This window comes from Boleophthalmus pectinirostris, unplaced genomic scaffold (assembly GCF_026225935.1).
Source record: "Boleophthalmus pectinirostris isolate CB_2022bp ecotype Guang Dong unplaced genomic scaffold, ASM2622593v1 HiC_scaffold_2, whole genome shotgun sequence".
Lineage (NCBI taxonomy): Eukaryota > Metazoa > Chordata > Actinopteri > Gobiiformes > Gobiidae > Boleophthalmus > Boleophthalmus pectinirostris.
This window is the reverse complement of record NW_026571152.1, coordinates 2,251,704-2,323,792: the sequence shown is the minus strand read 5'-3', so window position 1 is coordinate 2,323,792 and position 72,089 is coordinate 2,251,704. Positions and strand designations below refer to the sequence as shown.

Here is a 72,089-nt window from a genome sequence, read left to right as displayed (position 1 = left end):
TTCGGTTCAGTTTGTGTCCGTGTTTTTTAATCTTGTTTCGTCGTTGCGCGGGGCGCGTGCGTCCTACATGAATCAAACGTCACAGCTGCAGATCCGACTCTTTGGTATAAACTGACCACGCGGCCTTATTCTGCTGATTTCAAGCTACTCAATGATTTTTATTTGATGTAAATTGGTCTAAAACTCACGGAGATATTTGTGAAAGAGCTAAAGAAACCAGACGGGGTCAAAGACGCACGGGAGCGCGCGGCGCGTCAAACCCGCGGACTCTGCAAAGCGCGTTCACGCTCCACACCGCGCACAGCTCCTGTCACACTGCTCCCGTCGCACAGCTCCCGTCGCACTGCTCCCGTCGCACAGCTCCCGTCACACAGCTCCCGTCACACTGCTCCCGTCACACTGCTCCTGTCCTCACGCGTGTCCCTCTCGTTCCAAAGCGCGTGCACGTGCAGTGTGCTCGCCCTTGACACCGCGATGAAGAATCACGCGGAGCTGAAAGAGCCACTGAACATCTGCGGTACTTGAGTAAAAGTTCAGATGCAAGAGAAAAAAATACTGAAGTAAAAGTATTAAATGCAAAAACCTACTTAAGTAAAAGTACTGAAGTACTCCCATGAAAGTGTACTTCATAAATCAAAAGTCAAAGTTTTCTCCACAGATGTTTAGATCCGTTAAAGCATCAGATTTGTTGGTTTTGTTAAAAAAGAGATTTTAGGCACATTTTTGATGTTAATATCTACAGTATTTTGAAAGTGTCTCCAGACAAACTGAATGCAAATTGAGAAAAAACAAATGGACTAAAATGGATTAATCTAGTTAGGCCCGAGCCCCGACAGGGCGTAGGGCCTATTGCTTCCGCTCAGCGGAGCAAATGGGAAGGGACGTGCGCATGTCCGAATGCGACAAGACGACATGCAACTATGTCCACGGTCGCCCCCGGCACGAACAGCAGTATCCCAGTAACCCACACCCAAGGCCTGGCTCATATTTACTACTGCTAAAATGAATGGAAGTCAATGGAAGGCGATGGGTGACCTCGACGAGATGGCGAATGACGAGCGCGTCAGTGCCCGTCACTCACCAATGACCCCACGGTGACGTGGGGAAGGTCGAGAGCTTTCAAAAAATGTATAATATGTTGTTCTAATGTTTTCGGATATATTGTTTTTGCTCGAATTATTATTATTTTATTTTTATTAGGCCCGAGCGCCATGGGTGGCGTAGGGCCTATTGTTACTGTTCAGCAGTGCGAAGCACTGCGGGAAGGCGTGTGCGAAGCACACGCAACAGAGCGCGAAGCGTTCTCCCCTTTCCAAACACACACTCACACTCACATGTCAGTGACTGGTGCCCGCTGACATGGCACGGTGGCATTGCCCGTGGGCCGCGTCAGCGGCATATTTGTAATCGTTCACCCCAAAATGTAGGGCGCACTTGACATGGTGCACTTCGTGCACCATGTCAAGTGCGCCCGCGAAAACAGAACGCGAAGCGCTCTCCCCTTTCCAAACACACTCACACTCATGTCAGTGACTGGTGCCCGCTGACATGGCACGGTGGCATTGCCCGTGGGCCGCGTCAGCGGCATAATTGTAATCGTTCACCCCAAAATGTTTTAAACCTATTGAGTTTTGTTTTTCCACAAAAACTGAAAAATGATTGAGTTGGCTTTCTTGATATTCTGTGGTGAAATGTACATAGAATGACAAGGATATACAACTTTGGAAACACCTTCTGCTTTAGTGACCGAGCTTCTACCAGAAAGAGTGAGATCCTGAGTGACCAGTGACTAAGACCTTTCTTCATTTCTATTAATCTTCTCTTCAGACTGCATTTTTAGAGATCAAAATTCCCAAATATTTAACATAATTTTCAACCCTAATTGATACAACATTTTTGTGTTGACACGAATGAAGGGGGAGAATTTCACATTTATTAATATTTAACTTTAACCATGATGCCTTTGAAAAAAAAGTACATTGAATCGAGTGCTTTCTCAACCATGACACTGTTTTGCAAGAATAATGCTGGGTCATCAGCAAATTGACTTATTTTCTGTCCAGGGTATCCCCAAGTTTGACTACCCCAAATTTAAGACTTTTAAAAGACCTTTTTAAGACCACATAAATAAAAATTAAAACCAACATCGCACCCATTATGTGGGCAAAAAACACCAGATCCAATTCTAATAACGACCATTACTCACTGCTTTAAATAACAAAAAGTACTGTTATTAATAATATTACAATAATAATAATAATAATAATAATAATAATAATAATAATAATAATAATAATTAAAGCCGCTCGCGGCGATAGTGGCCCTCGCCCCCCCATGCGACTGCCCCAGCACGCCACTTTCTCTCCTCGACATTCGCCCAGGCCGACAGCTCGTCCACCAGAAAAGTTACATAGTGTACTTTAAAATTGGATAATTGTATTTGAAGTTGTGCTGATACAAGAGACTGACTAGAGCAGAACATGAAAACACGTTTGTGTGAGACACATGGGAAAAGTGGAACTCCACTCCAGACCAGAAACACTATTTCTACTATATCTACTATAGACTTTTTATTTTTATTTTTTATTCAAGTTGAGTTTATATATGCAGAAGATTTAATGAAGACTCTGTTGGGTTTGATGTGTGCAGTGGATTGTGGGATGTCGTATCGCTGGTTAAACCTCCCGCACTTCCTCTGCTTCCTCTTTTCCTGGTTTATTAAATTGATTTAAGTTCATTTTTGCATTTGAGCATTTGTAAGATTATGTCAAGAAACCGGGATACTCCATTTGATCATGTCACAGAGACATGAGTGTCCTGGTTTCTCCACGCGCATGTAAACACAGTATCCCGAATCCTGACATAACCGGGACACTGATGTGCATGAAAACACACTCATTCTTACATATGATTTACTATGTGTGATTTTATGTGTATTTAGTTACAGTTACTTTATTTGAACAGTTTAAAAAGTGATTTTAATTGACACTTTCTTTCCTTTGTTCTGATGCAGAGCTACAAGATCAACCAACAGAATGACCTTCACATGTGACCAGTGTGAGAAAACTTTCTCTCAATCATCCGATCTCAGTAAACACATGAGAGAAAACTGCTGGCAGATAGTATACGAGTGTGACCAGTGTGAAAAGTTCTTCAGAACATCCCAGGAATTCTCCAGTCACTACCGAACGCACACAGGAGACGAACCAGACGACTGTGAAGAAAGAGGGAAGGATTTGGGGTCTGTGGGGAAAGGAGAAAGAGCTGCTGAGGCCGGATCAAGTGAGCCTAAAGTCAGACTCAAGAAGCTGGAGATCAGGCTTCAGAGACTCCACACTGTGGAGTTGGCCGATGTGTAGTGTCAAAACTTACAAGCGTTAAATGACACGTTAAGATGTTTTTCTTTCCTTCCATGTTTATTCATCAGTTCTTTGTTGTATTGTTTTTAACTTTGTGCGTTTAGTCCTGTTTGACTGCGCTTCCCAAAATTACAATTCCAGTTCCCTTAATTAAAATATTAAAATGAGAAAATAAAATCTGTTTTTTTGTTCTTGCTTGTCTTGTTTTATGTTTCACAAATGCCTCAAAAACATTAGAAATGAAACAAACACACACAAAGAGCTGAGAAACAGTGTGAGCTTCTTTTAACATTTAACAGGTGAAGCACCAAATGTTCCTCAGAGGTGAGAGAATTAAAACTAAAATTCAAGATTTTAATCTTAAATTTTGACAATTTGGTGAGTTTAAGTTGAAGTGCATTGGACAGATTCAGACCTGCTTTAGTCCTGGTCTAGACCTGGTTTTAGTCCTGGTTTTAGTCCTGGTGTAGTCCTGGTTTTAGTCCTGGTTTTAGTCCTGGTTTTAGTCCTGGTTTTAGTCCTGGTGTAGTCCTGGTTTTAGTCCTGGTTTTAGTCCTGGTTTTAGTCCTGGTGTAGTCCCGGTTTTAGTCCTGGTGTAGTCCTTCTTCTGCATCAAGTATTTATTTTAAGCACTATCCACATCAAACACAGAAACACACAGAGAGACACAGAGACACAGACACACATGTATATACATGTATATATGTATTCTACAATGCGATGATGAGCCAGTTTTCTCTATTGATACTTTGCGTTTAAATGCAATCTAAAATATTATTTTAAATAATTATAAAACCTTCCAAATAAACAAGCTAATACATGTTCTCAATTTATTTAAAGAACTGAAACGATCAGTCAGAATCATCTAATGTATATTTGTGATAAATTTGTTGAAAATTTTAAAAATTGGTACATTGCAGGCAGATGTGAGGCAGAGTCCACCAACATTTTGTTAAAAAAATGATTGAAATAATTGCATTTCTCCTTTTGCTCAATGAACTTCATTTAGCTGGAGCTAAATGCTGCGTGTGACGTCACACTCACTTAATCCACTCTTTTATTCAGTCTCTGTATGTGATCATAAAGGTCATAAACTGCAGAAATACTAGAAACAACTTTTACCTCATGAGTTTTGTGAATTGTGAACAGCATTAGATTTGTGTTGTGGAAGTTTGATCTAGTCTACACATGTTCCTTTGATTTATTTATATTTATCAATCCTTCAGGATCATTTTATTTGTCCCTGAGGGTCATTTTAAGCACTTGGAGCAGTGCAATACAATAATAAAGAAACAAAATTGAAGGTAGGGTTAGTAGATTCTTTGTCAGAGTAACAACCCTCAGTCCATGAGTGTCCCTCCTCTCTGTCCCTTGTGCATCAGGGGCACCAGGTCATTCCCATGTGTGTTATATGTGTGTAGTGGTCAGTGTGCAGTAGGTTCATGTTGGTTCATGTGTGTTATATGTGTGTAGTGGTCAGTGTGCAGTAGGTTCATGTTGGTCCATGTGTGTTTATGTGTGTAGTGGTCAGTGTGCAGTAGGTTCATGTTGGTCCATGTGTGTTTTATGTGTGTAGTGGTCAGTGTGCAGTAGGTTCATGTTGGTCCATGTGTGTTATATGTGTGTAGTGGTCAGTGTGCAGTAGGTTCATGTTGGTCCATGTGTGTTATTTATGTGTGTAGTGGTCAGTGTGCAGTAGGTTCATGTTGGTCCATGTGTGTTTTATGTGTGTAGTGGTCAGTGTGCAGTAGGTTCATGTTGGTCCATGTGTGTTATATGTGTGTAGTGGTCAGTGTGCAGTAGGTTCATGTTGGTCCATGTGTGTTATATGTGTGTAGTGGTCAGTGTGCAGTAGGTTCATGTTGGTCCATGTGTGTTATATGTGTGTAGTGGTCAGTGTGCAGTAGGTTCATGTTGGTCCATGTGTGTTATATGTGTGTAGTGGTCAGTGTGCAGTAGGTTCATGTTGGTCCATGTGTGTTTATATGTGTGTAGTGGTCAGTGTGCAGTAGGTTCATGTTGGTCCATGTGTGTTTATATGTGTGTGTAGTGGTCAGTGTGCAGTAGGTTCATGTTGGTTCCATGTGTGTTATATGTGTGTAGTGGTCAGTGTGCAGTAGGTTCATGTTGGTCCATGTGTGTTATGTGTTGTGTGTAGTGTCAGTGTGCAGTAGTTTCATGTTGTCCATGTGTGTTATGTGTGTGTAGTGGTCAGTGTGCAGTAGGTTCATGTTGGTCCATGTGTGTGTTATATGTGTGTAGTGGTCAGTGTGCAGTAGGTTCATGTTGGTCCATGTGTGTTATGTGTGTAGTGGTCAGTGTGCAGTAGGTTCATGTTGGTCCATGTGTGTTATATGTGTGTAGTGGTCAGTGTGCAGTAGGTTCATGTTGGTCCATGTGTGTTATATGTGTGTAGTGGTCAGTGTGCAGTAGGTTCATGTTGGTCCATGTGTGTTATATGTGTGTAGTGGTCAGTGTGCAGTAGGTTCATGTTGGTTCCATGTGTGTTATATGTGTGTAGTGGTCAGTGTGCAGTAGGTTCATGTTGTCCATGTGTGTTATATGTGTGTAGTGTGGTCAGTGTGCAGTAGGTTCATGTTGGTCCATGTGTGTTTATATGTGTGTAGTGGTCAGTGTGCAGTAGGTTCATGTTGGTCCATGTGTGTTATATGTGTGTAGTGGTCAGTGTGCAGTGGTTCAGTTGTTTCATGTGTGTGTATATGTGTGTAGTGGTCAGTGTGCAGTAGGTTCATGTTGGTCATGTGTGTTATATGTGTGTAGTGGTCAGTGTGCAGTAGGTTCATGTTGGTCCATGTGTGTTATATTGTGTGTAGTGGTCAGTGTGCAGTAGGTTCATGTTGGTCCATGTGTGTTATATGTGTGTAGTGGTCAGTGTGCAGTATGGTTCATGTTTGGTCATGTGTGTTATATGTGTGTAGTGGTCAGTGTGCAGTAGGTTCATGTTGGTCCATGTGTGTTATATGTGTGTAGTGGTCAGTGTGCAGTAGTTCATGTTGGTTCATGTGTGTTATATGTGTGTAGTGGTCAGTGTGCAGTAGGTTCATGTTGGTGTCCATGTGTGTTATATGTGTGTGTAGTGGTCAGTGTGTGCAGTAGGTTCATGTTGGTCCATGTGGTGTTATATGTGTGTAGTGGTCAGTGTGCAGTGCAGTAGGTTCATGTTGGTCCATGTGTGTTATATGTGTGTAGTGGTCAGTGTGCAGTAGGTTCATGTTGGTCCATGTGTGTTATATGTGTGTAGTGGTCAGTGTGCAGTAGGTTCATGTTGGTCCATGTGTGTTATATGTGTGTAGTGGTCAGTGTGCAGTAGGTTCATGTTGGTCCATGTGTGTGTTATATGTGTGTAGTGGTCAGTGTGCAGTGTCAGGGTTCATGTTGGTCCATGTGTGTTATATGTGTGTAGTGGTCAGTGTGCAGTAGGTTCATGTTGGTCCATGTGTGTTATATGTGTGTGTAGTGGTCAGTGTGCAGTAGGTTCATGTTGGTCCATGTGTGTTATATGTGTGTAGTGGTCAGTGTGCAGTAGGTTCATGTTGGTCCATGTGTGTTATATGTGTGTAGTGGTCAGTGTGCAGTAGGTTCATGTTGGTTCCATGTGTGTTATATGTGTGTAGTGGTCAGTGTGCAGTAGGTTCATGTTGGTCCATGTGTGTTATATGTGTGTAGTGGTCAGTGTGCAGTAGGTTCATGTTGGTCCATGTGTGTATATTGTGTGTAGTGGTCAGTGTGCAGTAGTTCGTGTCAGTGTGGTGTATGTGTGTGTATATGTTGTGTATGTGGTCAGTGTGCAGTAGGTTCATGTTGGTCCATGTGTGTTATATGTGTGTAGTGGTCAGTGTGCAGTAGGTTCATGTTGGTCCAGTGTGTGTTATATGTGTGTAGTGGTCAGTGTGCAGTAGGTTCATGTTGGTCCATGTGTGTTATATGTGTGTAGTGGTCAGTGTGCAGTAGGTTCATGTGTTGGTCCATGTGTGTTATATGTGTGTTAGTGGTCAGTGTGCAGTAGGTTCATGTTGGTCCATGTGTGTTATATGTGTGTAGTGGTCAGTGTGGCAGTAGGTTCATGTTGGTTCCATGTGTGTTATATGTGTGTAGTGGTCAGTGTGCAGTAGGTTCATGTTGGTCCATGTGTGTTATATGTGTGTGTAGTGGTCAGTGTGCAGTAGGTTCATGTTGGTCCATGTGTGTTATATGTGTGTAGTGGTCAGTGTGCAGTAGGTTCATGTTGGTCCATGTGTGTTATATGTGTGTAGTGGTCAGTGTGCAGTAGGTTCATGTTGGTCCATGTGTGTTATATGTGTGTGTAGTGGTCAGTGTGCAGTAGGTTCATGTTGGTTCATGTGTGTTATATGTGTGTAGTGGTCAGTGTGCAGTAGGTTCATGTTGGTCCATGTGTGTTATATGTGTGTCATGTGCAGTAGTCAGTTGTCCATGTGTGTTTATGTGTGTGTGGTCAGTGTGCAGTAGGTTCATGTTGGTCCATGTGTGTTATATGTGTGTAGTGGTCAGTGTGCAGTAGGTTCATGTTGGTCCATGTGTGTTATATGTGTGTAGTGGTCAGTGTGCAGTAGTTTCATGTTGGTCCATGTGTGTTATATGTGTGTCAGTGTGTCAGTTGGTTCATGTGTGTATATGTGTGTAGTGGTCAGTGTGCAGTAGGTTCATGTTGGTCCATGTGTGTTATATGTGTGTATACATTGTATTTTATTTTATTGGCATGTACGCCATTTATGACATCAACTTGTCCAGGGACTGAAGGTGGAAATGAGCAATTTGCTATAACCTGCCCAAGCATATGACTTAAAACTACTCTGTAAACCAATCCACTTTACATTATTCTGGGATTTCCATTTTACTATTTTGTCCCTAAATAAAGATATGACATTAATAACAGACCAATGAGGTGCATGTTTTCTCCGAGGTCACTCCCACTAATGTTATTATTATTATTATTATTCCCCAGCCTTTTTACTCCAGTTCAAACAGAGGGTCATGTACACTGCCATGTTGAATTCTCATTCAAATCAGCACAGTGTAGAGAATAAGGAGGGAGTATTAGAGTCTGTTTTGTGTTGAAGTTTTTTATTAAACAGCTGTAGGGTCATGTGACCACCACTGGCTCAGATGATCTGATTCTCCAAATGCAGCTGAAGCTCCTTCTCCTGTCTGTCCAGGACTGGGGTGGCCACATTGTGATTTGCAGCTGTCCCCAGTGAAGGAAACCGTTTTCCCCCAGTGTTTCTTTGCTGTATTGGGAAATAGTTCCGGTTGGAGGAGGTGGGTCAAAGCACAGCACGGTTGCTCGTGGACGCGCACACGCACGACTTTCCTAAAAGCCCTGGATGTGCACTGATGTTACTCATACAAGCAAAACAGTGAATAAAGGCTGCTCTAAAGCACACAGCCAATCTGTGCTTCCCTTCAGTAAGGACAGTGGACGGTGACCAAAAGTTTTGCACCCTCTCCTCCAGCTGTCCTCACTCCTCCACACTGTTATTATCTCCTATATTGTGTACATAGAAAGCTCTGCTGCACCACAAGTAAACAAACAGCAGCATGTCATCAGGCCGTGGCTCGGTTTGGTTGTGCAGGTGTGAGAGTGGAACAGAGAACACTACACAATCGTCCTTCTTTAGATGTCATTCAAAATGCTCAGCACTTCTTGGCTGTGCAATTGGAGATACAACTCTGTGTAGTCTTTTTGCAGCATTTCATTTTGTTGACGCAAATGTTCATTTTTGTATTCACGATTTTGATATTTGCCCAGTAATGTCTCCTGTTCTTTCTTAGCCTTCGTCAATCTTAATATTTCGTACTTTAAGTGGTTATTTCTTAGCTCCAGCAAGGATTTCTTTTCCTCTATCAACGTCAGATCAACGTTTAGCGCACTAGCCTCTTGGATCTGCTGCTGTAGTTTAACAATTCCTCTTAGCAAGTTAAAGTTCAGCCTGTTCTCATCTGTCATTTTATGCTGCAATTCTTTTCCCGCTTGCCTACACTTTTTAATCTTGAGGTATTCTACTGAAATTTCTTGTTGTTTCTTAATCAGATGCTTGTGTTCAGCTCTTGCAAGTTCAATGTCAATTTGCTCCTGATTATCTGGCATGACTTTGCTGTTTGTAATTTTACTCAGGGTCTTGTCAAAGTTTTGCTGAATTTTGTAATTATAGTTCTGCAGATGTTCTATCTCCCAGACTTTTTTGTTGTATTTGAACACTCGTACCTTTTCAGCATCATATTCTTTTGTTATGTGGCAAAGATTTTCCTTCAACTGCTCAATTTTGCTTTTTAAGATGCTGTTTGTCGTCTCTAAATCCAAGCATTTCTTTTTCCAAATCTCATTTTCAGCCAGGTTTTGGCTCATCCTCACTATGTCTTTCTGTAAACATTCTGTATCTTCTAACGTGCGATTTTTCTCTTTTTCTAACTCCAGGTGGCGCTGTTTCCACTCTCCATCTTGAGGCAGTTTTGATCGTAAACTTTCAAACTCCTCTTGTAAACGAGCTCTCATTAGATGATCTGGAATAGTCACCTCTTTGCTGCATACTGTATTTTTAAATTCTTCATTTGGTTGTTGCATATTCTCTTCACAATTGTTTTGTACCATTGATGGTTGCTTTTTCTTCATCTTTTCCAGTCTCGAAATCTCACTTTTTAAGTCGTCATTTCTTTGCATCAGGGACTTTTTCTCCTTTTTTAGCCCTTTCAACTGAACTTTTAGCAAGCTAGTGTCTTTAATTTATGTCAGAAAATCAATGTTTGCATTTACCCAGATGTCTTTATGGCGGCCATATTGGATTTTTTTTTAAATGGCCGCCAAAAACCTCTTTTTGGAATATCTCAGCCTCAGTCAAGTTGAAATGTTGATATTAATTGCTAAACCCACATTTTCAGGGTCAGGGAATCAAATGGTGCTAGTTAAAAGCTATAAGACCTACCCACATTAACCCTTAGGTGCATAAGTGGGTCAAAAATGACCCACTTATGCATATATGTATATACATGTATATATGTATATACATATATATACATGTATATACATATACGCTGAGTGTTTGGTGATTTGGAGATGTAGGTGGGGACGATAGGCAGGATCTTGGCCCTCACGAGGAACGGCGGGGGCCTATAACACCACGTGTAGCTTTAATTGATAGAACATTTCTTCTTGGAAATGCTGTCACTGTTCTGGCTTCATAAACAGGTTGGTAAAGACGCAAAACATTTGATTCAAGTAGCCTAAGTACTTTGAATTAATTTTACAAGTCAAATTATCAGTAGGGATTAAAAACAAATGTATTTGTAAAAAAAAAAAAACACACACACAAAGTAAAAGTAGGAGTAATTGTAATTTATTGATTTATAAACATCTAACATTAATTAATGCAAAATGTGGTATTTTTAAAGTGTAAACTTCACAAATGAAAGAGCCAATCATATCTGAAACAGTGGACCAAGAAACACAAATGAAAGAAGCTTTATGTTGACAGAGTCAATGTTGACACTTGACTCTGACAAATACTTTGTAAGTATAGAACTATTTGAACACAGGTATTATTCCACCAAGCACAGGAAGAATCAGGAAAAAACATTCATCTACACTTTAAAACTTTAAATACTGCTGTTGGATGTTTCATGTAGAGATAAATCTGATATGGAGAGAATGACACTTTATTTATTTTTAAGGTATTGAATGAAATGAAACTGGAAATTAAGACAAGAAAAAGATTACCTTTTTATAAGCGTTTTATTTTTGGAATGTTTTTAATGACATGTTATATGTGGACGCTTCTGTTACACACACACACATTTAGACATTGTTGACCAGAAAAGCTGCAAATGTCCCTCGTTTGTGCTAATGCAGTAAAAAAAAAAAAAAAAAAAAAAAGCACTTGGGAACTCTAGATAATGCTATTACAACACAATATACACAGTTAAAGCAAAAAGATTTGTGTTTAGTTCCATGTGGAGTAAGAAATCTTTCATAAATATTCATGTGCATAGGAGAGAAATCCCTGCATATTTGTCTGTAGTTGAGCATAATATAAATATTTGTAAACTCTTGAATGAGTCCAGTCGTACATCAAATGTACTGTGTGTATTTTATCCATCAGAATACAAATTAAAGTTACAATATCAAGAATTACAATAACCAAATGTAAATGTACGATTACGCTTTCTTCAGTACGAATACAAATTCACAGACGCGACTTTACTCTCAAAAATACAACATCACTTATTACTTATTATTCTCATTCTACACACTTTTTTGCCGCACTTGCACTTAGCAATGACTGAACCAGGCCTGTGTGTCGGGATGGACACAGAGCTGCTCCTGTCGTCACCTGACGGTCTATGTGGGGGCACCTTCTGAAAGAAACCTTGCAGATCTTCAGGCCACATACGGTTCATCTTAATCGCTGGAATTGTGGCAGACTCCTAGACAATTTAAGAGCAAAGTGATTGAATTACATTATAATCCTTAAACTCTCATTTGTGTTGCCAGTTTCAATTCTGAAATCCAGTTGTTTTAAACCTAAAATGCCTCTCTCTGATCTGAATGGTCAGTACTTAAACCCAGCACTGCAGCCTCTGCAGCTCAGTGTATGTGTCCATATACTAACAATGTCCACAACTTGTATGTGTCCTCAATCTGCAGATTCAAGTTAAACTGTAAGACTGCAGGCAACACACAGTTTCTTTAAATACTGTTTCTTTCAATTCTTTAAATTATCTGGACTCCTCAGTAATTTTGGAATGAAATCAAATAAACCAAATATCTTAAGAGTTTGAATCAAAATGCCTTACCACTGGAAAAGAAGCCATCACCAGACAAAGCATCAAAGCCAGCGCTGTGGTCTCCATGTCTGTGAACTGCAGCACAAAGAAGAATGTAAAACAACATATGTGGGTTATAAAGTCAACTTGCTGCTGTTACCTCAGGTCCAGTCTGGTCTCTGTCTGCAGGTCACCACTAAATACACAAGACCATGATGGGGGTTTGCACTTGAAAAAAAAAACAAAAAAACAAAAAACATTTACGTGCTACTGTCACCTCCTACATTTAAAAAAAGAAGTGAAAGCAACCTTTCTTTCTCTGTTTGACTCTGGTAATACTTTGTGTAACTGTGTACTTCCTTTTCCACTCCACAGAAGCTGGACTGTGGTGTATTACAGTGAAGAAAGTATTAGTTCATATTTACAAAGAAGGATGGAGGAAACTTCCAGGGAACTTGGAACTTTTAACTCAGCTCAGCTAGTTAGCGTCTGCACTCCTCCTCTCGATGCTCTTCACTGCCGCAGTGCCAAACTGAGCTTGAAAAATCAACCTTCTTCTTAGTCCCATGCTCTTGGAATGGCCAACAAAATATCTTAGAATCTTCAGTGTCGCTTGAACAGGTCAAGAAATGTGTAAAAAAAAAAAAAAAAAAAAAAAAAAGATATAAAAAAAAGTAGACTGAGACAATGTAGTGGAAATGTATCCAGAAAACAAATTTAAACTAACCTAAATTAACCTACACTGAGCCCACATTCAAACTTGAGGATCAAAAACACATCAAGTCTCCAGTGCGACGTCTTTACACTGTTTCAAAGTCAAAGTGCAGAAATATGATAAATAAAGCTGAAGCCAAACAGATAATATTAATCAAACTTCACCAAAACACACTTCCCTCTTGGTCCCAGGAAAAGCATAATCCCCAAATAAATGTGAAGCAGTGAATATATCCAGTGTGGAGTGTGTGTCCGCGTAAAGTTGCAGTCAATCGAGTCCACGTAAAGTTCTCCAGAATCCTCTCCGTCCAGGTAACACACACTATCAAAGTAAGTAAATATTTTATTTATATAGCACTTTTCACACACATCTGTCACAAAGACACTTCACAGAGCTTTATTGACTTACTCCAGACCTGCTGGTGGTAAACTACTACTGTAGCCACAGCTGCCCTGGGGCAGACTGACTGAAGCTGCCATGCTAATCAGTGCCATGGGTCCCTCCGACCACCATCACACACCCACGCACACACACACGCACACGCACACGCACGCACACACACACCACTTTCATACTAGGCAATGTGGGTAAAGTGTCTTGCCTAAGGACACAACTGGTGCCCCCCTGTGGCTCCAGATTTTCCCAGTGTCTCCCAACCAAGTCCTGACCAGGCCCTGTCCTGCTGAGCTTCTGAGATCTGTCGAGATCAGCCTTTTTGACCAGAGCTGAGGTGTTGAGTGTCCAGGAGAAGATCTGCAGAGATGTGAACTCCAAGGAATTTGAAGGTCTCCACTCGCTCCACACTTTGGCCGTTGATGTACAGGGAGCAGGGGTGAATCTGTTCCACCAAAAGTCCAGGATGAGTTCTTTAGTCTTGGTGATGTTCAGTGCCAAGTTGTTATTTGCACAGCACTGGCTGAGTTTCAGGACCTCATCTCTGTAGGCGCCTCATTCCCCTCTGTTATCAGCCCCAAGACAATGATGTTAATGAATGAATGCATTTTTTTTTATTATTGTGTCTTGCAAACATATGCGCAGCCCTTTCATGGGCTTATAAAAAGCCACAAAACAGAATACAGTTGCCCACAAAGTCATTCATTTAACCCGGGAGAACCCAAGAACCCTTTTTTTTTCTTTGGAAAATTATGAACTATGCATTAAATGATGGCCAAATCTGACCCATTGGGATTTAGGCATATCATTTCAAAGAATCACAATAACAAACTATTTTAAATTTAGGAAAATAATCAGTCAACCACACAGCTACATTTAACAATGCTTTTTTTTGCTTTATTTTTTGTATGTTAGAACTGCATTTTGAATATACAAACATACTTTGGCCAATTGAAACAAGAACACTAGGCCAGAGAGAGGAAATAAATCTAGAGAGAGGAAATAAAACTAGACAGTGTTGTTGCCTTTGAAACAATTTCTTTTTTTGCTGATGCAGAGAAAAACACACTTTGGCCAACTGAAGCAAGAACAAAAGGCCAAAATCACGACTGATAAAAATTAACACTAACAACACAGCACATCGACAGCGATTTTCCTCCTTGACAGGCCAATGGGCGATTTGATCAAAACGAACATCTGCACTAAATTCATGCATAAATTCAAACAAATCTCGGTGGTGTCGGGAAGGCCAGAAGTTGGTGGTCTACCCCGTTGTCTTGCTGTTCCAACTTCAACTTCAACTAAGCCTTGAGCAACCAAACCCTGAAACTTGTGAAGTTTGAGTACTTTCGATCCAGTGATTCCCTGGGCCTCATGGTCACGCTGGTACAGAAGCCATGCGTTGATCACCGCAACAGACAAGAAATGCTAAAAAAGTATCATATACCAGCGGTGGGTCCTGATGGGAAATTTACAGCAGCAAGATATGCATCCAGCATGTCAACTCCTCCCATGGAAGCGTTGGACTCCGTGATGATGTTCGGTTGATCAGTGTTGGTGTACTCTTTTTTGGACTTGTCCCATCGCTGAGCTTTTCCCAAAGGCTCTGTTCCAGTATACATTGACATCAAACTGACTGCTTTCGTGTCTTGCCATTTCAAACAAGCAGTGTTGGTGTTGGACTCGATTCGATAATCATAGGATCTACGACCTTTCTTGGACAGGTCTTTGTCCGTCATCAGGTTGCACTTAGACATGCGTTTTTGTTTTTTTCACACAGTTCCTGTGTAGTAGATTCCCTTTGCCAATAATTTCACTATAATTTCTTCATCGAAGTGAAGAAATTGTCAGTGAAAATCAGAAAATGTACTTTCTCTGGAAGCGATTTGCATAGCTTCAACACAATTACTCCACCAATTCCCAACTGACTCTTCCCTTTTGGTTCAATGCCACCACCTTTTCCCTGATATATGTCAAAGTCGTGCAGGAGGCCAGTGACACAGCAGCGCGCCCACACTTTGAATCTCCATAGATGTGGCTTCCCTTTGATGTACTGCGTTATGCCACCATATTTCCCTTTGTATGGCACCATCATCTCATCAATGAACTGTTTTTGGCGAGGAGCTATAGTCAGACTTTGCCTCTGAAAAGAATCCAAAAATGGTCTCAGTTTCCAAAGTCGATCCTTTTTTACTTGTTCACTGGCCATTTCGCTGTCTACAAAGTGGATGACGGAGTAGCAGACTGAATCGGTTGCAACTCATTACGTCTGCTACAGGCCCATAATAAACTTCACTTTCCCAGTACTGACAGACTCCAGACATTTGAACTAATCCCATCTTCAGATACATTCCTAGAACTTGTTCCATTTTCTTTACTGGTGTCTACACATTTCCCATTCTTTTGAACACTGTATTGATTTGTATGCTCAACAATATTTTCCAACATATCAAGGGAAATGAAGCATCAAAAGTAAACCAGTGGCGTATCTGTTGTGGCATCCTGATACGACTCAACCTGTTCACCTTGAAAGCTCACATCAGGCACCTCAAAGCCTTTCTTTCATCACCTGTAAGTTTTTTGGCTCCATCTGTAGGCTAGCAGTCTCGGCAAACGGCACATCTTCATCACTGGACGAGTCATTGTCTTGGGCAGAAAGATTCACCATCATCACTTTCATGTGGTTGAAACAATTCTTCAGAATCGCTTTTGCTGTCCAATTCAGGGCCAAAGACTCTGTCATCAGCTTCAAGTTGCTCTAATACTTGTCTCACAGTGAACTTTCTCTGTTCATTTCTCTGTGCTGAAAAGGGAGCGGCCATATTCCCTGAAAAAATAAAAGATATTTACTTTATTAATCCCTGGCCATGTACTACCCAGGTAACTTAGTAAAATATATCCACACACACTTGGTATTGAATGAAATCAATCAATAGAATCCAGTCCCTTTATATAGTCATGTGTTTACATGCAGGGCTGTATTCCTCTATACATACAGTAAACAATACACTATTTATACTATTTATATATACTATTATACTATTTATATTCTCTCTCTCTCTCTCTCTCTCTCTCTCTCTCTCTATATATCTATATATCTATATATATATATATATATATATATATATAATATATATATATATATATATATATATGTGTGTGTGTGTGGTGTGGGTGTGGGTGTGTATTTTAATTGTTACATTATATTCTACAGATGAATTTATTTCAAGGCTTTAGGTGAATACAGGATTGTCACCATTCTCCATCTACAAAGTCATTCAAAGAACCAAAGGGTCATGACCTGTCATTTTTTCACCCAGAGGGTCATTTTTGACCCATCGTGTTTTGAACAAGCTCAGGGTGGCTAATTTATCTTAAAAGAATATAAAAGCACTTCTAGGCATTCTGCCAGCTAATACTAAGTAGATTAACAAAAAATACAAAAATTGGCCTGCTGCTGGTTTGCTGAGAAGACGATATTGTTTGGGTAGATTTCTAGCTCAACAAAACACCATGTGGTCAGCCATTTTGTCTTTACCACTCTGGCTCATGTCAGTTCAATATTCATTAAGTAGGTGTGTCTATGCAGAGGCCAGAAGTGGCACTATGGGCTTTTGAGATTCAATTTGAATTATTATTTTTTTTTTAATGTTTGTTCATTTTGGGTAGCAGCAACTAACAGCGGTCAAATTTGCCCCTGTGGGTTCTCCAGGGTTAAGATTTTCTGTGAGGCTTTTATTTTTTATTTACTGGTGGAAATGGGCTTCCATAATTTAGGCCTTTATTGTCCATTAGAATTCCGATTTCCTGGGAAAGATTGCTATATGGCATATAAATGTATGTTTTGGTTAGTATTTAGGTCCTTTTTCCTCTGAAGAGCAGAACAAGTTTGGAAGAATTTTATTTTATTTTTTTTGGACCACCTTTGCGATTGTGACTAGATTTGAGATTTGTATTTTAATAAAAGGGTTCTGTTCAAAGTTCACATTTTAAACAAGAGAACTGACAAAAAGATTAGAATTAGGGATGGCGATATATCGGTTCCAGTATTGGTATTGGCCGTACTGATATAGATTTGCCTCTATCGGTCAGTTTCACTCATAGAATATAAAGAAGTGGACTAAGGGAGAGTGACGTCACCATAGCGTTAAACTCCAGTCAAATGAAGCTCACAGAGGTCGGCAGATATAGGGACAAATTTGGAGCCAGTTTGGAATTCAGAACAGGAATTGATTTACGGACCAAATAGCAAAATAAAACATTCACCAAACATTCTCTTTGTTCCGGCTTTAAATCCTTGATCTCTTGAATCGTTGACAACACAGAATGTCTGGCTCTTCTCTGATTGGCTGGTGCCCGAACTCACACTTCTGGGGTTTTTGTGAAACATCTAGTGTATTCTGATTCCTGATCTGGTCACTGGAGAGAAATGAACTTGAGTAGAGGCACTAGGTGGCGCTGGGCGTTTTAGGCACTGGCAGCCCGCAGGTTCAGTTTTGACTGTAGTACATTTTTAAAGAGTGCAGGCTACAAACACTTTTTAGTCCTTTTTCATTCTCTTCACTTTTACTGTTAATCGTATGATGATTATTAATGTTTTGATTTGTTTATTTTGTGATTTGTATTTTCTGTAAAGCACTTTGAACTATTTTGTGTATCACTGTGCTATACAAATAAACTTTGCCTCAAGTTAATACATATTTTTGTATTCATTTCATTTAACTTTATACTTCTACTAATACTTCTAGCACTAGCCTCAGTACTCAGTGTTGGGGAGTGAAGGATTACATGTACCGGCATTATGAAATCAGAGTACAAATTATGAGTAACTGTATTCAGTTACAATTACCGTTTCAGTGAGTGGTAATTGGATTACAATTACTTTTGTTGAAATAAATTGATTACATGGCGGTATTTTCCTGTTTTCACATTTTGGGCAAAACCAGGACTAAACCAGAACTAAAACAGGCCTAAAACCAGGACTAAACCAGGATTAAACAATACGACACTAACAGTAGGTGAACATAATTTAAAGCAGCAGTGATCTCATATACAAATCATTTCTCTATCAATAATATTTTTAATATGCTTAAGGAAAGACTGGACTTTTTATTTTCTTTTAGCAGATAAAACATCTCATGTTAAGATTTCCTAGTCTTTGCTTCTCTACAGCAAACACAAGCCTCTTCAGTGAGATTTGGTCTTAACAGCCAATTTGAAGAGAATAAACAAGAATTTTGGGATGTGTTTGCTTCAAAGCATGACAATATCAAGTAATCCAAAGTATTCAGATTACGTTACTCACCTTAAGTAACTTAATGGATTCCGTTACAAACTACATTTTGGGTTATGTAATCTGTAATCTGTAGGGGAACACATTTTAAAAGGAACCTTCCCAACACTGACTGTACTATTAACAATAGTACAACTAAAGACAGGACAAATGAAGTTAGAGTGAGCGCTTTATGTTACAGTTTACAGTACATTTACAATACAACCTCCTCTTCACATTTTTCACAGGAACATCCAAAAACATGACTCCAACTTTCCCACATTAAATACACCCTTATCTTATTTCACTCAAGACTTCACTACAGCAAGAACCCGGGCAAACGGATTCTCTTTACAACATTCACTTCATGAAACCATCTCACGTTTGGCACTTAAATATACAAATAAAGAAAGTTTAAAGGGGCAGGACTATGTAAATGTGCTTCTGTAAAAGGGACTGGAGCAGCAGACAGAAGCGTGACTAACACTATCTGACTTCTGCTACATCCCCTCTGCTTTCTTATGTATTTTCACATTTTCACAATTATAAAGGCCATAGATTGGTGTTGTTATGATAGTACAATTTCAAACTTGATTTCAACACTAAGGAATAGACCCAATACTCAATACTGATGATGATCATTAGAACAGAGTTTGATTTTCAACATTAAATGGTGTTTTTTCTTTCATATTCCCATGTGTTTTCCATGTGTGTAATCCTCACTGGTACATGTGTGTTCCCTAGTCTATGTGCTCTTCTACTTGTTCTGATCCAGCTCAATTTTAATATTGATACCTGCTCAAATGAGTATCTAGTTTTGATATTAATTTTAGTATCGATTGACTTTTGATACTTTTGACAGCCCCACAGTAGATTAAAGTTCAACAGTTGTAACCAAGCAGATGGGCCCTGTGTCCAGTAGGGGGCGCCCAAAGCTGAGCAGATTGTGAAATGGACTGGATGGTTATGAACCATCTAAAGTCGTCTAACTCCATTATAGTTTAGCTAATAGGTCCCTAAACTGTATTTTGTGTACTCCTGTATGCCTCTCACGGAGAAGCATTTCCCTTCTCCAAACTGTACTCCAAATACATTCTATTTGAAATGCCTGGGAAGATGTCCTGTTTCGCTTGATTCATGTAACTTTTACACCCTTTAAAAACTGTAAAAACAAATAAATATAAATCTTAGCAACACTTCATTTTCAAATAATTCTATATTTACACGGCCACTCATTTACACAGCATTTTATGCTAAAAATAATACCTCTCTGTCCATGACATTATTATTTAAATTTGCATTCAAAATTTAAATGTCATTTTGAAATTCCTGAAGGTCTAAGAGTTGTGTTTAGTCACTGCAAAATGTTCATATAAATGACAGTTACATGACATTCCATATTTAAAAAGCATCTGGATTTTGAGCTGTTTTTTTTTTTTTTTTATAAAGGTCTAATAAATTATAATGCCTTAAAACACATCACCATTTCTATTTCAAAATAAGACCAAAATCCAGCCATAAATGTGTTAGTAACCGTCTATAAAAATCTAAAACTAACTATTTTTCCATCAAAATATTTTTTACACCCCGGGAGTGGGCGGAGCCAGTGGCTCTACTTTAACAGTGACGTCATCTACTCCAAATATGTGCCAACTCTGCTCTCCAACAGAAGTGTAGAAGAAGTCAGGTCAGTAACTCTCTCACTGGTTTCTTGGTCAGGTTCCTGTTTTGTGATTGGCCAACCAGCACGGCACCTCCCCGCACCTGGACAAAAGGAACAAAATAGTACTGTGTTGCTGGGATTCAAATGACATCGTCATCGATCCAATAACATAAGACTGGATCAGAGAAGGTCTCGTGTCTTATGTCAGACTCACACGAGCAGCACTCTGAGATGAACTCTACTCTGATCTACAGCAGCTCCCGTCAATATCATTTCAATATCATTTCAATATCATTCAGGAAGATGAGGGACTCTAAAACACTGTGAAGTCTGCTCTGGTTCAGGAAGTACATGTTCTCTTCATTTTACCCACAGACTTTTAGAAAAATTCTAAGAGAATCAAGAGCATCACAGAGGCTGACCAGCTATAAGCTAACTAATGTCCATAACAAGGTTGTTTTAAGTCATGTTTAAAATGCAAGATTCTGCAAAATGTTTGAATAACTTTACGGTATATAAAGTTTACTGTCTTTATATTAAGTATTAATAAAATGTTTTGTCAGAAATACTACGCCTTCTGCACTAAAAGTTGTGTGGACTCAAATGGATCAGCCGGACAAGATGGATTCTTGTGAGGTTGAATTTAGAAAACTCAAACCTTGTGGCACAGTTTACATGCATCTTGTATAATCTCTGGGCTGATGTGAACAGTTATAAGAGCTCAAACCTATCTCTGACCTTTGACCTCTGAGCTCATGTAAACAGTATGATGCCCCAATTTGAGCCAAAAGTCAATAGGTGCACACTCAAATGCTTTAAATTCAAATACTTCAAATATAATATAACAACTAGCATGAATGACGGAGTTGATGGTAAGTTATACAGTACTTCTGACCTCTCTATGACCTTTGACCTCTCTGGGCTGATATAGTGATAGTAGCAGTTCTAGTTCTGACCTCTCTAGGACCTTTGACCTCTGTGTGCTGATGTAGTCATGGTAGCAGGTATAGTTCTGACCTCTCTCGGAGCGGGGGCTGGCTGCTGAGGAAGCTGAGCTGCTGCTCCAGACGACACACTCTGAAGGCCAAGTAACAGGAGGACAACACCAGCACCAGCACTCTGCACCACGACAGACAAGAGAGATTTACACAAACACCACCAGGGGGCAGCACAGGACAACAATGATCTGATCTGAATGAGCAGAGGCGGCTCTCAGAGATCTGTGGCAGTTCAGTTTGTAGTGTTGTGTGTGTTATAGAGAAATACAGAATTCAAAAGATGAGCTGCAGTTGACTCACAGCAGGACGAAGAGCTTGAGGAGCTGATACTCGGTGTAGCCCAGTTCAGGCACTGGTTCAGTCAGGAGGATTTTCTCTGGCTCCAGGCTGCTGTCTGCGAACACACAATATAAAGGAAATACTGAAACGAAATGGATCAACATGTACTTTTCTGTTATGGGGGAGGTTTGGTACAGGTAAAAAGTGTGTGTGTGTATAAAATAACTCTTTATAAAACTAATTATGGGGAAACTCTCAGGGCTAAGACATGTGTGAAAAATGTCTTGTTTGGGATGTCTTATGCCACGTGTAGATTTTAGTGTATATGTTTATGAGGTCACAGAAGCAGCAAAGCTCTGTGTATAAAAAAACATTGTGTTTGGCCGATAGTGTCCAAGTGCAATGTCTAGTCCTAAAGTTATGATCCTACTTAAGATTTGCAGTTGAAAGTTCTGCTTAATTGGTCTAAGGCACAAATTTGGCTCCCAGACCAAGATTTTAATGTCACTTTGAACAACATTTCACACTTGGATTTTTGTGTTTATCACAATATCACATTTTAACATCACTAATAATGGAATTGAATTCATGTATGATCCAGTGACTGTGTGTGTGTGTGTGTGTGTGTACAGACCGGTGAGTGTGCGTGTGTGTGTGTACAGACCGGTGTGAGTGTGTGTGTGTGTGTGTACAGACCGGTGAGTGTGCGTGTGTGTGTGTACAGACCGGTGAGTGTGCGTGTGTGTGTGTACAGACCGGTGAGTGTGTGTGTGTGTGTGTACAGACCGGTGAGGGTGTGAGGGTGTGTGTGTGTGATGTGTGTACAGACCAGTGAGTGTGTGAGTGTGTGAGTGTGTGTGTGTGCGTGTGTACAGACCGGTATTGTGTGTGTGTGTGTGTGTACAGACCGGTGAGTGTGTGCGTGTGTGTGTGTGTGTGTGTGTACAGACCGGTGAGTGTGTGCGTGCTGAAGACGGTGGGGGCGGGGTTTAGTCCTGGAGCAGAGTTTCCCAAAAGATCGGGCAGTGAAGACGACACGTTGGACAGAGACGGTTCCCTCCTCCACTTGAGCACCTCCGGAAACTCATCCTGCACACAACACGTCACACTGTCAGTGCGCATGCGCACACACACACACACACACACACAGTGACCACCTCAACAGAGTCTAAACAGAGGCACATGTTGTTCACTGTGCTGGGACATGGACGGACAAACCGGGAAAATGAAAGGACATAGATAAGATAGATAGAGAACTAATAATAACAATCGTAAGACAGAGATTGGAATAGCAAAAGGTGACAACTAGGAATGTAACAGTAACCAAAATATCATGATATTGTCAAAGTTCTCACAGTAATATCATGGACCATCACAATATATCGAATCACAAGTCTCTTTGCTTAAATGAAGAGTTATGGTGCAGCAACAGCTAAAAAACAGAGGGAACTACCGTATTTTGCGCACTATAGGTGTAGTTTACTAAAGTCGTACTAAGACACCCCAATAAATTCATATATAAGGTGCTCTGGATTATAAGGCGCACAGTAATTTTTGGGTGAAATTAAAGGCTTTTAAGTGCGCTACATAGTGTGGAAAATACAGAACATAGACCATGATCCTTTGCTCCATTTCAGCGCAGACTACATGAAGAAATAACAGTTCTAAGAACTTTTAGAGGAAAAAGTAGCATAGTAACAGTTTTGTTAGCCTCCACAAAATATCACAATAAATCTCGGACTGCGAGATGTGTATTGTGAAAATATTGTACAGAGAGATTTGGATATTGTTACATCCCTAATCATGAGCCTCCCCACCATATCGTGAACTTTCCCACAGTATCGCAATAAATATCGTACTGTGAGGTTCATACCGTGACGATATTGCATTGTGAGACTTGGATATCGTTACACCCCGTGACAACATTTTGCAGTCCAGAATGTCAGTACACCTAGAAAGCCTTGATTTCTTTTCCACAATAAGAAAATAATATTTTCTCTGTAAATGTCACTTTTTACACAATTGAAGAGGCTTCAGTAAAAAAGTGAGATGTGATGTGGTTGAACAGAAAAGCAGCACTATTTATCTGCAGTGCTGTTTTGCTTTTTGACCCCTTTCACAACACAAACACATGACTGGAGCAGAGTGACGAGGTTCGCAGAGTATTTGGCTGAATCCTGGAGACCGTTACCGTGGAGACCCTCTTTGTCTCTCTCATTATGTAGGAGCTGGTTTTATTGTTTGAACGAGACACAAAAACACACCCTCCATCTTCTTCTGCTGCTCATCCACAGCTCAGTCACCTCTCGCCACACAACCGGCTTTTAAACTGAGATGGACAGCATTATTGTGACTTATGACCTTATTTTCAAAGATTTATGGACTTTTAATCACTGTCCATTTTGACAAGGGTTTCATTATTTGTCTTTTGATGACAGCAAAGTTGAGTTTTACTCAAGACTCAGTAGAATATTTGTAGTTTTAGCCTGGATTTGGTGGATGGTGTCATGCGCATTTCTTCAACTAAATGCATCAAAGTTTTACTCAACTATGTTTTTTTTTTTAATGTAGTTTTCCGGCATTTTCATTTTTAACAGCTGTAAAACCCTTTAAAATCCTATTTCAGCAGAATGTTAAAAATTCTGTAATAGAGGCGAATGGAGCCAAAGTGAAGAAAACATAATATATTTTCAATGATTAACTGATAAACGGATCCAAATGCAAATGGTTTTACAGCATTTTTACAAAAATAAGCAGCAATTTAGAATTTTCAAGGTACACATATTAGTAAATTAGCTTTTCTGTTAAGAAGAAAGTAAAAATAAAATTTTCTAACATTAAACTTGTATTTGAGCTTCACAAAAATATAATTTATGGTGAAATGTGTGATATATTTGTATATGAAGTGACAAACTGTAGTGGACTCAATTTTTCTGTAAGAATTAGTCCATTTAAACCTAAAAATCATGCTTAGTGTCTATTAAAATCTTGTTTGTTAAATACAAATAATGTAAAACACAATTGCACATGGTTTTAAACTGGGCTTTGATTTCACTCATTTATTTTTGGATATTCTGAGATTAATCCGTTTCTCCGCTGAAACCTCATTATGTTCCACTTCACTTTTGCCTCTATTCTGGAATTTAGAATGTTTTTACACATTTTTAAAGGGTCTATAATTGAATTGAAAAGTTTTTTTTTTGTTTACCATTGACAGTGAACTGGGCTCCTCCAGATACTGCTTCAGACTCAGACTTTTTCCATTCACCTGAAAAACACAAACACACATGAGGCTTTTCAACAGTGACTCATCTGTGTGGGCATCAGACAATATTTACATTTTGTGTCATTACTAAAAGTTTAAAAAAATCTATGAAAATAAAAAATATTCAAATGACTAACTAGGGATGTAACAATAACTGAAATATTGTGATATTGTGTCATCCAAAGTCACAATAATATCATGGACCATCACAATATATCGAATTACAAGTGTCTTTGCTTAAATGAAGAGTCATGGTGCAGAAATAGCTTAAAAAACAGAGGGAACTACATAGACCATGATCCTTTGCTACGATTCAGTACAGATTACATAAAGAAATAACTGTTGTAAGTGTTGTAGAAGTTTTCAGCTTGTCCAAGAAAACAAGATAAAAACTTCTAAAGCAATAGTAGGGGTGGGCGATATCTCGATATTTTTAATATATTGAGATATTTTTAAAACTCGATATGAATTCTGACATATCGTATATATATAGATATAATGCTTTTATTCAATTCTGATTTTGCCGCTTCGCTTGTTTGCCTTTTCTGTGGTCACCCCCGCGTGCCCCTGCCTTCCTGATTTTTCTCGCTTGTGTTTCATTCACTCCTCACTATCGCTGTGAATGCCCGAAGTTGGTGCCAGTGAAAAACTTCTAGCACCACAAAACTTTTCCACCATTTACAGACAAGACCATCAGCAGCACATCCTGTGTCCTTTAGGCCGAAAGAAGCTGAACTGTGTGAGAAGCACATGGAGTGAGCTGTTTATGCAAATGAGCCATGCGCTTTTAAGTTTTGTTTCTGTAAAACGTAAACACGTGTGGCAGAACTGCATTAAACACATTATAATGTCAAACAGGCTGACGTGGCTCTAGAGTCGTTATGTATGTTATATATGTTGTAAAGTTTATTTATGCAGAAGATTTTAATCAATAATTTGCTGCAGTGTAACTTGTACAATAGTGTTTGGAAACGTTCGTTTTGATCTGCAGTGGATTGTGGGAAACCTCAGAGCTCCTTACTGCTGGATAGGAACATGAGTCTGTTAAAATAAGGAACCTCCTGAGCTTCCTCTGCTGAAGGAGCTCATGGTTCTGGTCTGGATAACAGAGTTAATGCAAAGATGAGCTTGAGTTGAGTTGTTTTATTTATGAATGAAGAGAAGGAAATATGTATTGTTTCTTTTATTTTACAGTTAAATTATTATTTATGGAATTAGGGATTTTTGTGATCTTTAATGTGGCAGAAGCACTTTGTTCCTACATGAACTGCCGATCTCTTGCACTTCAATAAAAAAAAAGACTTTGTGGAATTTGGCAGATTTGTTTTTGCAGCAGTTTTGGGGGGTTATTTTTCCTATACAGATATCGAGATATATATCTTATATCAAGATATAACAAAATATATTGACATATATTTGTTGCTCCATATCACCCAGCCCTAAGCAATAGGTACTTTTAAATCTGAGTTCTTTGGATGAAATCATTGTAAGGCATTTTAAGAGGAAAAAGTATAATTATAGTATAATTAAGCATTATAATTTTGTTAGACTCCACAAAATATTGCAATTAATATCGTTCCGTGAGATGTGTATTGTGAAAATATCAGACCGAGAAGTGATGTGAATATTCTTACATCCCCGTGACTAATGGGACTATTTCTTTATTTATTTTAAAAACTAAAAACTAGAACAGCTGCCACAGGGATTAACTATAAAAAAAATATCTCTTTTGAATGGGAAGAAGTTCTCAAAATGTTTCATAGGTAATTCAGATTGTTTTTTTTTTAGCTCAGATTAACCTCTAACTTGAGTAAAAGGACAGTTCTTACAGTTCTGACATCAGCTGTAAAGTATCAGTAGCTTTTCTTTGTACAATCTGGAAGTATAATGACGAGTATCTTTGTCTAACATTATCAGAATTATAGAAATGGTAGCAGGAATCCCTTTTATTTGAAGTTATTAGAAAAGTGAGATTTGAATAGATAGTCCCATCCGTGTGTCTGACCTGGAGGTGTGTGCAGATCCTCCTGAGCACGTCGTACACACTGTCTCTGGAGAGCAGCGACACAAACACGTACTGAAACACAACAACACACACACAGTGAATACACTCATAAAAGACTCTTCATTCTAAGGGCAATATATCAACATTTACATCTTAAAAGGTGCATTGCAAAACTTTTCTGGCGGAGAATCTGTCTGCCACATCTGCTCGTCTCCATGGAGATGTTATTGCTTTGTCTGGAATAATCCTCAGCGTGACATTAATCTTATCTATCTCCATGGAGACAAGCCGGTGACACCACCAGACATGTCTGTGGAGAAGTGTTACTGCCGACAGAGTTTATGCTTTTTAAGAGACTTTTTCAAGCTATAAAATCATCCTAAATAAAATAAATGTTGGCTGTATTTAATGCCACACGGTGGAACATTCCATATAAGATAACAATAAGATGTGACTGACAGAAAAGTTACATAGTGCACCTTTGACTTTTTCATCATAACTGCTTGTCTAAATGGAGAATTGCTTTGCACGTATGACAAGGAGATGATCAATAAACCAAAGTTACAAGTCAGATCTATGGAGAGGCAATCCCACTCAAAATGAGAACGCATGCTTTTCAAGTTCTTTTTGTAACTGAATTAAAGCAAGATAGAACACTTTATTTTCTTTATTTCCATGATCCTTTGCAGTCCTGGAATGTTCGATAGTATGACAGTAAACTTGCTGCATCCATGGAAACAAGCTGCAGGTCAGATCTGTGGAGAGGTGAGCCCACTGACCCTAACAATGTCTTTTTTCCCCATAGTTTTTATCAATAAAAACGACAGGAATGGAATGAATGCAAGATAGATGCATTTTATGAAATACTGTGGACCATACAAGCAAAGCAAAAATATCTGCATGGAGACAAGCAAATGACAGACCCTACACCAGAAAAGTTACATAGTGCATCTTTAATATATACTGTAATTGTTTGCAAATCCTCCTCATTACACAAAGTAAGGAGCACCCAAAGGAGACCAACCCAGACACAGGGAGGGAACAGGGAACAGGCAAACTCCAGGCAGAGAATTCCCATGCGGGAATCGAACCCGGGAACTTTAGAACTGACCTTCTGACCCGTATCTATGGTGATGGCGAGGCCATTGGGAACCAGTCCTGCAGTTTTGTGTTTCTTTACCAAACGAACAGACACCACAGGGATACACACCTTCAAACACAAAAATACAAAATGTTAGTAAGAACAATGATGTAATTCAATTAAAAAGAAGATACATTTGGTCTGGATTTACAATTATATTTTCTTTATATAAGAAATCAACTCCAAAAACCAAGTCAACAAATCTGCAATCTGACAGTTAAACAGCAAATTCTACCACACACTTCTGACCTGTCCTCCAGATCAGTTTTAAAATATGGGGATTCTACAGTGTTGTGTTGTCATGTGACTGAACCTTATTGACTTAAACACCCTTTTATTTTCTAACCAGATTGACGTGCATCACTCTTGAGTCCTGCACATTATCAGTCTTTTTTGGCTAAAATAAGTATGTCTGTTGGCGTCACTATGTTTGTTTTGGTTTGTTTGGGCGCTTCATGTTTGGCTTCTGCACAAACCTCAATGCTGCAACGTGATTGGTCTGACTCACTGTCGGATCAGGCTACATGAGTCTCATGAGTTTGTGAACTCACAAATATCAGAATTTTCATCTGACTGTACAGTAGGGATGGGTGGTAATACAGTATTACAGTATCCCGCAGTATCAAAAAGTAGCAACAGTATCAGTTTCATTACCGTCATTAAAAAAATCTCCAGCACATAAGGACCTAATATAATATTATAATTTATTGATACCTACATTTGTTTGCTCAGCACAAATGAATGTGTGGTTGTTTTTTCAGTTTAATTCTATCACGATTCAAAACTAATAGTGTCTATAAAGTTTCTTTTAACGGTTGTGGGGAAGTGACGGTTGATTAGTTTCGATCCGGTGTCACGTGACGCTCATAAGGGTGACCAAGACAAGTCCGGCCACGAGCGAGTTGGTCCCAAAAAAAATTAAATAAAATGTAGGCTTCAGGCCGAATGACAGGGGACACAGGTAAATAAACCAACTGAGTGTACCCGTTGATATCTCAGGATACACTGTAGCCTATAGCCTGTGCCATAGCATAATATTTTCGTTACTGCATTTGCTATTTGTTGTTCTTTTATTAATGGTGTTTTTATTATTACCATATTTTTCAGATTATAAGGCACAATGTCAGTAATGTTGAATTCTCTCATCTAATTTCATACATAAATTGCACTGGATTATAAGGCGCATTAAGTGAAACAAACGAACGACACTTGAGACTGATCCTTAGTCCAGGCGTCCACGATCCATTGGTGAATGTGGATTATGAATGTGAATGTGGCTGGATCATTTATTTTATTTATTTTTTTCCTATGAGGATGACTCAAATATACATTGAGTAATAATGTGTTTAATGCAGCTTTGTGCACATTTGTTTACGTTTTACAGAAACTAAACTTAAAACCACATGACTCATTTGCATAAACTATAAAGCGCTGATAAAAACAGCTCTTTGCTTGTGCGCTGATGCGGTTCAGCTTCTGTCGAACTAAAGGACACGACTCATTGGAGTATAAGTGTTCTTTCTGTGACAGAGAATGTGCGTCTGATGGTGAGTCTGTTCTGTGTGTGTGTTGTGTTGGAGATGGTTCATGTGAAACTTTTCAGAGATTATAAGTCTGCAGGTCATACGCATAGACCGTATAGTGGTGCGTCTTCGTACCTTACCAAAGACATTTTGGTAATCCGGTATAATTTGGTAATACCGTATACCCCCGTAAAATGCTGAGAAGGTTTAACCCTACTGTGCAAGGCCAACATTTTCCATACAGTGTAGAAATACATTTGACATATATTTATTTTCATAATGTGGCCCGAGATCTGGACTCTGGACTAAAGCTGGACAAACACAAGTCTAGACCCAACACAAACATTTGGAGCGCGTTGAGCAGAGGAGGGTTTAAGAATAATTGTGTTACAACAGGAGTTAGTTGGTGCAAGGGTTTAGTCTTGGTTCTTTGTTTAGATCTCTATTTGTCCTGATTTAGACCTGGGTTAGTCCTGGTTTATACCCAGTTCAGTATACAACCTGTTTAACCCTGGGTTAGTCATTCTAAATGTTATTATTATAATGTAGTCCTGATTTGGTGCCAAGTTAGTAACTTCCTTTCAGGTTTTAATTACCTGGTGTGGTCCAGTTGTAGACCTGGATTAGCCTTGTAATAATTCTCACCTACTTGAGGTTTAATGTTTATAAGTGTTTTGCAGTGGTCCAAAGTTATACTTCACTTCACTTACGCATTTTGAATATCCTAATTATTCACCACAACGAGCTCATGAGCACTTCTCACAACTTTCAGAGACCAGAACGATGTTTTGCTGTCATGTAGTAAGTAAGTTTTTATTTATATAGAGCTTTTCACAAATATCATGTCACAAAGACACTTTACAGAGCAAAAAAACATTCTACTTATAAATTATGCCAAAATGTTCGAGATTTTGACTTTATCATTTGACAGCTTTGAGTGGGACACTTGCTTAAGTTTTGACGAAAATCTCATCTGATCAGATACAATTATGGATCTAAAATAAAATCATGTTATTATACTTCCATGGACACAAAGACTGACACTTCTTCAGCACTGTGCATCGAAACTCCGCCTTCCCCCTCCTTGCTTCTGGACGCTCTCACAATGAGAGAACAGAACGCTCCTTTGATCACAAAATGTACCTACACTTATGAAGCGCATTATTATGAAGGCATATTAGCTACTGTGGAGAGACTTTTTATTTGATGAAAACTGACCTCATATTAGCGGACATGCTTTCATAAATCCCATCTGAAAAAGTCTGTAGCATTGTGAACTCAGATGCATGTAGCCGCTGTACAGGCATAGTCTCAGCCTCAGCAGCAGTATCTCATGATAAATACAAGATAAATACAGGATAAAACATGTGCTCAGATGTGCTGATAGAAGTTAAAGTCTGTGGTGTTTGTCACGCTCTGAATCACAGACTGAAGCCTCCTGTGGTGAGAGGTGCAGGAGCAGGGCTCTATCAGAGCAGAGGACAGAGGACAGAGGCACTGTTAGGAAAATAACCCATGAAAAAATAAACAGAGGCTACATTGTCTTATATTATTGAGCTTTGGCTAAGTAGACCTCTAAAATGCACTGAAATACAGTAAATTGTCCAAATTGTACCCTGCTGAGGACCCCACACCACTGAAATATATACAGTAATATCACACATTTGTAATATTGAATTCAACCAACTGAAAGTGTCAGTTACCTGTCGCCCCTGAACCCGATGTCCTCCTTTTTGATAACTCTAATCTGGTCACCCTTATATTGTTGTGTAACTGCAAGTGTTTCTAATAAACTCACAAGCTAAGAAAAGACTTGAATAAATGCATCAAAATAAATACATGAAAATCCTCTCACCTTGATGTCTTTTCCAAACAGATTTGCATAAAAACACAGCCAGTGTCTGGAGATGTACAGGCGTCCCTGAAGGAGGATGTCCCGCAGTAAGGCACAAGAGTAAACTGGAAAAAAAACATGAACAAGACACATGACGACATTATACAGGCTGAATCATATAAAGGTGCACTATCTAACTCTTCTGGTAGGGCTCTGCACCTCCATGTCTCCATGGTTATGTTACTGCTAAGCTTGGCCACAGTACTTGAGTATTGCAACACAAAAAAACTAACAAAAAAAACAAAAAAAAAAAAAACATGCATTATAGTGAGTGGGATGGCCTCTTCATGGATCTGACCTCTGTCTTGACCAGGTGGCGCCGCCTGCTTGTTTTACGTTTAATGCCATACGCCACCAGAAAAGTTACACACAGGGCACATTTAATGTCTTAAGGAGCATTTATTGAGAAAATCTATAATTTGTGGAGTAGTAGTTGTAGTAGTAGAGGTAATAGCGATATCTGTAGAAGTAGTAATAGGTATAGTAATATAGCAATAGCAGTAGTAGTCATAGTGGAGGTAATGGTTACACCCTTATCATCAGAAGGCCCTGTAGTGACAAGGTCCACTAGTCAGAAAATCATTTCCTCTTCTATTGGTTTGTCAGTAACATTTCTCTTGAACAATTGAATGTATATTTGATGAACGCAACAGGGAATAATCCCTGGATATCAGGGAAGAATTAGTAAACTTTTGGATGTTTACCAATTAAAAATGGCTGCAACATCAACATTTTTAAAGATTAATTTGTTGGTTTACAAACCCACCAACGCTATATTAAAAGAAAAAGATTTTAATAAAATTGAAATGAAGGTTGTAGAGCTCGAATTACTGAACATTTTGCAAGTTGTTGCCTGAAAATCAGACAATTATTAACCCTGTTCCACTTAAGACAGACATTTCCACCCAAATCATTATTTCCTCAAACATTTTTGCTCTACTTTAAGGGTTTAATATATTTATTACTTTTAATATTTACTTTTAAAAATATTTAAAACTTGAAATACAATTTCATTTGTAACAATTTGTAACACTACCTGAACATGGATTTTCTGACTAGAGGCTCTTCTGATGATAAGGCTGACTCCGGAGGTAATAGCAGTATTTGTAAGAGTTGTAACCGTTATTGTACTAGTAGGAATAGTAGTAGTAATAGTAATATTAATAGTAATAGTAGTAGATGAGCATACCTTTCATGAGGATCTCCTCTTTGGGAACAGTCTGGAAGAGTTTGTGATACTGAGAGTTGTATTTACTGACTGTCTGTAACAAAGGAAACAGTAACACACAGACATAATGAAACAAAGCGTAAGAACACTCAGAGTGTGTTTATTTGACAAATATACTGAGCTCAGATTATATGTGATGAGGGTAAGCCTTTCTAAGACAGTCATATTATTTTTGAAACAGTTCAAAGTGAAATTGCTTGTTTGTCCCAAGAGCTGAAGTGCTCCAGTCCAAACTCACATCACCTGAGTAATCGCATTAGCCCTTAAGATTATACTACAGTAAGTGTATTTTGTTTCAGTGACGTTTTATTTAAAACCCCAGTGTGGGACATAAGAGGCTTGTGTTAGCATTAGCATTAGCATTAGATTAACACTGTTTACAAATGTGGCAGATAAACAAAAACAGTGTTCAGGAGATTTGGACCAATCAGAATGCAGTATTTGGAGGGTGAGTGCTGTTAGCCCCCCGGGGTACAGTCCCGTCTCTGTTTCTGTTCACTCTGTACACCTCTGATTTCCAGTACAGCTCCAAGTCCTGCCACCTGAAGAAATTCTCTGATGACTCTGCAGAGGTAGTGTGTATCAGAGATAGATTGCAAACTTTGTGGAGTGGTCCCAGGCAAACCATCTGCTCCTGAATGTTGACAAGACCAAAGAACTGGTGATGACTTCAGGAGGAAGAGAACAACAGTGGAGCCCCTCACCATCCAGGGCCATGAGGTGGAAATAGTGACTACTACAAGTACTTTGGTGTCCAGGTGAACAACAGACTGGACTGGAGGTACAACAGTAATGCTGTGTACAAGAAGAGCATGAGGAGACTCTACTTCCTGAGAAAGCTCAGGTCTATCAATGTGTGCAGCAAGTTACTGGAGATCTTCTCCCAGTCTGTGGTGGCCCCTGGACTGGGCTGTGTTCTGCTAGAGGAGCAGCTCCATAAACGCTGGACATTGGGCGGATCGACAAACTGATCCATAAAGCTGCTCATGTGGTCGACTGTGAACTGGAGACATTTGTCACAGTGAGAGACACGAGGACACTGGACAAACTGCTCAACATCATGGACACTCCTGCTCCCCCACTGCACCAGACTATAGAGAGACACATAATACTCCCTACAACTGTACTACAACTCACTTTTGTGGAACAGATAATACTCCCTACAACTGTACAACTCACCCTTATGGAACTGATAATACTCCCTACAACTCTACAACTCATTTTTATGTAACAGATAATACTCCCTACAACTGTACAACAACTCACCCTTATGAAACAGATAATACTCCCTACAACTGTACATAACTCACCCTTATGAAACAGATAATACTCCCTACAACTGTACATAACTCACCCTTATGTAAAAGATAATACTCCCTACAACTGTACAACTCACACTTATGTAACAGATAATACTCCCTACAACTGTACAACTCACCCTTATGTAACAGATAATACTCCCTACAACTGTACAACAACTCACCCTTATGTAAGAGATAATACTCCCTACAACTGTACAACTCATTTTTATGAAACAGATAATACTCCCTACAACTGTAAACTCACACTTATGTAACAGATAATACTCCCTACAACTGTACAACAACTCACCTTTATGTAACAGATAATACTCCCTACAACTGTACAACAACTCACCTTTATGTAACAGATAATACTGATACCCTATGTCCTGTCAATCATCATATCATTCTTCCTTATGACCTCTTGTATATAGTTGACATATTTTATTATTTATTTTTCTATTTTATTTGGACTTGTACATACTGTAGACATTTATATACTTGTTTTATTTGACACCTGTCTCTCACTTTGTTTGTTACTTATTTAGAATGTATTATTTCTCTCTGTTATTATAATATATTGTGATGTGTGAGCTACTGCGCCCAAATCATTTCCTTTGTGGTCAAAAGTTTGTCTGATCTACGTCGCCTCGAGAAGGTAACTGTACACTAAATAGTGATACCTGTATCAAACCTGACAAACACTGGTCTGCTCTAAAAAACAAACAGCTCCATGCAGCCGTCTCTGTGGGACTTCCTGTTCCTGTCTACAACAACAAAGCCCGGCTCAGGAGCAGGCCTCACTGTTTCAACTGTTTGGGTGAAAAACACACTCACACAGGCTCACAGCTTTGTTATGAGACCTGACCCACTAAACACCGCTTCAAACTGGATACAAAACACTGAAAGGAGTACAGGGACTGTTCACCAAAGAGCCACTGCATGAGATTTTTATGCAACTGAAAAACATAAAAACTAAACTAGTTAATTTTAAATAGTTTGCAGTGGTCCAAAGTTATTCCTCACTTACCTTACACATTCTGAACATCCTATGACTTTATAAGCACTTTTCACAACTTTCAAAAGCCAAAGTTTTGATGCCGCCATAATGCTCCCTGTTTTGGTAAAACACTCTTGTAATCCTGTAGTTCAGACAAACATGTTCTGAAAGGATTGGGATTTGTGTATTAATGTATCCGGTCATTAAATACCTCTCTCAAATGTTCATGCTTTTGCAGTTGTAGAAAGTGCACTGTGAACATAATCCTACTTTAGAAACTTTTAAAAACTAGTCCCAATTGCAATACTTATACTTATACTTATAATGCAGGAGTTTTATCAGTTTTATACACTGCTTTTCTACACTCAAAGACGCTTCACAGAGCATTATTCATTCACTCTATATCCAGTGGTGGAAAGCTACTGTTGTAGCCACAGCTGCCCTGGGGCAGACTGACAGAAACGAGGCTGCCAATCTGCACCATCAGTCCCTCCGACCACCACCAACACACCACTTTCATACTAGGCAATGTGGGTGAAGTGTCTTGCCTAAGGACACAACAACAGTTTTTGCAACTGACGCCCCCCCTTTGGCTCCTGATTTTCAGAGCGGTCTCCCCTCCAAGTACTAACCACTTACTATACTTATACTTAATACTGCAACACACAGGTTATTGAGCTGCTGTAATCACGTCATTTCCTGGAGGATCAATAGTTTAAAGTCTAAAATGTGTTTTCGATTGTTAAGTGTGCTACTGTGACTTTGCTCTTATATCTATATTTCCACAGAGCTCAGTCTGTCTGTGTATTGCTCTGCTGTGACAGAGACTTAGTACATAGTAGTACAGTCATAGTACGCATTATCTGTGTACTATGTCTGCAGTATTTCCCTTCTGTGCTACTCAAAACTATACTTTAAAAAGCCCATATTATGCAATTTTCTGACCTATGTTATAATGTTCCTCATCACAAACACACCTGGAGTTGTGTTGCTTCATTCACACATGTTTCACACACAAATCCTGCATATTGAGACTGAGTTCTTCTCTCAAACAGAAAACACTCTGCTCCACCTTGTGATGTCATCTATATTCAATATTTTACAAAATATTTTTTTTTTAGGTTTCTGATTTTACTTTTACTTTTACCTGGTTGATCATGATATCACACTAGGGAATTCCATAACTGTTACCAAGCAACCATGTAGTACACCGTGTTAAATCTACACACATAAAAAGATTTGACAAATGAAGTGATAATAAAGCTCCTTTATTTTGTTGAATTCACATTTAAAGTGTTAGAAAAAACAAAACAAAACAAAAAAAACTTTGGCTGGTTTCAGCCCTGGAATTTCCTATCTCTACTAAATAAAATGTAAAAGGAGCTGAAAAGTACCACTTCATGACATCACAAGGTGGAACAGAGCATTTTGAGCTTTGGAGAATGTAGACAGACATCATAATAAAGGGTCACTTAAACATGTGTCAATGAAATAAAACACAACTCTAGGTCTGTTTTTGAGGAGGTAACAACATTCTAACATGTCTACAAACTCACAAGAGTCCATTTTGCGTAATACAGGACTTTGAAAGTTACACTCTAAAGACCTTTTGAAGCAGCTCCTCTTCTCCTTTAATACAAGTACAAGTCCCCCTGGCCCTAAAATGGGAATATATTTAAACACAAAGATCCACTCTGAGCTTTCCTCCAGTTGACGTCGCCTGTTTTCACTGAATTGGGTCAGAGGGTGTTTATGTGGAGACCGGGCAGACTGAGGAAACTTGTGCAGTGGCTTTACACAGACTTTAAAGAGCTCCTGCTGACATGTTATGGTCCATTTGAACTCTGAAGGAGCCTTGTTATTGTGCTCGAGCAGTTGGTCTCACGTTTAGACTGTGTATTTGCTCCGATGTGGATAAAGCTGGACTGTGGAATATTTCTGGTAGGGTTAAATGTTAAAGCGCATAACAGGTTGACCCCCTCATTTTACAAAAACACACATCATTATATCTTTTTTTTTTTTTTTTTTTTTTTTTACAAAAAATTTTACTAAACATTTTACAATTTCTTTTCTAATTTGATAATGTTAGTTCCAGTGTTGGAGTGTGCATTTCACACCTAGGCCTTCAGGAGTGCTCCGTCTGAAACAATCCTCAATACTCCTCCTCAAGAACTATTTTATGGTTACATTATACACAGTATAAAGAGCTGTGGAGATTCTGGGCACAGAGAAGTGAGGAGAGGGGGGTGTGGGTGCACGGAGAAGAAGTGAGGAGCACTGGGGCTAAACCAGAACTAAACCAGAACTAAATCAGGACTAAACAAGAACTAAACCAGGACTAAACCAGAACTAAACCAGAACTGTTTGTCAAGATTGACCCAATCTTGACTGTCGGGTGACCTCGAATGAAAGGACCGCTCTCGCTCTCTCTCTTGCTCAAGTCCAAGATTAGACCTGGTTTAGTCCTGGTTTAGTCCTGGTTTAGTCCTGGTTTAGTCCTGATTTAGTCCTGATTTTGTCCTGGTTTAGTCCTGGTTTAGTCCTGGTTTAGTCCTGGTTTAGTCCTGATTTAGTCCTGGTTTAGTCCTGGTTTAGTCCTGATTCTGCTACAGATGCAGTTTGCTGCTTTGGCTGGTTTGCTCTCTGACTGTCCAATCAGCTGCTCTTAATCCGGTGATGTCATTAGCTGGTCCTGGTGACACCAACTCAAAATCTGATTGGTTGAAGCAACAGTTTCATGGACATTTATTTTGTGTTCGAGTTCCTCCAGAACAGATTGTGAAGGCCTCAGAGACACTTCTTTGACTTTGACTCTGCCTAGCAACAAGTGACAGCTGAAATGTAATTGGTCAAAAGCTTTAATATGAAAATCCATGTGTGGAAGCAGCACAAGCATCGGAAAAACTCTGAAAGGAAGCGGACAGAACATTTGGATATATGTAATGAATTTATCTAATAATATATGTAATATATGTGATTCAGATATTTTTTAGGCCAGCACAGAAGGCCTTGCAGACCCTGATGCCCCACCACTGGTTAGTTCCTGGTTGGAAACATGACATCACCCTAGAGGTTACCTAGCAACCATGTAGTACATTGGGCCAAAACTCCTCTAATGTACACAAAAATTATGATTTGTCAAAAAAAGATACTAAAACACCTTTATGTTGAATTTGTGCTTAAATATTGGAAAAAAAATAGTTTCTTCTGCAAACTGTTGAACTTTTGGAATTCTCCCTAGAGTGATGTCATCAATATGAGACTCTCTAAAATAGAACTCTGCACTTTTTTCAACATATATCATTTGTATGAAGTCAAAATGAGAAAATCATCAAAATGCCATAAGTACTTCAATTATGCTTTTTTCTGGAACATTCCACAGTTTGGTACAGAATTATGAAGCTTATACTTTATCAATTACATGTGTTTTTATAGCTCCAAAATACCTTGAGCAAACTTGCCTTTCCACAGACCTGACCAGTAACTTGGCCTAGTGGCATCATCTACTTGATAATACTCAACTAGAGATTTCAACACTAAGGAAAAGGCTTGATACTCTACATCAGTAAAATGTAATTTTCAACACAAAACCATAGACTCTTTAATATCATCCTCTGCTCTTTTATGAATTTGAACATATAATGTAGAGTGTGTTTTTTACATACCGAGCCTCTAGCACTTCTTCACGTCTTCATATGAGAGGTCATCAATGAACTGTAACCTGTAGAGCAAAAACGCACATTTGAATCAAGATGGAGACCCAGACATTTTTCCTGGAGCCGGTCGTCTGACAGTGAAAGCATGTGAAATGGGAAATGGTCATATTTATACAGCTTTTCCATCACCAAGGAACTCAAAATGCTCTATATCAAGCAGCCACTCACCCATTCATACACACAATCACACACCTATGTACACACACTGGGGGCAGGGGGGGGTAAATGCCCTGCCCAAGGACACAATGGCATTCATATTCATCTGTGGGAGATGAAATCGCACCTCCAACCTGTGTGTCAATGGATCTGACTGCTCTAGCAATGATGTTTATGTGGAGAGCAGGATTCGGACAAATACTCAAGTGAGCTACTGTGGTTTGGAGCAGAGTTTAGCCTTTAGGAGAAAGAATCGGAGTGATTTGTGTTACAGTGTATTTGTTTCAAAGTCTGTACCCAAACCCTGTATCCAGTTTGTTCACATGTATTTGAAAATGTGTTTTTTTCATATCTCCAGGGCCAGAAGTTGATGATACTGTGTATAATGAAGTTAGCCCGTTGTGCGTCCGCTGTGGCCTGACTGAGGCGCCTCTAGGACACATGTTTTGGTCTTGCTCATGTCTGCAAACCTACTGGAGGAACATTTTTAACACTCTAACCCAGGTATTCAATATTAGGTTGGAACCAAACCCGGTATTGGCACTTTTTGGTGTTTTGGAGGATCATGTACATTTTTGTGCTACAAAAAAATCTTCTTTGGTTTTTACTTTACTTAAGGCTTGCCAAACAATTTTATTCAAGTGGAAAGACGAATTTAAGACTTTTGTGAAAAAAATAAGACTTGGACAACAAAATGTAAGACTTTTAAGGGCCTTAATTTAAGATTTTTAAGACCCCGCGGCTGCACTGTAGAAGAACATTTTGATTTTTAAAAAAAAGGAAATGTGTCTTTCCCCAATACAGAGAGATTGTATAAGCAGCTCTTGAGGTCAAAATAAGTCTGCTGTGTAATGTCTGTATCTTATTTTCAAGGATTTTATTGTCAGAGAATCAGCAAGTGCACATTATCATGCTAGTTGCTGTTAGTTTGTGCTCTGGGCTGGTCTGAGCGTTATGAAAGCGCTTTAATACTCATCGTGGTGAATAATCAGGATGCTCAGAGTGCTAACAGAAGACCTTCCTCCAGAAAAGGTGCATAGTGTGCCTTTAAAACACAACTACAGGAGATGTTTAGCAGGACAGGGCAGCGTGGGAACCGGTCTGCAGTGACGCGAGTGTAAAGTGTTTTGTTGGAGTTTGTGGGTTTAACGCAAGGCCTCACTCTGCTCCACTGAATTAAGCCTCTGTGATTTTCCCCATTCTCCTCTGCACCTCTCCTCCTCCTCCTCCTGCAGCAAAACGTGAACCCCACACACGTGCACCCCATCCTCATCATGAACAGAGAGAGAGAAGGGAGGGAGGGAGAGAAAGAGAGAAAAAGAGAGAGAAAGAGAGAAAGATAGAGAGAAAGAAAGAAAGAAAGAAAGAAAGAGAGAAAAGCAAGAGCAAAAGGGGGAGAGGGAGAGAGGGGGAGGAAGCGAGAACAGTGAGAAAATGAGGGAAGGAGGGAAAGAAGGAGGGAGGGAGAAAGCGACAGAAAGAAAGAGAGAGGAAGAGAGAGAGTGAGAGAAGGAAAGAGAGAGGGAGAGCAATAGCCTAGATAGCAACCTTAGCGGTTTCAGAGGAACAGAGTTAAGGTGAGCTGATTTCTAGTGCAGATCCCCAGTGCATTTATTCCATTTCCAGACCAAAAAAAAATATTTACAAAAGTTACAAGGTTAAAAACAGGCATGGCAGTCACCTGCGCTCACACAGCACCTCCCCCTGACAAAGCTTAGGCTGGCTTCTTTATAGGCCTCCTCCTAATTGGGTGAGCTCAAGTTCACGATCAGGTAAGTTCCCATCATTTTAGATTCAATATTTAAAAGTTAAGTATCAAAAGAACAGTGCCAAAAATATAAAATTATCTTTAAATACAAAAATATGCATCTTTATTTAAATTTGCAGTGTTTAATGGTGAATTTAAAATACTAAGTAGACAAAGTTCAAATCTGTGCTTCTCTCCTCCCCACAGTCAACCAGCCAGATGGTTGGCTGCCCCACAACCTTCTTAAGGTGCTCCGGCTGCCCGGGGACTCTTTTGGCTGGAACACCTGAAGCAGACCACACCAGAGAGTACATTCCTTTTAACTACAACACTTATTTTTTTACTTACTTTTTTCTTTTACAGGTAACTTAACAACAATCTGTACATCAGTTAATTCAATAAACACTTTTAAAACTTTGTTTCTATTTCTTATTATCTTACCTTTTCACTAGCACTAGGCCCATGTAATGGACTAGCTACATTACATTACAGAGAGAGAGAGACAGAACAAGAAGGAAAAGAAAGGAGAGAAGAGAGATGGGGGGTTCTAGAGGAAAAAGAAACGGGGAGAGGCTGGAAGGTTTTGTTCACATCTGTTAACTCTGAGAGACACAGGTCCTGATCATGGTTCAGTTCTGGTTTACATCTACATATTGTTTAGTTCAAAAGAAATAGGGTTACAAAAGTATTTGCCATTAGAGGCCCAACAGTTTTTCAGACTGTTACTGTCTTGACAATAGCGTCTCTATGGATTCAACATGGAGGATTTCACAAGTAATGTTGGCTTTTTGACCTGCTGTTGCTTTCATTTTAAACTGATCTACCCCAACACGACTCAGAGTCTGGTCTTGGTCTGGTCCTGGTCTGGTCCTGGTCTGGTCCTGGTCTGGTCCTGGTCTGGTCCTGGTCTGGTGCTGGTCTGGTGCTGGTCTGGTAATGGTCTGGTCCTGGCCTGGTTCTGACAGCTGAAATAGTCCAGGTTTCATCGATTTCCTACTTTAGTTGCAGTTTAGTTCTGGTTTAATCCTGCTTTAGTCCTTACAGTGTACAGAGGCACACAGGCCGTGCATTGTCTGTGCTGCTTTGAAGAGCTGCCAAAAGCGATTCACACTGAACTAATGAGGAAAGACTCAGCTCCACATATGTCCCCAATCAAAAGAAGAAGCAATAAACAAAGCATGACAAAAAAAATCAGCCCTGTAGGATCTTATTATTTACAAAATCTGGCAGCCCTGTAGTTCAGACTCTACAAACATGTTCTGAAACACATGGGCGTCTTGTATTCGTTTAACAGAATATTTCAGCCTTTTTTCAAATGTAAGTGCTCCTGGGTAATGTGGCCTGCATTGTGAACTGACTCTTAATGTTTAAAGGTGCAGAGTCAGCCATCTGCATGCCTCCGTCGAGATGTTATTGCTTTGTCTGGAATGTTCCACAGCACAGCATTAAACTTCTAAGCATAAGGTAGAGGTAAGATCTGAGGAGAGTCTCACAGTAATAATGCACATATTTAATAACAGACTGTATAAAGAAGTGGACTTGGAGAGCGTGACGTCACCCACAGTCAAATGAAGCTCACCGAGGCTGGCACTTATGGAGTCACCATATTAGGAAGAGGAATTGATTTACGGACAAAAGAGCAAAATAAAAAACATCAGGATCATGAAGAGCAGCTTAATACAAACATTTTAAGACCAAAAGGAGGAGACAGCAGCAGTTACCAAGAGAGGGGCGACATTTTTCCATTTTTTTGGCAGACCAATCAGAAAAGTGACATGGTGCAACTTTAAAACCCTGATGACGAGAGAAAGTTGCTCATATTTTGTGTATGTCGTATGTTGCTGTAGTTCTCTGACCTTAAGGGCAGGGGGCAGTGTGGGTCATCGTCCCGCAGTGGCTCGACATCGTGTGGGGGAGGGGCACTGAGGTCCTCACTTGGCTCCAGCGACTCTGTCATCTTCACGATCTGCAGAAACAAACGAACAGACCACGATAGTCTCCAATGGAAATGCACTCTCTGCCCCGGCCATTTCAACGACACAAAAGCATGTTCTTGTACTGATACTTTGCACTGGCATCATTCTGCCAATACATACATGTGTATGTATTGGCAGAATGTTCAACAGTTACTATGACGACACAATGTACACATTAGTAAATAAAACCAAGATCATCTGAAAGCTCAAGAAAAATATAAAATGGATTTAAACAAGAAGCCTGTGATCAATATGAATGTTCATGGTCCTGTTTAGGAGTTTGATTTTCAACAAGAAGGTGAGAGTGACTCACTGAAAAACTGCTGGTTTTTATTAACATCTAATAAGCCTCAGACAGAGCAGTGCCTACAGTTAGGCTATCACCACACCTCCAAGGGATGTTGATGAGATCAGCTGCAAAGCATCACTTAGTTTATTACTTTATATTTCATTGCTCACTGAGACATTTGAGTACAAGTATTTAAGTATTAAGTATTTAAGTTTTTTATTTGGTGGGGAAGTACAAATATTTACCGTTTTGCATAAGTTAAGATCTGTGGAAAAAAAAAAAGTACATAAATACAGGAAGTAAGTATGTGGTTTTAAAGGTGGGGGTAATAACTGCAGCACGGGTAATTCTTGGTGTATGGACGGATCCTTCTCCTCCAGACTTTAACAGATGGATGGACAATTTGATGAAAATAGTCTCATATGAGAAATGATTGGCTCAGTTAAATGATAACATGGACATTTTTGTAAAATCTTGGGCACCTGTTTTTGATTGAAATGCCTGTGACAGGTTTGATTGCTCAATTGACTAAAACACATTTGAAACTGGTACATTGGGAAAACAAGTCTTTGTTTTTTGCAATTTATGGATGTGGTATCGATGTGGCCTTTTTAATTAGAATTGAAATTAATTGTATTTGTAACAGGTTAAACTGAGTGGAAATTACAGAGTTACGGAGGCTTGTCACATGCACTTTGACAGTTTTATTGTATTGTTTATTTTTTGCTATGGAGTGCAATGGCATATGCATATATACAGATACATTTGTTGTTTTACTCCTTCGGGCCAAAGTAATGTGCTGCTGTCTGTTATGTTATATGGTAAAAATTGTAAAATAAAATAAAAACTTGAATAACAAAAAATAAATAAATAAATACAGGAAGTAGCCATGAGTTAACAGAATATCTCTACTTATATCATTTATTTTGTGTCTGATCATAACTATTGTGTTTGTTTAGACTTGTTTGTATGTCTCAGTCGTGTGTATATTGTGTCACTTCATAGATATATTCATTCACAATCATTATTAATGAACAGTGTTGAGAAGGTCACTTTTAAAATGTATTCCCCTACAGATTACAGATTACATAGCCCAAAATGTAGTTTGTAACATAATCCATTAAATTACTTAAAGTGAGTAACGTAATCTGAATACTTTGGATTACTTAATACTGTCATGTTTTTTTAAAACTACATGAATATAGCAACCACATTCTGAAAATTCACGTTTGTTCTCTTCAAATTCTCCCTGGTTTAGACCTGATTTAGTTCTGGTTTAGTCCTGGTTTAGACCTGGTTTAGTTCTGGTTTAGACCTGGTTTAGACCTGGTTTAGACCTTGGTTTAGTCCTGGTTTAGACCTGGTTTAGTTCTGGTTTAGTCCTGGTTTAGACCTGGTTTAGTCCTGGTTTAGTCCTGGTTTAGACCTCATTTAGTCCTGGTTTAGACCTAGTTTAGTCCTGGTTTAGACCTTGTTTTAGTCCTGGTTTAGTCCTGGTTTAGTCCTGGTTTAGACCTGGTTTAGACCTGGTTTAGACCTGGTTTAGTCCTGGTTTAGTCCTGGTTTAGTCCTGGTTTAGTCCTGGTTTAGTCCTGGTTTAGACCTGGTTTAGTCCTGCTTTTAGTCCTGGTTTAGTCCTGGTTTAGACCTGGTTTAGTCCTGCTTTTAGTCCTGGTTTAGTCCCGGTTTAGTCCTGGTTTAGCCCAAAATGTGAAAACAAGAAAATACCGCCCTGTAATCCATTTATTTCAACCAAGTAACTGTAATCCAATTACCACTCATTGAAACAGTAACTGTAACTGAATACAGTTCCTCATAATTTGTACTCTGATTACGTAACTCCCGTACATGTAATCTGTTACTCCACAACACTGTTAATGAATTCCTCTCAATTGCACTGTTACGGCCCCGACTCGAGAGACCAAAACAACGAAAGGAGAACACAACAATGGCGGTGCTTTTAACCCCTTGAGAGCGCATTTATTATAAAAACATGATGTTAGTAGTCGTGGCAGTGTGGCAGGCCCGGGGAATGGGCCGGAGCAGAAGGAGGAGGAGAAAGCAGAGGAGAGGAGGCAGAGACGTGTGCCTGAAGGGCTTTTATCCTCCCGCAGTGTTTAGGGGCAGAGCCAGCAGGACAGGACAGGTACACCTGCAGAGAGTGAGAGAGAGAGCAGCAGGGAGGGCACAGGGAGAGCTACAGCCTGGGCCATGACACGCAAACTGACAAATAAAACTAAAATGTTAAGCAATTTAAAGGTCCTGTATATTAGAATGTCGTTACCTCCTCAAAAACAGACGTGGAGTTGTGTTTTGTTTCATTCACACATTTGAGCAATCCTGTATTATTTGTCTGTCTACATCTCCAAAACTCAAACTGCTTTTACCTTTCCAGGACTGAAATCATCCAAATGTGTGAAGTTTAAAAACACACTGGAGCACTTCCTGTATTACCGCAGCACAATGTGGAAGTGGAGTGTTGTCTGTTTGAGAGAAGAACTCAGCCTAAATGTGTAGGGTTTGTGCTAAACATGTGAATAAAACAAAACTAGTTATAAGGTAAGGCTGTGCAATTAACTGAATCTTGACTGCGATTTCAATATGTGTGTCAAATGATCTCCAAACTCATATAATCATCTTGAAACAAGTTGAGGGGCACTCGCACTAGGACTTTAGAACCCTGCCCAAGCATGGATCGCCCCTAAAGCGTGTTACGTTTGTCCAGTGTGAGCTCCAAACAATCCGTGTCCAGGCACAGCAGAGTTGGAGGAGGTGGGGTAGCCAATATTTATTTTAAATTCGAAAGCTTTGCATCAATTATCAACAGTGCTGGGGAGTAACAGATTACATGTACGGGAGTTACGTAATCAGAGTACAAATTATGAGTAACTGTATTCAGTTACAGTTACTGTTTCAATGAGTGGTAATTGGATTACAGTTACTTGGTTGAAATAAATGGATTACAGGGCGGTATTTTCTTGTTTTCACATATTGGGCTAAACCAGGACTAAACCAGGACTAAACCAGGACTAAAACAAGATGTAAACCAGGACAAAACCAGGTCTAAACCAGGACTAAACTAGGTCTAAACCAGGACTAAACCAGGTCTAAACCAGGACTAAACCAGGACTAAACCAGGTCTAAAACAGGACTAAAACAGGACTAAAACAAGGTCTAAACCAGGAATAAACCAGGACTAAACCAGGACTAAAACCAGGACTAAAACCAGGACTAAACCAGGACTAAACCAGGTCTAAACCAGGACTAAAACCAGGTCTAAACCAGGACTAAAACCAGGTCTAAACCAGGTCTAAACCAGGACTAAAACCAGGTCTAAACCAGGACTAAACCAGGTCTAAACCAGGACTAAACCAGGACTAAAACAAGGTGTAAACCAGGACAAAACCAGGTCTAAACCAGGACTAAACCAAGATTAAACCAGGTCTAAACCAGGACTAAAACAGGACTAAAAGAAGGTCTAAACCAGGAATAAACCAGGACTAAACCAGGACTAAAACCAGGACTAAACCAGGACTAAAACCAGGACTAAACCAGGACTAAAACCAGGACTAAACCAGGACAAAAAACGAGGTCTAAACCAGGACTAAACCAGGACTAAACCAGGTCTAAACCAGGACTAAAACAGGACTAAAACAAGGTCTAAACCAGAAATAAACCAGGACTAAACCAGGACTAAAACCAGGACTAAACCAGGACTAAACCAGGACTAAACCAGGACTAAACCAGGACTAAAACCAGGACTAAACCAGGACTAAAACCAGGACTAAAACCAGGTCTAAACCAGGACTAAAACCAGGTCTAAACCAGGTCTAAACCAGGTCTAAACCAGGGCCAATTTGAAGAGAACAAACGTGAATTTTCAGAATGTGGTTGCTATATTTATGTACTTTTAAAAAACATGACAATATCAAGTAATCCAAAGTATTCAGATTACGTTACTCACTTTAAGTAATTTAATGGATTACATTACAAACTACATTTTGGGGTATGTAATCTGTAATCTGTAGCGGAAAACATTTTAAAAGTCACCTTCCCAACATTGATTATCAATAATAAAGTGTTTGTTTTTTTTGAGAGAGAAAACTGTTGAATAAATGCATCGTTTGAATAGTTGTAGTATAGGGTCTAGGTTTGTTTTTTAATGAGCATAGATACAAAAATAGCATAATATAGGCAGTTTAAATGTTAAATAGTAAATTAAATATACAAAATGATCCCTTAATATGGTAAAAATGTAACAAGAGAAGAAAAAAAAAGTGTCAGTGTAATGAGTCAGGTGGTTAAACAAAGCAAACACAGCAGACTGTACACTCGTCATATTCTGACATGTCTCCCGCTCTCCCCAGAACACTGACACAGACCCCCCGAGTGGATCCAAGCGTTTGACGTCCAAAATCTCCACGGAGTCCGGAGACGCTCAAACGCATCTGAAATGAACCCGAGTCACGTGACCGCTTTCTCCTCCTGTCGCCATGGAAACGCCGTCAAAGGACCTCCTCTCGTGAAAGCTGCAGAGACGAGCGACGGGCTTCGGAGATGGATACAGAGAGAGAGAAAGTGACAAAGAGAGAGGGAAAGAGACAGGGAAAAGAAAGGGGGGTGGGGGGGAGAACGAGAGAGAAGTGACAAAAAGGGAGGGGAAGAAAGAGAGAGAGGGAAAAGTGACAAAGAGAGAGGGAAAGAGAGAGAGGGGGAGAGAGAGAAAGTGATAAGGAGAGAGGGAAAGAGAGGCAGGGAGGGGGCAGAGGGGGAGAGAGAGAGAGGGGAAGAGAGAGAGAAAGAGAGGGAGGAGAGAACAAGAGAAGGGGGGAGAGGGAGAAAGAGAGAGGGGGGAGAGAGAGAGAGAGAGAGAGAGAGAGAGAGAGAGAGAGTGGGGATGGGAAAAAGAGAAAGAGAGAGGGGGAGAAACTAAGAAATATGAGGCAGTTGTTGTCTCCATTTGAAAGTATTTTAGGGCTTTGATATGGAAATACATATGAACACATGTGATTTATCGATTATAAATTATGTCAAAATCTCGTCTTCTCATCGACCTCATCTCGTGGTGCTTTGTGAAAATTGTGTCTCGTCCATCCTTTTACATTTTCTACTTTTATTTTGTCACTAAAACTGTCTGCTGCTTGTGAAAGCCCGCACTTGACTGTGATTGGCTAAACCAGCTGTCACTCACTCAGGAGCAGAGGGAGGGCATTAGATGAGTTTAATGCCATACTGTGGAACATTCTAGACAACACAATAAAATCGGGAAAGTGCACTGTATTCATGTGAAGGTGAACTGTTGGAAGCTGCTCACGTGTTTGGAGATGAGTTTAGATGGAGGTGACGGTGTCTGCAGCTCCTGTGTCTATAACAGTAAAGTGTGTTTATAGTTCAGAGCAGCTGACGTCACAAGACAAACCAAATTTAGCTCCGGCCTCGTGCTCCTGTCTGTTTAGTCGGACACGGCCCCTCTTCCTCTGTTTACCCACTGTCCACCCAGAGCCTGTGTGTGGACACAGAGACAGGACGGACCAACAAATACAAATATTATGAGCGGGATTATGCAAACTCCACTTTTTGGAGTTATAACATTCCCTCTGAATTGGTTTTCGCTGTCATCCGTGCATGTTTTAGTAATTTAGTGATCTCTCCAGGGCCCTGTTCAAACCCTCTTTAAGGTTGCTGTAAGATTCTGTCCAAGACCACAAGACCAATTTTCCATAAAAAAGCAGGACATAAAACAACACACTAAAACTTCACAAATCTGACACAATGTGGAGTAGTTCCATTCCCGTGATGCGTACTGATTTGTGTTGTGATAGTGCTCAGAGGGGGAGTGACTTTGCAAGCTCAAAGCATTAAAAACAAAAAGGAAACTTATTACACATTTGAATACTTTGTGTTTGGTGAATATGGCATTTTCAAAACAGTCAAAGGTAACATGGTGATTTAACTACGGTCTGTGTTAGAAGTGTAACAGCCCATGTCTAAATAAATCTCAAAAGACATGAAAATCACAATCACACCTGATGGTTGGGCATGTATGGTACTAGGCAATACAGAAATGTGGTGTCACTATCATCATGGTTAAAATAATAGTGATTTAATACTACAGTTATATCACAATAATTATTAAAGCTGCTGACTGTTTCAAATGTTATGCATATTAGGGATGGGCATTCGATTAAATTTTTTAAATTAATCGTCGGGAGAATTAACGATCGATAATCGATTAATCATTAACTTTTTTATATTAAATAATCATCATTATTATTACTATCTGCACTACTAATCTGCATAAATAAACTCAACTTTACAACATATAAACCGTAACGACTCTAGAGCCACATCAGCCCGTTTGACACTATAAAATGTTTAATGCAGCTTTGCGCAAGTCTCACAGAAAACTTAAAACCTCATGAAAAAAAAACAGTGTCTCTTGTGTCACTGATGCGGTTCAACTTCTGTCGGACTAAAGGACAAGACTCAGTGAAATACTACGCACAGCGACCTACATTCGGTTTGTGAATTAAAAATGAACGTAATCGACAAAATTCTTAAAGATCAATTATCGATTAATTGACTAATCATGCCCATCTCTAATGATTAATTATACTTTTTTATATTAGGAATAAGTTCCATATTTAAACTGTTACAGAACTGTACTTTGTTTTAAGTGAAAACAACAATGATCTAGAAGAAAACATGAAGGATAAGAAGCTTTTTCTGCACATTCTGGTGATAAAGTGGTGACATATCCGATTGTCACAATTCTATAAAATGTCCCATGAATGAGAGAGAGTGAAGGGAAAGAAAGAGTGAGACAGAGAGAGAAAGAGTGAGACAGAGAGAGAGAAGAGAAAGAGAGAGAGAGAGGACAGAGAGAGAGAGAAGAGAGAGAGAGAGAAAGAGTGAGACAGAGAGAGAAAGAGTGAGACAGAGAGAGAGAAAGAGTGAGACAGAGAGAGAAAGAGTGAGACAGAGAGAGAAAGAGTGAGACAGAGAGAGAAAGAGTGAGACAGAGAGAGAAAGAGTGAGACAGAGAGAGAAAGAGTGAGACAGAGAGAGAAAGAGAGAGACAGAGAGAGAAAGAGTGAGACAGAGAGAGAAAGAGTGAGACAGAGAGAGAAAGAGGGAGGGGGAGTCTAACCTGTCAAGTCCCTGCAGTGAGTCCAGAGGGAGAGCAGATTTAATAACACAGTCCACTGAGAGGAAACCAGCATCTATGGAAACACTGAGGAATAGGTGTGAGACAACAGGGACTAGACTAAACCTGGATCTAAATCACGACTAGAGCCCGACCAATATATTGGTTGGCCAATATTATCGGCCAATATGGACACCTGGAAGCTGATAGGGGCCGATATTTCACGTGGGCATGTTATACGTCATTATAAAGCTTAGACTCTCTACATTATGTTCATTTCATCCATTTTACAGACAGATAAATGTCCTAATATGTGGTTCCGTATCAGTATTTACATGCAGAGTCATTTATCTGTGTGTGTATCAGTACTGTCCCTGAACACACCCCCAGAGTCACGTCACTCAAGTGTGTTTGTTTACACCCACAGACACAGATCCATGTGTGCAACACATTCTTTTTATGGACAATCGGTTTGAGTCTGGATTAAAAGGACATTTATTAGTGCAGACTTGTGATGTGAGGAGGAGCCTGAGTGAGCGGTGAGTGTTGGAAATATGTCGACTTTGAAGCTAGTTTTGGTTCTTTGTTATTGGTCAGTGATTAGCTGCTGTAGCTTCCACACATAAACAGGCTGTTTTCTATTGGTCTATTGTAAAGTGACTATGTTGACCGTATATTTGTTACTGGACCTGCACTGATATGTAAATGAGCTGTGAACAGAGGGGTGAAATATGACATTTACGCATATAATTAATTACCGCGGTGCGCAGCATTTACGGCTAAAGGCTAATAGCGGTAGTTTCTTTACTAGCTAGTAGTGATGGGTCGGTCGTGAACGAAGGCTCTTTGAAGTGAACAACGGGAGCTGTCTCTTTATTGGGAGCCGTGTTTTCTCTTTCTCACTTTTTTTCTCTTCACGTCGCGTGCAGACTCATGATAGTTTGACATCGGGCAGCGGCTGAAAAGGAAACTTTCAGAAATATGCATGTGCACAGAATAAAAAAAAAAAAACTTTGGCTGCAGTTCAGCATAAAATAAATAAACCAGGACTAATCTTGGGCTCGATTGAGGGAGAGAGACAGAGACCGAGACCCGACACTCAGTCCTGGTTCAGTTCTGGTTTAGTCCTGTTTTACACATGGTTTAGATCTGTTTTAGTCCTGGTTTAGTCCTTTTTCAGTCCTGCTTTAGACCTGCTTGCAACAAAACAATCTGAAGAGCCACTTGGGAGCCGAAAGAGCCGGCTGCTTTTAGTGAGCTGGGCCAAAAGAGCCGGTGTTCCGGTTCTTCGTGGGATCATGTCAAGATGTGATTTGTTTACACTGGTGTTTACATATTTGCGCCACCCTCTGGCCACATCAGACATATGCACGCCAAAATGTTTTATGAATTGTATCTGACGTACCGTTTCATTTGCAGATTCGACAAGAACAATGCCGACTCCAGTCAAACTTGTCTAACATGACTGCGATTAATGCATGGCTCCAGAATAAAATAAATGCTTGCAATTGTGTATATGACTATAAGTTATTTAGTGTCCTTTAATGACTATGATAAACAGGCTATAAAAATATGAGGAAGAGGGTGCGTGGACCTCGAACTCACGTCACTAGTGAAGAAAATAACAAATGCGGGGTCTTTACCCCTGTCCTACGTTAACATATCAATCAGTTCAGCATTTATACACCTCTGTCATGTGCCTTACAGTCACACTGGAGGTTACAGTCACAGGATGTTAACTTGTGAAAGTTACGCTACACATCGGACAATTAGCACTGTTTTTAAAAGCGCGAGTGTGTCCTTTACCATGTGCCTCGTGCACGCACTACAACACTGAACTAAAGTCTGTAGAAGATTGCAAGATGGTGTTTTAAAAGGCTACAATGCAAACTTCACTTCCATGTCTTGATGTGACACCCGGCAGGGCGTGTTATCTTGTGACACGCCCAGTGGACAATTTACCACTGTTATTTAAAGCTTGATTGTGCTGAGTCCTTATATAATAGTTTTCCTAATCGTGGTTTTGACAGTAGCCGACACCAGCCTAATAGGAGTTTGAGCCATGTTTGGGATAAGTTGGAGTATAGCGACACAGGGTGACTCTCGTCACATCAGCGTCAGAAGCCGAGTGCTTTTATGTTCACTTTGCCATATGAACTTATTGCCACTTGACAGTTTACTTTCCACAATGTCATACATACACACATTACGCTGCCTGTGGCGCTCGAAAAAGTGCTGTGTAATTGCACATGATCGGATGACTGTATTGTAATGTCACAAGATAACATAGCAATGACGTCTGAGCATAAGTGGCAGTGCACTGAGTGACCGCGACATGTCGCTGTGTTTAACATTTTTGTGACTTTGAGTTCGTTTAACATTATTATACATGATATCAGTTCATTCTAGCTGCTCTAATTGATCATTAGCATTTTTTGCCAGGCAGGCGAGGCCCTCAAAAGGACACAGCACAATCAGGCTTTAAATAACAGAGGTAAACTGTCCGAAGTGGGTGTCACAAGATAACACGCCCTGCCGGGTGTCACATCAAGACATGGAAGCGAAGTTTGTGTTGTCGCCTTTTAAAACATTATCATGCAACCTTCTTCAGACTTGAGTTCAGTGCTGTAGTGCACGCACAACGCACATGGTAAAGGACGCACTCGTGCTTTTAAAAACAGCGGTAACTTGTCTGATGTTAAGCGTGACTTTCACAAGTTAACATGCCTCCAATGTGACTGTAAGGTGCATGACAGATATAGGTGCTGAAGAAATGGTTTGATATGTTAGTGTAGCGTAGAGGTGTAGAAACAGAACTAGTGACGTGAGTTCGAGGCCCACGCACCCTCTTCCTCATATTTTTATAGCCTGCCTATCGTAGTCATTAAAGGACACCAAACAATTTACAGTCGTATATGCAATTGCAACCATTCATGCATTAATCGCAGTCATGTTAGACAAGTTTGATTGGAGTCGGCATTGTTCTTGTCAAATCTGCAAATGAAACGGTACGTCAGATACAATTCATAAAACATTTTGGCGTGCATATGTCTGATGTGGCCAGAGGGTGGCGCAAATATGTAAACACCAGTGTAAACAAATCACATCTTGACATGATCCCACAAAGAACCGGAACACCGGCTCTTTAAAAAGAACTGGAATACCCATCACTTGTAGCTAGAATGTGATGCAAAATGCCATTAGGCCAACCTACTGTCTGTAAATACGACGTAAAGTGGCAGAAGAACAATAAATGTTGCCTAAATAAACCCAATTTAAAATCCACCAGGGCCAAACCTAAGTTTTTTAAACAGTTAAAGATTTAGAGTGAATTTTTACATCACTAAATATATCGGTGATTATGTCGGCAGCTCCAACTCTCATTTTATCGGTATCATATCAGCCACAACAAAATCCATATCGGTCGGGCCCTAATCAGGACTAAACCAGGGACTAGACTAGAACTAGACCAGGACTAGACCAAGATTGAATCAACCAAACCAAGATCTAAACCAGGACTAAATTAGCATCTATGGAAACTGGAACGAAATGGAACTGAGGAATAACTGTGAGATAACAGGGACTAGACCAGGACCAGACAAAACCAGGGTCTAAACCAGGACTAAACCAGGAACTAGACCAGGATTAAACCAGGACTGAACTGAGAACTAGACCAGACTAAGACTAAACCAGGACTAAATCAACTAAACCAAGGTCTAAACCAGGATTAGACCAACATCTATGGAAACTCTGAGGAATAACTGACTAAACAGGGTCTAAATGAGGACTAAACCAGGATTAGACCAGGACTAAACCAAGGACTAAACCAGCACAAGACCAAACCTGGACCAAAACAGAGGCTAGAATTGGGCAAAACCAGGTAGTAATAATTAAAGAGTTAATCCAACATGTGTGAATGAAACAAAACACAAAAAACAGGTCTGTTTTTGAGGACACAACATTATAACATGTCTCAAAGCTCACAAGAGTCCATTTTGTGTAATACAGGACCATTAAGGCTGATGCCCAATTTGTAAAATATGTGGCCGTACCCTGGATGAGTGAACTTCTTCCAGAGAAACGTGAGTCCGGCTTTATGGAGCGTTCTAACCCAGGCCCGGTCACATGAGCCTGCGGTACGTGGTCAGATGTTTCCTGATGGTTAAACTGACAGACCATCAGCTCCAATGCAAATCACAGGAAAATCCAGCAGCATGCTTTAACCATAATGACCTGACGTGATACAGCTCCCGGAGTCAGAGGGGACGAGGACACGAGGGGAGAGGGAGAATAGGTCAGGCTAGTTTAGATTTGAGTCAAAACATATTCAAACATATCACACTTTTGTCTGGTATTTGGTATTAAAACTAGGGCTGGGGAAAAAAGAATCAAAAAGAATCAGATTTTCCCCCCATATTGATTGATCTTCATTTTCTATTCAATCTTCTTCCATCTTATTCAAAATACAGACATGTGGACTTTAAGCGTGAAGAGCCGAGTGTCAGGATCAGTTTTTATTATAGGACCAATAATTATAGGACCATGGCAGGTGCGCTACCTCTATCAACAGATATATGTGCTAAACAATGCATTAAGTTTTCCTCATACATGGTGAGAAAACAGCCGTTTACTATATAAAGATGAGCAGCACCGGAGGAGAGAAAGAGGAGAAAAGGTGAGGAGCTGTGGTGGGTCAGTGAGACGGAGGGAGAAGGAGCGAGGCGACACATACCCAGAGTGACAGACTGAACTTTTAGTCAAATAGTGCAAATTTATGTCAAAACTTGTGAACATGTGAGGAGACATAAAGAGACGTTCTGCTGCTAAATCCTCCTCAGCTCTACACACTCTGACTGACACACGACACTGTGACCTATTGATTCACGTCTTACCATCAAGATCGACCACAGTAGAGATTGCGACCCGTCGATCTTTCGATTTTTGGCACAGCCCTAATTAAAACCACTGATACTTTGCAGTGACATCGTGCTGGAGGTGTTCTACATGTATCTCTAATGGCGGGGTGTAGGGGTGTGCAAAAATATCAAAATATCAATATATCATATCGTTTAATGTAATGATACAGTATCGATATCAGGGACTGCTCTATCGATATATCGCCAAGTCTATTTTTTAGTATTTTTTGGTATATTTTACTAAATTATTTTGTTATACCGCTACAGTTTTGTTGTTTGTTCAGAAGAAAAAAACTGCTTTATGCGACACATTTGACATTTTCATTGTTTTGATTAGGGACGGGCATTCGATGAAATTTTCTTAATCGATCATCGGAAGAATTAACGATCGATTATCGATTAATCATTAACGTTTTTAAATTAAAATGATCATCATTATTATTACTATCTGCACTACTAATCTGCATAAATAAATTCAACTTTACGCCATATAAACCGTAACCACTCTAGAGCCACATCAGCCGTTTGACATTATAATGTGTTTAATTCAGTTTTGTTCAACTCTCACAGAAACAAAACTTAAAACCACATGACTAATTTGCATAAACTAAGCAAAGATAAAACTACAGCTCTTGTGTCGCTGATGCGGTCAATTTCTGTTGGATTAAAAGACATGACTCAGGTGAATACAGGTTAGTGTGACCAGATTTGCGTTTGTCAAAACCAGGACACCGTACGGGGGGAGGGAGGTGGGGACTCGTCATCGACATTGCACGACTCTCACCTGGTAAAACTTTTTCCCACTGGACACTGAAACATATGTGCTGCTTTATACACTGTGCACATGGACTCACACTTGTCCCGAACGCAACGGAAAGCGTGGAATTTCTTGTACAAGTCATCGTTAAAAACACATTTGTGCTTCGGTACGTTGCAGGCTGACCGACTGTTTCTGTTTGCTCCTTTTGAGTGCAGAGACACATGTACAGACCCCTGTTTGGTCACGCTACACACAGCAACCTACATTCAGTTTGTCGATTAAAATGAAATTCTTAATGATCAATTATCGATTGACTAATCATGCCCATCCCTAAATTAAACACAAGATTCACTCCCGAGTCTTCAGATAATCCACTCTCTACCTGCTCTTTTCTGCTTATAGTTCCTTGTAATTTAAATCAAATAGTTAGTAGACTAACACAAGGTTTGGCTCTGACAGGGGGTAGGTGAAAACAGCAATTTTCAAAGCACTCAAAGTTCAAATGCAGGACAATACAGATTGACCCAAACATGCAAGAACAAGCAAAATACAACTTTGAGTAAGATAATGAGAGAGAACACTGATATAACATTGGTAAAGGCTTATTTATAGAATACATGACACCAGAAAAGTTCCACAGTGCACCTTTAGCAGCTATATTGATGTACGATGGTGAAGTTACATAATTTGCTCATGTTTTATTCGTCCTCCTCTCGGTTTTTATTCAAATGAACCAGAGGAATTTGGTCCCATTAACAGTGAGCCCCTGATCCAGGACAGAGCCGCACGTCCGGGGTTAAAGAGGCTGTTCACAGCAGAGACGCACAGAGCTGCTCCACTCTCACTGAACGTGCACTACATCCTGAGAGAGAAACACAGGGACAGAGAGAGACAGAGAGAGAAGAGAGAGGGGGCTAGAGAGAGAGAGAGGATAGAGAGATAGGGAGAGACAAAGAAAGGGATATGGAGAAACAATGACCAAGAGAGGGGAGAGACAGATGAGAAGAATGAAAGAGAGAGAAGTAGAGAGACAAGAGCGGGAAGAGGAGGCAGAAATAGAGAGAGAGGAAAGAGAGAGAGAGGGGAGGGGTGTAGGGGGTTGTACTCTGAATGAAGCATTTTGTTTTGGAGCAGTGGAGTACACAGAGGAGTACACAGAGGAGTACACAGAGGAGTACACAGAGGAGTACACAGAGGAGTACACAGAGGAATACACAGAGGAGTACACAGAGGGTAAGCGGTGGTGGCACGTTCCAAACAGGCACTTTTAACAGTTTGGAGTCTATTGAGAGGAGGTGGAGAGAGAGGGCTCAGTGTACACAGTACTGTACTGTACACTGTACTATACACTGTATACTGTACTGTACACTGTACTGTACATTGTACTGTACACTAGGGTTGGGCGGTATCCAAATTTTAATACAGTTAAACCTTCTCAGCATTTTACCAGGGTATACAGTATTACTGTATGACCAAAATATTTTAGTATGACTTTGGTAAACTACAGAGCTGCACCACTGTACGGTCTGTGCGTATGACCTGCAGATTTATAATCTCTGAAAAGTTTCACATGAACAATCTCCAACACGACACACTCACAGAACAGACTCACCAACAGCAGCACAATCTCTGTCACAGAGAGAACACACCTAATCCACTGAGTCGTGTCCCTTAGTCCGACAGAAGCTGAACCACATCAACGCACAAGGAGCGAGCTGTTTTTATCAGCACTTATAGTTTATGCAAATGAGTCATGTGTTTTTAAGTTTTGTTTCTGTAAAATGTAAACAAATGCGCACAAAGCTGCATTAAACACATTATTACATAATGTATATTTGAGTTGTCCTTGTAGGAAATAAAAAAACAAACTTAAATGATCCACCCACATTCACATTCATAATCCACATTCACCAAGACAGAGAGACAACGCCGGGCGAGTTACACCACGATCTGACAATGGACGATGGACGCCTGGACTAAGGATCAGACTCAAGTGTCGACTGTTTGTTTCACTTAATGCGCCTTATAATCCAGTGTGCTTTATGTATGAAACTAGATGAGAGAATTCAACATTACTGACATTGTGCCTTATAATCCAAAAAATACGGTAATAATAAAAACACCAATAATAAAGGAACAACAAATAGCAAATGCGGTCACAAAAATATTATGCTATGGCACAGGCTATAGGCTACAGTGTATCCTGAGACATCAGTTGGTTTATTTACCCGGGATCAAGTCACTCGTGGACTGACTTGCCGTCTTGTTTTGGTCTCCCTTATGAGCGTCACGACACAACAGAACAAAATGTCATCTTCCCACGCAGTTAAAAGAAAGATTATAGATACTTAGTTATGGGTTAGGGTTATATTAGTTTTAAATCATGATAGAATTAAACTGAAAATACAACCACACATTCATTTGTGCTGAGCAAACAAATGTAGGCATCAATAAATATAATATATAAATAATATTATATTAGGTTCTTATGCGCTGCAAATTGCTTTTTAATGACGGTAATGAAACTGATACAGTTGCTACTTTTTGATACCGCGGGACACTGTAATACCGTATTACCACCCAAACCTACTGTACACTGTACTGCACCAGGGCTAGGACTGGTACAGTACTGTAGTCGATGAAATATATGTCCTGCTGTTCGACTGGCCAACTCAAAAGGGGCCGTGGCAAAAGCTCTCTAAACAATTCTGTATCTCGGTGTTTCTGACCCAAACTGCACTCACAAGACTACACCTGCAGGGGGAGTTCATGCAAAACTACTATTTCTGCAGGAAAGAGTACTAGGAAACAGTGTAGGAAACAGTATTCATATTTGTCTTCTACTTTAAGGGCACATATTACACTTTTTAAATTGATGTTATAATATTGTTTGCTCATCATTGTTTCATTCACACGTGTTAAAAAAGGTACACTGTGTAACCTTCCTATTAGGGAAAGCTTGTGTCCATGGAGATATTATTACTTTACCTGAAAAGTTTCACAGTATGGCATTAAACTAATCTATGTTACATTTATTTAATTACAGGTGTTCCGTGAAGACAAGCAGGTGGTGAAAGTGTGTGAAAGATATACAGAGCACCTTTAACACACACAAACTCCACAGATTTAGGCTGAGTTTTTCACTCTGTTCCACCGTGTGATGTCATGTGGCTTTTAAACCCCACTCACCTTCACTAGAATTCTGATTATTTCAACCTTGGAACTGCCAATCTCTTCTGAACTAAAGGTACAAGGAGCTGGTCACTTTAAAACTACTAATAAAGAGTTACTCAAACATGTGCATGAAACAAAACACAACTCCAGGTCTGTTTTTGAATAGGTAACAACATTCTAAAATGGTTTAAAGCTCACAAGAATCAAAGATGCATAATATAGGACCTTTATAGGCAGTGTTGGGGAGTAACAGATTACATGTACCGCAGTTGCGTAATCAGAGTACAAATTATGAGTAACTGTATTCAGTTACAGTTACTGTTTCAGTGAGTGGTAATTGGATTACAGTTACTTTGTTGAAATAAATGGATTACATGGCAGTATTTTCCTGTTTTCACATTTTGGGCTATATCCCCCCCCCCCTTTTTTTTTTTTTTTTGTAATTCCACTCATTGCCGGACACTAAACCAGGTCTAAAACCAGGTCTAAATACAGGTCTAAAACCAGGACTAAACCAGGTCTAAACTTGGTCTAAACCAGGTCTAAACTAGGTCTAAACCAGGTCTAAACCAGGTCTAAAACCAGGTCTAAACTTGGTCTAAACTAGGTCTAAACCAGGTCTAAACCAGGTCTAAACCAGGTCTAAACCAGGTCTAAACTTGGTCTAAACCAGGTCTAAACTAGGTCTAAACCAGGTCTAAACTTGGTCTAAACCAGGTCTAAAACCAGGTCTAAACTTGGTCTAAACTAGGTCTAAACCAGGTCTAAACCAGGTCTAAAACCAGGTCTAAACTTGGTCAAAACTAGGTCTAAACCAGGTCTAAAACCAGGTCTAAACTAGGTCTAAACCAGGTCTAAAACCAGGTTTAAAACCAGGTCTAAACTAGGTCTAAAACCAGGTCTAAAACCAGATCTAAAACCAAGACTAAAACTGGACGTGTCTCCTCGTCTTCTATCAATAATATTTTTAATACAGTTAAGTAAAGTTTGGGCTTTTCATTTTCTTTTAGCAGACAAAACATTTTATGTGAAGAGATCCTAGTCTTTGCTTTTCTACAGCAAATCAAGTAATCCAAAGTATTCAGATTACGTTACTCACTTTAAGTACCTTAATGGATTATGTTACAAACTACATTTTGGTGTATGTAATCTGTAATCTGTAGGGGAATACATTTTAAAAGTCACCTTCCCAACACTGTTTATAGCACATGAGAATTTGGACTTGACTGTGTTTAAGGGTTTTCCACTTTACATCTGCTACTACTACAAATAATAATATTACTACAAGGTTATTCATATTGATTTGGCCTGTAAAAGTCAGCTGAGTGTTAAATTCATTACTGTAAGTGTCTCTTCTAAACAACTCACACGTTTATTGATCAAAGATAATTAAATAAACGCATTTACCGGAGAATTACGACAAAATACCATGAAGCCTGGTGCGTTATACACTGGCCACCTTATCAGAAACATCCACGAAAACATCAGGAATAAACAACTCAATTACCACACAAGAAAGACACAAATAGAAAAACACTTAATTAAAGCTGTAGTTATATATTCGTGAAAATACAGAGCCAGTGAAAAGCCGCTTTGCCTTTGCATTTATGACACCGTTAGCTTCTCCTTATCTCACACACATGCAAGCGCCGACGATCTAAGTTCCATTTCGCGATATTTTTCTTGACTCACCTGGGTTTTCTGAATCCTTCTTTAGCTCCGCGGATCCACAGCGGGTCTGGGAGAAGGTAGGACCCCGGTGAGAGCATGCAAACCCCGGGCAGGAGATGATCTGTCCCCGTGAAGAGCCGCCAGCTGCAGCCGCGGACGAGAGAGTCAAGAGGGAGAAATGAGGCAGACGCAAGCGGAAGTGCAAGTAAAACACAGGAAATGCACTTTCAAAATAAAGCGATCATAAAGTCTGTCAGAGACGATGAAGTACAATTTTGTTAGAAGTAAACAGTGTTGGGAAGGTTACTTTTAAAATGTATTCCCCTACAGATTATAGGTTACACACCCCAAAATGTAGTTTGTAACGTAATCCTTTAAATTACTTTAGGTGAGTAACGTAATCTGAATACTTTGGATTACTTGATTTTCTGTAGAGAAGCAAAGACGAGGATATCGTAACATAAGATGTTTTATCTGCTAAAAGAAAATAAAAAGCCCAGACTTTACTTAACCAAATTAAAAATATTATTGATAGAAAAGGAGGAGACACGTCCACACAGCATGATTTAGTCCTGTTAAATCCTGTTAAATCCTGTTTTAGTCCTGGTTTAGATCTGGTTTAGTCCTGGTTTTAGTTCTGGTTTTGTCCTGGTTTTGTCCTGTTTTTAGTCCTGGTTTTGTCCTGGTTTAGATGTGGTTTAGTGTCCGGCAATGAGTGAAATTACTGAAAGAAAAAAAAAAAAGGGGGGGATATAGCCCAAAATGTGAAAACTGGAAAATACCAGCATGTAATCCATTTATTTCAACAAAGTAACTGTAATCTAATTACCTCTCATTGAAACAGTAACTGTAACTGAGTACAGTTACTCATAATTTGTACTCTGATTACGTAACCCCGGTACATGTAAACTGTTACTCATCAACACTGGAAATAAAAATACAGATATAAAAGTAAAAAGGTACTCAAGTAAAAGTAAAAATCTCACATGAAAAAATCGACTTAAGTAAAAGTACTGAAATACCTGTTTACAACTGTAGTTTAAGAGTAAAAAGTAAAAGTATTTTCCAGTGATTTTCAGAACAGTTAAAGGACGAAATGCAGTGATTTTGAAAAAGAATTTTGCTCATTCTAAGTGATTCAATTGATTTCCTAATTTTTCTAGCCACTTTTGTGTATTTGGTTTGTTCAAAGTTGGAAAGTTAACTCAAATTAAGTATGCTAAAAAAAAATAAATAAATTAAAAAAAATCAAGTCTCTCAATAATACTTTTTACTTTTTAATCCAGATCTAAAAGGTAGAGGAGTAGAAAGTACAAATACACATTCTCAAATGTAGTGAAGTAAAAGAAGAAAGTATCCACTTTTACTTGGTACCTTACTTAAATGAAGTACAGGTACGTAAAATTTGTACTTCAGTATTGTACTTTTATATTTGTACTTGTACTGTGCCTTCCACCACTGCTGTTTCTAATTGTAAAATGCATGTTTTATTCGTGAAATGTGAAAACAACATTAAACAGTGTTGAATTAGCATCAGGCTTGTGAGGGCCCAGGGCAAGAAGCCTCACATGGGCCCCCCAGAAGCCAATTCTGGGCCCCTAAACCCCTGGGGCCCAGAACAACAGAGCCCGTTGTAGAACTACTTCCATTTGCACTGCTAATTTTGCACTGTTACACTTCCTATTTTATTTTGTATTTATGTTCAGATACCAGTATATTCAAATAACAATTCATTTAATCCATGTTTTTTATTTGGTCATAGTTTAGATTTGACTTTTATTAATGGTTTTATGTTGCACCATATCACCAAAGCACATTAAGCGTTATAGTTTGTGAATTTAAGACTGAATAAAGTACAAAAGAATGGCCTAAATACTTAAAATATATCTCAAGTTAAAAAAAAGAATGCCACAAAATAGTAAAAATTTATAGAATGATATTATTTAACCAAAGCAGAGTGAATTTATGGAGAAATCTCTAATATAAGAGCAGACAATATAGTAGGAACTGTTGGGTAGTATTTGAAGACATTATCACAAAAGATCTGATATTTGGCCTTACTTGAATTAAACCTTCCACATTGCTCAGAGCTTTTTACTTGCAGATTTTACCTTCATCAATTCTGAATTACTTCCTTATTATATTTCTGAATCCAGTTTACTATTTGCTTAGTTTCAATATGACAAATTTATATAATACAATAAAAGGTCGGCATATTGAGTCTATTTCACAACTTGCTCCTGTCTGCACTTTTAAAATGTCAAAAACCCCCAAAACAAAACAACACATTCTACTGTATTTAATCTATTTCCTTATCATGATCTTTTACATTTGTTGTGTAAAAGTTGCATCATTTGTCTACGCCTTAACGTCTGAGATAAAAAACGGCAGGAGGAACAAGAACTACCCGCTGCTTCCTGTAGATCGAACTCAAAGATCTTATGTCATTGAGGTCAGTTTGCATAAGACAATTTGAACCGTCTTCAAAACACTGGACCCAAAATCAGTAGACAGGAGTGAGTGCTTTTACTGGTGCAGTAGTCCACAGCACCCCTTTGTGGTTAGACGTGATTTTGCGAAGACAAAAAGAAGATAGAAGATAGTTTACGCATTTTACACTTAGCTTTTAGGAGCCAGAACTTTAAGGTTGAAGTGCATTTTGTTGTCCCTGTGGGGAATTTGTCTTCTGCATTTGACCCATCCTTCAGTGCTGCTGGGGCAACCTGTCATTACTTGAGATAGGTTTGGAAAGAACCACCATTTACACAAGAAGATTTTAGCCTTTTGTGCAGTGTGCATGTTTTGGGTTGGTCTTGGGTTGAACAATGTGGAGCCAGTGGTGTCCTGAGTGGGTTTCCTTTGGGTGATCTGGTTTCATCCGTAATGCAGATGACACTAACATGAATTTGAAAGATTTATAGAGTCCTGAATAACTCTGCACCTGCACCTCTTGAGCACTTCGTTCAGTTTACATCTGTAGTGGAAACCAGAGCCACACGCGCCTCCACCAGGGGGCAGTGTACCATACCAGAATGCAAAACTACAAACAGCCTTTTTCTATAATGAAACAGAACCGAGTGGAACGATCTTCCGAACTCTGAACTAAAAAGCTAAACAACTTATGCAACATTTTCTGTAGAGGTTAAAGTGGTAATGGAAGAGCCAGACCTGCCAGCACTGACAACAAGTGTGTAATACGTCAGACTGTGAAATGTCACACCGGTGTAACATCTGCTTTATGACTTTAATGTCTCTGTACGACCTGACGTCTCTAAATTCAAGTCTGAGCTCCGGTCTGTGAGCTCAAGCATGAATTGAATTTATTTGATTTGATTTGAAGCAGGACATGAAACCAAAGTCTCACAGATGGGTGAACTTCTAAATAAAGTTCTATAATATTTAACCAAAATTACTAGTACAACCTTGAACAATTGTGTCTAAATAAGAAATCTGTGTAAAACGGGCCACAACAAACCCTTGTTTTTCCACAGATCTAACCTGTGACATGCCCTGGACGGCTGCCCCTGCTCGTTTCCACGGAGATAAACAAAATGAATGCCGTACGGTTGTGTAAAACTTTTAAGGCAAAGCAATACAATCTCTATGGTGACGAATCCCCCTGAAAAGTTGAACTCGATCTACACTGCTCTTGTGTTTTGATGTTTATTACTTTAAAAATACTAGAATGTCTATTTGGTGTCAGAAGCTCTTCCCAGGACCTGAGCAGCCTGTAGTAACGATGTGAGTGACATGTCTTGCCAAGGGACACCTCAGCAGGAATTGTAATAACTTGTGAATAGGCGTCGACTTCACACAGCTTTTAATTAAAATGTAGTAAATTAAGACACAAGATGGAGGCACCAGCTACAGGTTTAATATCAGATCAACAACAGTAGAAAAACAGAGGCTACCAGACAAAATCAAAGAGTAGGAAATCCAAACAGCATCCAACAGGCTTAAAATTATTCAACTGTACATATATACACGCATACTCCACTCTCGCGCTCTCTCATTCATAAAACAGGTACACAACGACCACACAGCGAAAGGAGGCTTCTGATTGGCCAGTCCTCCTCCATCCACAGTGTTTTAATTATTTATTTACTTCCGGGTCGCATGGAGGTCAAAAGGTCGCTGCTACCGCTCAGGTTGAGTCAAATGCCAGCACCGAAATGTGAATCTCGCTTTTATTTATTCATTCAAGTCTTTGAGAAAAACAAAAAAACAAAAAAAAAACTAAACGGCGGCCTCACGACAGCACCAGGGTTGTTGTTCTGGGTGTGAAGTGTGTAAATGTCTGGCCCGGAGCACAAGGTACAGTGAGGACAGTGGGCTTGTGGGTTTGTTGGTAGGTCCACCGTAAAAGTCGGAAGCCGTTTTAAAAATTGAAAGACCGGACGTCCTGGTGGAGGAATCAAACCTACACCACTGAGGTCACGTGATCCAGTCACATGGTGCGAGGGGCGGGAGGTCAGCCAATCAGGTGGGCCTAAGGGACGAGACGAGATGTCATTAGAATAATTCACTATAGAAAGATTACTATGCAAAATTAAGTTGTTCAAAAACTTCTCACAATAACAAAGTATGTTTAGATTTGCATTTTTACTTCTCTAAACTAACCCAGGGCATGTAAAAAAAACAAAAAACACACAACACAAAACAAGGACCGGTCTAAAGCTGGATAAAGCAAAGTAAAACTGGAGCTTCTGAGTCTGAGAATAACCAAGCAAATGTGTTAAATATTTACTTTGGTTATTATACAACTTCAGACTGTTAACTGGACAAGTCTATAATAAAAAAATATACATATAATTTGTATTATTGACTTATTGATTTATTTTTATTTATTTTTAATGTATGAGGATTTATAGAAAAGTTAAAGGTTTGGGTTTAGACTTGAGGGATAAAAAAAAATCAACAGGTGTACGTGTTAGCAAATGTCCACAAGAGGGCACAATAATCCACTTAAACAGCAATAAGAAAAAGGGGAGACTTGATGCTGCTGAATGCCAAACTACTAAACGTTGATTCATACATTTTCCAGTAGATAGAAGAACAGTTTGTTCATAGCACTATAAACTCAAGAGTTTGTTTTTTTTAAAGTACCAGAAGGACTAGACCCAATCTGAATCCAACCAGGACTAAAACAGAACTAAACCAGGACTACATTGAGTGTGGGAAACCAGGTCTAAACTTTGTAAATTCAGAAGTCCTTCTTACCGGTCTCACCTCCGGGGAGGTGGATACATGGACGGAGCAGACGCTTGTTGACTGGCGACGATGGCTGAAGACGAGAGGCCTGAGGAAAGAGACATGACATTCACAATTAGGAAATCAATAAATGTGCACCATCTAATCTACTCCTCTATCACTCAAACTAACTCCTGCTCTCCTTCACTGCATCAATCTCACTGATCCTCCTGTAGGCCTCCAGTTTCTTGGCAGCTCAAACCTCAGCATCCTTCTGTCTATAAATGTTCATTGTCTCTCCTCTGTACCATATATTCACACTCTCCTCTGTACATGTCACACTGTCTACAAACCATCTCCAAAAGCATCTCTTATTTCTAATTCTATCCATTCTTGTCATGGGACACAACAAATGCTCAGATTGTCCATAGTCTAAAATAGCTGGATGTCTGGATTTCAAAATGATGAAAATATAACATTTAAAAAAGAAAATGCATCTTTTGAAAAAGTCTTTACAGGAATTCCCGTTTGACCTGATAACAGTCTAGTCCGTACCTGAGGCGTATGGCAGCTCGTACTGTCCGGAGATCAGAGGGTATCCCAGGTGATGAGAGGGGATGATTCTCTGCGAGGGGGAGGACCTGGGCTGCCTGTCTCCCTCCCTCTCCCTGTCCCGCTCCCTCTCTCTGTCTCGGTCTCTGTCCCGGTCCCGCTCCCGTTCGTGGGGCGGCGGTTTGTCCGGGATAGACGGGGACTTGCTCTTGTATTGGCTGGCGTGCTGCTGCAGGAGGTCCAGAGCTTTGGCCTCTCCGGGGGGCTTCACGTTGGGGCTGGAGCGTGGAGCCTTCTCGCCCTCCTCCCCCTTTGCTCCGTACGGGAACGAGTAACCGGGCGGCAGGTACGAGCCTGAACACAGACACAGAAGAGGTCAGGAATCAAGATGGGCGGGGCCATTACGTAATTTCATCAATAACATTTGAAAGGAGATCTCTACAGCCAATCCTCTGTCATTATTAAAGTTCAGTTGTGTTTATGTTCAGGAAATTAATATTGAAAGCCATTTTAGTTTTTTACTGAACAAAATTGAGATACCACAACCTGTACCTTGTCTCAAATCATGATGGACAATACACTGGTGGAATAGGCTGGTATGTTTCTTACACGATACTAACATATAATTAGCTTCTATCAATTAACAGAATTTACCATGTTTTTCTGACTACAAATCACACTTTTTTTCATGGTTTGAGTGGTTCTGTGACTTATACTCCGGTACGACTTATATATATAAAAAAACACTGAAGCGGCGAGAGGCTCTAGTCTTGTGTGTGAGTATCTGCTGTTCCTCCTGTACCTCTGTCACCTCACCCTTTACTGCACAAAGAGCCTCTGTCCTGCTACAAGTAGTGAAATATACAGCTGAAAACGGTAATCGAGCAGCAGATAGAAAGTTTGGAGTGAGCGAGAAACTTGTGAGGAACTGGAGGAAAGCGGGGCTGGAGAACACAGCTTCACGGCAATCGGGAGGATGCACCATGAAACTTTCCTGAAGTCACTGGATGGATGGACAAAGCCTGGACTTCAGTGACATCGAAACCATCCTGTCGGGATTCAGAAAGGCCCGAATCATTCTAACTAGAACTGATGCCGAGTCTGACGACAGCGACACAGAGGAGGAAGCGGCGCTCTTTACCTCTGGAGGTCATTGAGTTTTTCAGAAGTGACACCGAGGATGAAGAATTGAATGGATTTAGTGATTTGGAGTGAGATGGAGAGTTTGGTAAACTTGTTCTGTTGTTTATGTTATACAGTCCCTGACAAAAGTCTTGTCGCTTATCCATTTTGTAGAAACAAAAGCTTATAACCTGACTTTAAATTAATCGACTGGTTTTAGAAATGTCTCATATGAAGCTAAAACCCTCCCAAATGATGCTCAATATACTAAAATAAATTTGCTTCACTGAAGAAAGATTGATCATTTAATGAACACAGAAAGGTCAGATTTTGGCAAGACAAAAGTTTTGTCGCCTACAGAAAATTGAACAAATAATTTACTTCAAATACAAAAATATGTTGCATAACGTCAGTGAATGAAGTAGTGGTGCTGTGAGATCCATATTTAATATCTTGTATGACTCCATGAGCTTGAAGGACGCATCCATGCAGTTCAACAATGATTCATACAATTTGTTGATGAAGTCATCAGGAATAGCAAAGAAAGCGTCTTACATGCCTCCCAGAGTTCATCAAGATTCTTTGGTTTTGTCTTCCATGTTTCCTCTTTCATTCTACCCCAGACATGCTCAATGATGTTCATGTCTGGTGACTGGGCTGGTCAGTCCTGGAGCACCTTGATCTTCTTCACCTTGAGAAACTTTGATGTAGAGATAGAAGTATGTGATGGAGCACCATCCTGCTGCAAAATTTGACCCCTTTTATGGTTGGGAATGTAAGAGGAGCTAATACTTCTTGATATTTTAGGTTATTGATATTTGCCTTCCACCCTGCAAATGTCTCGCACACCCCCAGACTGGATGGAACCCCAGACCAGGATTTTTCCGCCATCCAAACTTAACTGTTTTCTGGGTGAATCTTGGATCCATGTGGCTCCAGTAGGTCTCCTGCAATATTTGCGGCGGCTGTGATGTAATTCAACCGAGGATTCATCTGAGAAATCCACCTTCTGCCACTTTTCCAGTGTCCATCCTTTTTAGCAGGCTGTGGGCCTTGGAAAATGCCTCACGGTTTTTTAATTGCCTTTTGTTTAGTGCTGGTTTCTGTGCACTGATTCGACCATGGAGGCCATTTCGAGACAGAATTCTACAAACTGTTGTGGTTGACACAGGGACTTGAGGTGACCAGGCCTGGTGGAGTCTGCTGCAGTGGAAAAGGGGCCTTGGATTTTTGAATCAACAAACGGTCCTCCCGAGCAGTTGTCTTGCGGGGTCTGCTGGACCTGGGCTTGTCAAAAACATCTCCAGTCATTTCAGATCTTTTTCTTATTCTTTGTACTTGACGCTGAGACACATTGAAGGTGTCACCACCTCAGCAGTGGATCTGGTCTTCAGTCTCTTGATAATTAACGCTTTGGTCTCAGGGTGGATCTTAGGCATGTTGTCAGAGGTCAAGTTGCAGTTGATGTGAAGGTCTGGTGTGCTGGGCTTCTTTTTATACACACCCACTAATTGATTGATCAGTAACTGATCACAGGTGAGGCTGTAATCTAGGATTGGGTGCATCATATGACAAGGCCACAAAACTTTTGTCTTGCCAAAATCTGACCTTTCTATGTTTATTAAATGATCAATCTTTCTTCAGTGAAGCTAATTTATTTTAGTATATTGAGCATAATTTAGCAGGGTTTTAGCTTTCATATGAGACATTTCTAAAACCAATCGATTAATTTAAAGTCAGGTTATAAGCTTTTGTTTCTACAAAATGGATAAGAGACAAGACTTTTGTCAGGGACTGTAGTTATCTGAAGAACTGTTCATATGTGACCTTAACAGTCTGTTGTTCTCTCTTCTATTCTTATTACTAGAACTTGACTTTACACAGAAAATGTTGGTTCCTGGTCTCTGACTTTATAAAATACATTTCTCCCAAAAAGTGTGACTTATAACCTGGTGCCACTTGTGTTTTTTTCTTCTTCATTATGCATTTTTTGGCTGGTGCAACAAAACGACATTTAGGCATAAAAGGCTAAAATGAAGTAGAAACAATTACTGACATATGGCACATCTATTTAAAATAACTGAAATTGAAAAATGTGGGTCTTTAATGTTAGTGCTCTTTTAGTTAACCAAAATGATTAATTAAGTCATTGTTTTGAATGAGATTAAAAGCATTTATAACATAGAAGTGAAAGAATATAGTGCGCGAACTAAAGAACTGGGAGTTTAGTTTAATCATGAGTTTAATCTGCCTCCTACACACAACTCCAGTGTTTCCGTGTGCCCCTCACCTGGGTAGTTCTGCATCATGACAGAGGGCATGCCCCTGTACCCGGGGTGGCTGGGGTCGTAGGCCTGGCTGTAGTAGGGCCCGTGCATGTAGGGCATGTACTGGTGCTGGGACAAGGGGGAGGAGAACTGCATGTGTGGAGCTCGGGGCTCTTTCCCAGAAGCCCTCAGCTCCTCGGGGCCCACGGTCCGACTCTCCCCGTCTTTAGGCTCCTCTTTCGGGGCGCCCTCTTTTGCGCGGGGCCTCTCCTCTTTGGACTTCCTGTCGCGCTCCTCTTTCCATCGCTCCTCCTCCTGGGGTTTGGGGGCGTCCGAGTATTTGTTTGGGTAAACGTAGGGCCACAGTCGAGAGTCCGGCTCCTAAAAGGTCCATAAACAACAACAACATCACAACAAAACACAACAGGTGAGTGTGGGAGAAATACAAGGCAACTATCAATTTATATTTGTTTAGAACTGAATACTTACAGGTCTCCATAGTTATGTAAATGTTATAGCAGTACTTCACTAAACACTGGGACATGTGTGTCACTCTGTAGTTCAAGTATTTGCTGAATTTAGAGTTAGTTTAATTTGGAACTGTCCTTGTTAAGAAGCAGAAGAGCAATTGTGTAGTCTTATTTTAGACCCGGAATGGTCCAGTTATAGACCTGGTTTAGATCTGGTGGTATATGAAGGCCAAATATTTTTTTAGGTGGTACTTGGGATGAAAAGATTGAGAACTACTAATAAGTACAAGTATATTAACCTTTTTTTTTTTTTTACTAAATAAAGAAATTGAGTTAAAAGGGTCTATTAGAATTATCTTTGTTATAATGTTTCTTCGTCAAAAACAAAGCTGGAGTTGTGTTTTGTTTCATTCACATGTTTAACACACAAATCCTGCATATCTAGGCTTATGATGTCATACAGTTATACAGGAAGTGCTACACTGTGTTTTTAAACAGCATAGAGCTCTATTAGAATCATCTGGATCATTTCAGCTCTGGAATGGCCCATCTTCACAGAACAAAAGGTAAAAGAATCTGTAAAGTAGTAAACCACGGCTTCATGACATCACAAAGTGGAACAGAGCATTTTCAGCTCTCGAGATGTAAAAAGGCTAATAATAATAGCAATAATAAAGAGTTACTCAAACATGTGTGAATGAAACAAAACACAACTGCAGGTGTGTTTTTGAGGAGGAAACATTATAACCTGGCTAAAAAGTGACAAAAACACACATACTAATAAAATAAAAAATGACAAAGAAGAAGTGATGTACTATTTCAGGGGGTCAAACTTAAATTCACAGATGCCAAAATTAAAAACGGTCATGGGCCAAACTAAATATTGAAAAATTTGAACAACATCTGCATGTTTTCTCTGCTTTCGAGATATGTAATGTTAAACCTTTTCTGATTAAAATAAATGTTTAATAATAGTTCTTCTTAAACATTAAATCTAGAACAAGCAGAATATAAAATAAAAACATTTTAAATAAATAATGTATCTATAGTATATCTGCAGGCAGCTCTAATACAGATTTGATATGATCTCGCGGGCCAAATATACCGTATTTTCCGGGCTATTAGTCGCTCTGGATTACAAGACGCACAATCAGCTCTGTGAGGGAAATTCAACCTCCATTCACACTCTACATGACTTCTTACTAAACTGAAATCCTAAGAGTGAACCATGTACCCACCTGTCTGTACCACAGTGCCGGCTCCACCCCCGCAGTGCGTCCTGACTCTGCCCCCTGTTTGCCCTCTTCTTTCCCATGATGCCCTGCTTCGCTCAGTTTCATCTTCAGCCCCTCCTGCTGCTGCTGGGCTCCTGTCTGAGGCTTCTGCTCCTCCGCTTTGGCCATGATCACGGACTTCGCCTGGTCTCCGCCGCCCTCCTTCCCCTTCGCTCCCTTCGCTCCCAGATCCGTCAAACTGGGCGCTCGGGAGAGAGTGGGCGGAACCGTGGCTTTCACTTCCTGTTTAATGTCCGTTTTTTTCCCGTCCTGCCGTTGCCTCTCGTCATACTGCTGGCGGTAGGCGGGGTTAGCAGCCGCGTTGGGGCTCTGCGATGCCAGCAGGTGCGCGTGGTAAGCTTGCTCGGGTGAGTACGAATACGGCGGGACGTAGTACTGGTTGTAGTACAGCGGCTGTGCGTACATGTTTGATCTTTGCTGGATTACAGATTGCTGCTGAGGTCCTGTTTCGCCTTTCCTGTCGTCTTGTGGCTCAGTTTTTAATTTCACCTCCTCTCCTTCCAAATCCTCCTCCTTTTTTATCTTAACGGCTCCATCTGCGTGCGCCGAATTGGGCTGATTTCCTGGGCTAGGATTGGGGTAGTTTGGCGAATAGTACGCCTCGTAATTAGGATAGTACGGGGAGTCTTTTGAGGGATTTTGCGGCGGGAATAGATTCTTTTTAGCCGCTTCTCTCGCTCCTTGGTCGGGTTCAGTTTTAACCGTTTTGACCCCTTCCTTGCCCTCCCCGTCTTCCCCGGCATCCGAAATGTCCGAATACGCCGGGCTTCCCGTTTTAACCGATGCATTATCTGCACCATTCTGATTCA

General features: G+C 39.8%; 3 protein-coding genes and 2 long non-coding RNA genes across 5 annotated transcripts in view; 1 reads left to right on the top strand and 4 right to left on the bottom strand.

The window, feature by feature from the left end:
* Positions 1 to 3,397, top strand: part of LOC129409467 (zinc finger and SCAN domain-containing protein 16-like) — a 3,977-nt gene extending 580 nt beyond the window's left edge. Inside the window, exon 2 of the mRNA XM_055155653.1 lies at positions 3,014 to 3,397. Coding sequence (XP_055011628.1) covers positions 3,014 to 3,359 — 346 coding nt within the window. The 3' untranslated portion in view covers positions 3,360 to 3,397. The remainder of the gene's footprint in view (positions 1 to 3,013) is intronic.
* Positions 3,398 to 11,128: 7,731 nt separating this feature from the next.
* On the bottom strand, positions 11,129 to 12,641 carry LOC110159376 (uncharacterized). The gene is made up of 3 exons (XR_002318726.2): positions 12,316 to 12,641; positions 12,186 to 12,251; positions 11,129 to 11,816 (listed from the first exon to the last, which is right to left on the bottom strand). It is a non-coding gene; the product is annotated as an uncharacterized LOC110159376 (long non-coding RNA).
* Positions 12,642 to 18,712: 6,071 nt separating this feature from the next.
* LOC110159381 (GRAM domain-containing protein 2A-like) lies at positions 18,713 to 38,443 on the bottom strand. Its single transcript, XM_055155351.1, has 11 exons — positions 38,424 to 38,443; positions 38,279 to 38,294; positions 32,493 to 32,565; positions 31,265 to 31,368; positions 27,857 to 27,955; positions 26,746 to 26,817; positions 24,684 to 24,743; positions 22,426 to 22,564; positions 21,497 to 21,590; positions 21,216 to 21,317; positions 18,713 to 20,299 (listed from the first exon to the last, which is right to left on the bottom strand). Exons 1-11 carry the CDS (start codon positions 38,441 to 38,443, stop codon positions 20,251 to 20,253), a joined length of 828 nt encoding a protein of 275 aa, XP_055011326.1. The 3' UTR covers positions 18,713 to 20,250.
* Positions 38,444 to 38,446: 3 nt separating this feature from the next.
* Positions 38,447 to 60,557, bottom strand: LOC129409479 (uncharacterized). The gene is made up of 3 exons (XR_008632428.1): positions 60,406 to 60,557; positions 42,308 to 42,417; positions 38,447 to 38,553 (listed from the first exon to the last, which is right to left on the bottom strand). It is a non-coding gene; the product is annotated as an uncharacterized LOC129409479 (long non-coding RNA).
* Positions 60,558 to 64,238: 3,681 nt separating this feature from the next.
* znf609a (zinc finger protein 609a) overlaps positions 64,239 to 72,089 on the bottom strand; it is a 44,578-nt gene continuing 36,727 nt past the window's right edge. Inside the window, exons 6-10 of the mRNA XM_020923925.2 lie at positions 71,224 to 72,089; positions 69,539 to 69,896; positions 66,130 to 66,480; positions 65,605 to 65,683; positions 64,239 to 64,873 (exon numbers count right to left, since the gene is read on the bottom strand). The exon at positions 71,224 to 72,089 is cut by the window's right edge and continues 876 nt beyond it. Coding sequence (XP_020779584.2) covers positions 65,610 to 65,683; positions 66,130 to 66,480; positions 69,539 to 69,896; positions 71,224 to 72,089 — 1,649 coding nt within the window. The 3' untranslated portion in view covers positions 64,239 to 64,873; positions 65,605 to 65,609. The remainder of the gene's footprint in view (positions 64,874 to 65,604; positions 65,684 to 66,129; positions 66,481 to 69,538; positions 69,897 to 71,223) is intronic.

Coding starts and splice junctions, on each gene's coding strand:
- LOC110159381 (XM_055155351.1), bottom strand. CDS start 38,443: ATGATATTAAAGAGTCTATG. Junction 31,369..32,492: donor AGAGGAGATCCTCATGAAAG/GTATGCTCATCT, acceptor TTTTTTTTCCAG/TTTACTCTTGTGCCTTACTG. Junction 21,591..22,425: donor CAGCACGCACACACTCACCG/GTCTGTACACAC, acceptor GTGTGTTCGCAG/ACAGCAGCCTGGAGCCAGAG.